We start from the raw sequence: 72,089 nt of genomic DNA on the forward strand, positions 1-72,089 counted from the left end.
TATGCATTGAATGTTTTGAAGGAAGGAGGCATTTGGTTTTTCCCATTAATTTGATGATATTTTTTAATTCTTTGAGTACTTTATGTGATACTACAAAGTTCAACTTAAGAATTTCGAGAAGGTTATGTTACTACACGCAGGAATGAAAGTTGTATCATGTAGTTTTTCTATTGAAAATAAAAGGTCAAAGGAAGGACAAAAATTACATACTTCTTGATTTTTCTAAATACATTGATATTGTGTTCTATAGTCGAGGTCCTTATTAATTTGCGGGCATTATGTACCAAAATTGATAGAATTTTAAATGTTTTATAATTTTCACTACACAAAATATGACCTTTTTTTGAAAAAGTTATAATTTTAATGAATTTCTGAGGGAATCTTAAAACGGGTACCAATGTTACATATCTGAATTAGATGTTACACTACTCACTATTGTTGATGTTGATGATGTCAATATGTCCCCATTCTACCCTACTATACTTGAAAACTATCATGTCATGGTTCCTCACTAAAGAGTGTAGTACAAAATTCAATATGTATATGCCAAAAAAGAGCTACATAATGGAAAAAATACTACATAAAATCTCATGTCATGTAGTATCCCCAATATGTTGTCAACCCAAATAAAAAATATTCTATGAATTGTTACAAGCAAAAAAATGTATAAAATGAAACTAAAAATTACAAAAGAAGTACGTCTTGCAAATACTTAAAATCCATTGCATGGTTTTGGACCTTCCATCGCTCCCAAGGTGCAAAGCACCTCTCTTTTGCAGGTAGAATTCGCCACTTTTTCTTGCTTTTTCCAATTTTTTGGTTCTTCTTCCATCTCTTGGATAGCCCACTCCCAATCATTTGGGTGTACATGTTTGAGATTTTCCTTTCCTTCACTCAATGCATGGTGTATATTCAATCAATGATGTTTTAAAACTTTCCCATGTGATGTTTTCATCCACTTGCTATAGAACATGCAACCAAGAGGCATAGGGTACTCCCTCTGAAGCATTTCTGTGCGTAACATTTCTTGTGGAGAAGTTGTTGTAGCCAGGGATCCATGATATCTTGATCAAATACTATGCTAATTATTTGCCTCATGTGAGTCATGACCTTATCACCTCACTCACCCATAATGAGCTCCTTTGACGCATCCACATCATATTTTAATAGTTCGTTTGATGGATGCCAGCACAATGTCGGTGCAGCTATGGTACGAGATGGAATCTAAGTAGCTCTTTTATCTAATGGCATAGATCATGTGTGGCAAAGGTACTATGTGGCATAGAGGCGGTCATTTAGACGGGGTCGTACGTGCAGACTCTACTTCATCATCTACACCATTCCGCATCATGATCTTTATCTATGATGAAGACAACATTGTCAACCCCCATGAGCTACTGACAATGCCTAACTCTAAGCTGGCAACTCTTGGTTGCATGACTCATCGGAGAGGGTCAAGTCAACATCTGTTGATGAGAATGGGTGGCCCACTCAAGTATGTCTACTTGATACGGGATCATGCTAGCTACAAACTCATTCAACTAGTTTAGACTCATTTGCAAGATCCATGAGTAGATCTCTAGCTAATCTCTAACCCTAAAGATCTACGATTAGATATAGCTATTACATTCATGGTACACAAATAAAACCAAAACAAAAATTTGAATCAATATGTGTTGAATTAATAAAACTAATTATGTGGAAAGCTTGAAGCTAATTAATATGAAAAGTGAAAATAGAGAAAAGAGAGGGAATGCCTAAAAGAGAGGGAATGTGAAATGCAAAAAAGAGAGGGAATGTGGAATGTAGAAAGAGGAAAAGCGAGGAAATGCAGAATGTAGAATGCTCAATGCTCAATGCTAAAAAAGAGAATGCTGAATGTGAAAAAGAGAGGGAGTGCAGAATGAAAAAAAAGAGAAGAAAAGAGGGAAAACACGACGAAAAGAGGGAAAAAGAGAACAGAAGGGTTTAGGGTTTAGGGTTTAGGTCTCTCTCTCTCTCTCTCTCTCTCTCTCTCTCTCTCTCTCTTCATGAATCCATAGTACTTTCACAATAATTTAAAGATAGTTTGTGTTCTAGGCAATCTCTTGTGTCATGTCGTGGTTGCCATCACACATGGACCTCCCACATAAAAAGAATGTAGTGCAAGTACTTTGGTTGGGAGGTGCATTTGGGATCTCATGTACCATTCAGTGGCAAGCACATGAATTTTCATTTCTAGCTTGTACGCCTTCAAAAACTTTTGATCCTTCTCCAAAGAGATGTTTGAGCTTTGATGAAGATACAAAGGAGAACCCTGCAAACATCAATAAGATGTGTGAAGGCCCGTGTCTTAAGGCAGCATGGTTAACACTCTTCAAGTACACAACTTGTAGAAAGGTTAGCCAACATTTATCTAATGTAAGACCTATATGTCCATTAATAATAATGAATGATAAAGGATCTTTCATGCACTATAAAAGATTGGGAATACCCCTCATGGAAGGCCTTATACACCATGAGATCGTAGGAGGAGGTAGGCATTGTGGATGGGAGAAGGGATGGCAAAAATTAGAGATATGTTATTAACGTGTCTCTTCCTATCTTATGCCTTGGATGACATCAAGAGGAGACATGTAGTTCACATTGTTGTCTCCTGGGGTAAGGGCACCACTATTCAACGTGCTATCAAATGCTTGCAATATTCAAGGTGACTAGTGAGACCACGAAATTGCATGAGACAAATATTGTGAGCACTGAGCTACAACCTATAAAGGCCGCATGAATGTGGTGTAGGTATTGGCAAACATAACCTTTTTAATCAAGCAAAAATCATACAACTACAAAAGACGCCTTAAAGACCTTGTGCAAGTCCTCATACCTGATCTTGTGAAAGAGATTCAAAGCAAATGTGCAATGTTCATGCCAAAGAAGAAGCACATACTCTCAACACAAGGTTGAAGAGATTGTCTTTGCTTTGCTTTAAAAAATATATCCAACTTCAAGAAAAATATGCAGACAAACACTCATGTTTTTGAAGCTTCCTAATACTACATATGGATAAAGTGAACATATAAATGCATATTAAGAATTAGCTTTTATGTGAGTTGATTGATCTCAACAAAATCGACAAGGATAAAAAGCAATATGATACCTAATGATCTCCAAGAAGAGCAAGACATGTATCCTTATTTTGCGAGGGGAAAAAACATGCGAGGCCACAAACATACCGCCTAGCTTGAAGGGAAAATGTCCAATACTTCACACAAAACTTAATAGCTCCAGCTATAACTCTAACTTGGAGACTCTGAACAAGGCAATACACATATTGAATACAACCAAGAACTTACTACTACTCACGCCTGGTGTAGGCCTTACAATCTAGTCAGGACGTTAGCTGCCACAAACTCCTATCCTTAATTCTCATCATTTTGTTAATCCTAGTTACTAGTATTTGATTCTTGAATTCATATTGACCAGAGTTACGAGTTTTTTTTTTGCTCATTATAGCACATGGATGTGTTGTTTTTTTCTTGATGTATTGACAACGTACATTTCATTGATTGATTAATGATGTGTCATTGTTGATGAATTCCTCTATTTGGTTACCCAACATTTTAAGTTGTTTTGACGATTCTTCACCAACATGAATGCGCAATTTCAAGAAAAAGTGCAAACTAAAAATTTCAAGTTTTGTACAAGGACCCTGTAAAGTATGAATGCACAAAATACAAGGACCACGTAAACCATGAATACAGAAAAAACAAATTTCAAGTAAAAGTCCATTATCATGCTTAATTTCAATTCATGTATGTGTGAAGTATATAATAAATTTTTAAAAATTACAAAATACTAAAATGTTTAATTCATGTAACATGTGTTTGTAAATGCTTAAAGATGCATATCAAAAGTCAACATTTGAATAGATACGATTATCTAACAATATATCCAAAACCGAAGGTCATAGAGACGACCGGGAGGCCATAGTAAAGCCAAAGGCGGAAGAAGCGAAATTTTATATTTTCTGATTTACGTCGAATGCTATTTCCATGTTGCAGTCGCTGATTGGCGCTATGCATATGCGAACTGTTGTGACGTGGATCGGTGCATGGCTGTGAGGTGTGGCTTTCCTGCATGCATGCGTGATTCAAGGATTCTACTCTCCGGGATCGTGACCGTCGTTTCAAACGCTCCGATCGCCAGCCTTTTGTTGTTTTCCCTCTGTGAATGCAACTGGTAGATCAACGGCTTCGGGATTCCACAGTTAGACGGGGGGGGTCAAGATTTCTAGCATAGGAAAGGTCTCCCCGTTGAATGCGAGCCACGATTGCCTAACGGCTGGATTAGAGGCCGAGAATTCAGATTTACAGGAGAAGACAAGGTAGCTTAGTCGACAATTTGCGATGGATACGCTGGTTCGTGGTATCGCAGCGATGGCATCTCTCCTAGCAGCAGTCACTTCTCCAACATTTTCTGAATGATCGCAGCTGTTTTTCCTCTCTTCAACGCTTTTGAGGCTGTCTTTCCCCTTGAAGATTGGAATGTTGTGCTAAGCGTGCACAGTTTTTTGTCGTGCTTGAATTTAGCCGTCGATCTCGAGAAAGAACTCGACAAATGGTTGCAGGTATGTGGCATGTCCAACCTATCAAATTCCAGGGCGGTAATTGCACCGAATGATACCACTACTTTTCTGAATGTCACATAGGTCATAATCATGTGGAAACTCTTGCTTGCAGTCGACATGCGTATTGATTTTTCATTTGTGAGTGTGAGCCGATATTTCGACTGCATGCAGACATGCTAGGTATCGTTATTCTGGGCGATGTGCATCATTTGCATTTGCGAATATAGATACGCAATGCATGTATGATCCTGAAACATATAATTGTGTATGATGATATAGATGAATGGAGGAACTCCAGACCATGTTCTTGTGGACTTCATGATTTTTTACGACTAGCTGAAGCTCATTTTTCTTATCAAGGTAAAGGCTGATGAAAACCTTCCTTACAATTGGAGACGTCGACTGCTACAAGTTAGGTCGACTTGCCAAGCTGCCCCCCTCTTATTCCAGCTGTCGCGACCTATCCCGCTGATTTGGGGACTCTGAGAGTGTAGACGATCAAGCGCCCGTAGGATTTGCATATTTGGAGCTAATTAGGTAAGTAAACAGGTTCATGCGCTGGCTAATTCCTCCAAGACCATCCTGTTTGCACCCATGCCTGTGTTGTCTCTACAAATTTACCTACTAGCGTGGGCAGCCTGTTGTACGACAAAGTCATCATCTCTCAAGAAGGAAACGAAGGCTCTGTGTTGGGTAAAGAAGATCCAGAGGGATGGACCGGCCCATGGCGTTGCCAAAACCGGATGCCTTAAGTTGTGTTATAAAAGCAACGCTTCTTCGCCATTTCGTGTCCAACTTCTGCTGTCTTGCTTTCCTTGTGCGCTCTGTTTTCCTTGAAGACGCTATTTGCTATGGCAGAATCACTGAAGGCTCTTTCCGAAGATGGACCAGAGGGGAGCGGAGATTCAATGGACAGGAGTAGTGGGGAATTTCAGAGGTTTTTCTTGATTCACGTTCTCCTTTTTCTTTTCTAATTACCGATCCAACCGTTAACTCTCTATATATTATTTTCGCATGGTTTCTTCTTTCTTTTGCAAAGCTGAAGCTGGGTGGTTGCACACTTGATGAATATGGCGGAGTCTCAAAAAATCTGCACGGATGATGCCCATTCGATTCTGTGTGGTGAGGATGAAAGCCTTCTTTATTTCACGTCGTATCCACACTACTGATTCTTACAGGCATGCTTATCGAATGTAGTTCATGCTTATCGAATGTAGTTTCTGCTTGGCGTTGTAGAGGAAATCGATGAATCTAAGTTAATCGATTGCGAAAGTGGAGAGGAACCAAAAAAACTATGCATGACAGAGCAAGAGCCAAAAACCCACGATGCACATTTCTCCACTATCACTTTTCTTTCCGCGTTCTCATTTTGTAACGGCAAATCATAGCTTTTATAACAGCAGACAGTAGGTGTAACTAAGTAGAATTCAGGTGGAATATTAATGGCCTTCATCTTGAGGAAAAACGACTTCTGGTATGTAAGTTTTATCGTGTGCCATTTTGGTTTGGTCCTGTAGCAACAGATGCTGTTATAAAAGTGAGATTTTTAAAGACATGCCTTCGTAGTACGAGGTTGAGAAAACAGGGTTCCAAAGTATTAGTTTGAATCCGGCCGACAACGCAACAGTCATGGTTGCTATCAAACGTCGGATGCGATACAACCACAACTACATCTGTGGTTGGTGCCAAATTGCAAAGTAAGCAAATCAAAGTGGATCCAGCAGTTCTGCAAGAATTAAAAAGATTGCGAGAACACTCCAGTTGGATGTTCAACCAAGCAGACTTCGCAAACAATAGAAACTTCAGCAAAACACTGCAGAGCCTGAACACACGCTCGTCTGACTGCCACAGACATGACTTGCTAAACTCAAAAAGCATCCTCGTCGCATCCATTTTATGCTTGCAAGAAAACTCACACGAAAAAAGAACCAGCACTTAAACTGCCGCATTTTGACCATGTTGCAACAACAACGGGCCTTGGGTTAACAACATACTACAAAAGACACTGGAAGTTGCTAAAACATAAAGAGAGATACGCAGATGGATGCGAGCACCTGCTCTTACTGTTTCTGACAGAATCAAACGAGCATATAGCAATTTCAAACACATACAAGGCACCGAAGACAACCAACAGTGCTACTGCAAACAATAGAGAACATATTCAAGGAGATACCCAAAGAAGCAACAGCATATATTGTATGCGACTTCAACGTCGATTATAATTCCACAACAACTATGAACATAAAATAATTAATGTCAACTTACAACATGAGACAAGTCATCCAAACACCTACGACTACGCATGGGACTACCATTGACCACATATGGACCAACTCAACAGACAACTGCAAACATGGAACAAACTACATATATTGGTCAGATCACTCAGTACTCTACACAACACTAACCGAAACAACCGAAATTACCACCCCAGCTACACCTTCACTCCAGACCTAAGAAAAACAACATATTCTCCATGGGCAGGCCCCATTAAGTTACTTCACCTTGTTTTACTTCTTTCCTTTCTGAGTCTAAAATCTAACCGAATAGGAGATGATCGAATGCTTGACTTCTATAATTTTTTATTTAATAAAGCATTCCCAACATCGACAATCATCAAATGACAAAATTTAAAGCAATTTGTCCAATATCTCCAACGCTCTAACATCAAGGCCCTTGAGTAGGAAACCCGGCCTATTTGAGTTTTTGAACAACTTCAACATTCATAGTCCACTCTGCCAACAAAGGCACTACTCATGCTGAAGAACACTACTAATGCTTGACTGTTTTGACTGAAGCACTGAGTTGCATCATGATCCATACTTGGGGGCTTTCCAAAGCTTAAATGCAATCTCATAGAGAAACCGATCCGCCAATATTGTTAGGCTTCCACCCTTCTAGAGAAAGCATGAAGAACACATGATCAAAACCAACACATTATATGCAAGCAGCTTTGAAAAAACACGAAAGAAACATACGCATGATGGCAACAACGAAGCAGGAGATACAGCTCGCCAGCTGGTTAGACAAGAGTAGGCTTACCTTCTGAAACTCTTCAAAGCTCAATATTTGAGCTGCATCTCGTCGAGTAACACCATCCATTTGATGCACAACCAACAATGGATGATGGTACCTATTCGGCATCAATTTTAGTAATCATTACATGAAACTGTCAGAAAATACTCAATCATAGGAAGCATTTATCCATAATATACAATGATGTCAAACTCACCTGACATTATTCACTGGATTACCATCCTTCATTGTATATGTCTGCCGAGGGCGAATTGCTTTTAATTCTGGTGGCAATGCATCCAACGTTTCTAGAGATGGCGATTGTCCTACCTCAGTCCTGTCACGTATAATAGCTGTATCTCCATAACCCATAACTAATGCCAGATACAAATGATTAGCTGCCTTCGTTCCTGTCTGCATGAGAGACTTCAGCTCACCAATCAAGGCATCTATCCAATCAAGATTTTCTGGAATAGCAGTGCCACTGTCGTCATCAGAACTAGCTCCAACATGTAATAGAATGAGTTCAAATGTATCCATCCCTTTTGAAGATGGATCACCTAAACCCAGCATATCAAGAACCTGTGATGCCACCATTGAAGGGACAGGCAACTTTGAATTTCTCTCACCAGAAACTGTCGTCTCATTGGACCTGTTATCCACAGTCTCAAACTCATCCATCATGGTTACCCAAAAGCCCAAACTCCTGCCCAAATCTGCCACAGGCTGGGACGTTGTAGCCATGGCAGCCTTCATTCCCGTAAATCTGAAATACAAGAAAAAGCCACACTAAATCACCTTACACGTACACCCAAGCACACTGTTTGTCTAAACCGAAAAACCTTGTTTTGGTAATAAATGAGAAGCAATATTAAAGAGAGAGCACAGTTGTCATCAGTAATAAAAGGGAACCATCGTTCCTCATTCGTAATCATCGTCCCTAGATAGCTTAGTCCCGCACACAGTCCAAATGACTTAGGATCTTTAAAAGTGGACAAGTATTGATTCCATAGTAAGGATATCAATCTTCAAAGTAACTTTGTTGAATTCAAATATTATAGATATTTAATGCATTACTTCATGAAAATGTTGAAATCTTTCAATGTATAGTCACCCTATAGCCCTTTTAATACCAGTGCATCATGCATGTAGAACCCATAGAAGTCTCGTCACATGCACCCTTGCACTACAGTCCATTGTGACACTGATCTCATCAGCAAGTGCATTGTGTACAGTATTAATTCCTAATTTAGGACTTTTGTCGAGCTAGAAGAAACCAAGAAGCAACTGGAAGAAAAGGAGGCAGAAAAGCCTCAAGAATTTAAAGAAGGCTCAGATTTTGAAAACCCTCTCTTGTTGATGCGAGAGGAACACAAGCATGAGGAGGTACTTAGGCGTGCAGAGCTTGCCCAGACCGAGAAGCAGCACAGACTTGATCGAGAGGCCATGATGCTTCAACATAAGCACATGTTAGCCACTATGCAGGCCAGTTTGACCGCACCTGCACCCACCCCAGCTACGACCTCTTCATTAGCTCCATTCGCTCTCCATCCAATCACATTTTCTAATCTCAAGTTCACCAAGCTTTGGCACACCCTAGGCCTTGCTCTTGACATATGAACGATCCAATCCACGTATTTTACTTCCCCTTTCTAGCCCAATTGCAGCTATAGTTGCCCTCTATAATGAAGGGGAAAAAAGGGGCCAAGTTAGAGGTTCTTTAGGTGGAAAATGTGGAGGGACTATACAAGTCTCCATCCACCCCCTACTATGTACCTTTTTTTGATGTGACATCTAATCCTATCTACTACCTCCTCCTTCCTCCTACGTGCTGCCTACTCTCTCTCCCAATCTCTCTCTCTCTCTCTCTCTCTCTCTCTCTCTCTACCCCTTTCCTCTCCCTCTTCCCCTGTCTCTCTCTCCGTTCTACTCCTCTATCCCCCTTTCTCCAAATTCGTCCCTACCCCTTTTCTACATTGGTATCAGAGCTCCGATCTCTGGCACCTTCGCTTCCTCTTCATCCTTCATTCCAAATTCCAGATGCTATGCCACAGCCCACCGATACCTCTCAGGCAGGACTGCAACAATGATAGAGTTCTGTGCAATCAGAGTGACGCCAGCAAACATAGACTAGTGAGCAAAAAGTGCAGCTACCCTTTTTTGATGTGAAATCTAATCCTATCTACTACCTCCTCCTTCCTCCTACGTTCTGCCTACTCTCTCTCTCTCTCTCTCTCTCTCTCTCTCTCTCTCTCTCTCTCTCTCTCCCCCCTCTCCCTCTTCCCCTATCTCTCTCTCCATTCTTCTCCTCTATCCCCCTTTCTCCAAATCTGTCCCTACCCTTTTTCTACATTGGTATCAAAGCTCCGATCTCTGGCACCTTTGCTTCCCCTTCATCCTTCATTCCAAATGCTATGCCACAGCCCACCCATACCTCTCAGGCAGGACTGCAACAATGATAGAGTTTTGTGCAATCAGAGTGACGCCATCAAACATAGACTAGTGAGCAAAAAGTGCAGTGCAACGCCAGTTGCACAACCTATAGCCTAGAGCAGGAACAGATGCCTTTTCCTCTATGCTCCAGGGTGCTTTCTACCAGATAGGACAGGAGTTCAACCAACAGCTTACCACAGCCATGGCTATGCAGGATACTGCTCTTGCCCAGATGGTACAGCAGATTGGTCAGCAGATCACATCTGCCATTGCTATGCAAGATAAGGGTAAGAAGCCCGCACCCCAGCAAGGGGACCATTCAGACAGTCAGGATGTTTTGTCTACTCCACATAGGGGTTTTATAGCAAATGCCCGTCGTGCCTATAAGCATCAACCTTCTGGACCATTGCATGTACCCCAGCATGGGGATTATCTGGACTTAGATGATGCATTTTCAGTGCCACAGAGCACCTTCGTGCAGGATGTCAAGCCATCTTTTAGCTCACAGCTTCCTGCATCTATGTAGGCTAAGCCGTTTCTTTTGGGCCGACCTGTTGGTGTGCATCCAGTTAGTGCTCCTTTCACCGCACTAACGAGTATGCCTAGAGCTGGCTTTAGTTTATATGGCAGCCCACACCCCTGGGAGAGAGGTCAGTCCTCTTCTCAACCCTTTGGTATGCCATCATTTTGGAGAGATGCATTTGGCAGAGAGACCCAGCCCGGGGTTCATGCACCTATCGCTCCGCCAACAAGCACATATAGCCAGACGCAACCAGTGCATCAAATGGTAGCAGCTACTACACAGTAGGGGGTTGGTGATGGGCGCCCTACCTGAGGCCATCGAACTTGAGATGCCCTTCTCCGATTAAGTGAACCTCAAGCGTGATGATGCCCGCACTTATGGAGGTTACACACACAACAATTATGCAGCCAAGGATATGAAGGACAAACTCACAGTGCATAAGTTTAAAGGGGACACCACTCGCACTCCCAATGAGTTGGAGGAGTGACTCACGAAGCTACAAGACTATTTCCTCTCCTACCCCAAGTCTGAGAAGGAGCACATCATTTTTGCAGGTATGCATATGCAGGACTATGCCCACACATGGTGGCGATACATGAGGAATTCGCCTCAGAGACCAACCACTTGGAGGGCTTTCAAAGAATTAATGGTCACTACATTTGTATCTCCACTTGTCTTGGATCAATACTTAGCTGAGTTTTATGCCTTGTCACAAACCGGTACGGTCCAAGAGTACCTGTAGCGCTTTTGGAGGCTTTCCCTGTTTGTGCAGGACATATCTGAAAAGGGAAAGCTACTGTGTTTCATCCATGGGTTAAGTCCTTCTCTCGCTGCAAATGTGAAGGCACATAACCCTCAAACAATTGAGCGTGCAGCCCAATTGGCAGAGGTATTTGAGCCCAAATATGCCAGCAAATATAAGATGACAGCAGGCAGCGCATATGGGAATGCAAATGAGGCTGAGAAGAAGCCTAAGGTGAATGATTGGAATGAAAGAAAATCAGTAGCAACACCATTTCCAAGGTTTCCCACAGCTACAGGCAGCAAGATGCCATATGCTAAGCCATACAGGTCATTTGATGCTAAGCCAGGAGCTAAGCTAGGTGTTGGACTTGAAAAATCAGAATTTAAACAACACACCAGGGCTATTAAGTGTGGTGAGAAGTGGACTTCTGAGCATTGGGAAATTTGCAAAATGAGTAACAATAGTACTGCAAAACTCAGCATGATTATTGAGATATCAGATGATGAGGATTTGATGGATGCTTCTGAGACTTTGAAGTTTGGGTGCCACTCATGATGATTCAGAGGGTGCACAAATCGTGAAAGAAGCTCCAGATGTTGGAGCCACGAAGGGAGCTGATTTCCCCTTTGACCCCGGTGGTGCTAATGAACATAATATGCATGGCATACATTCCGATGACACTCAGCCCATATGTAACATACGAGGCCGTTGGCCTAAAGTGTTTCATGTGGACCATTAGATTGCTATGCCTTTTCTTGTGCGAGAGGATGCAAATGGCAATGCTCCTGTGGATGAAGAGGAGATCTATTGGGATGCGCAGCAAGCCAATTATGCTATCTCTTCTCATGCCTTGATGGGTGCCAAAAGTGCTGAAACTATCAGATTGAAAGGACAAATTAATGGCAGGACTGTTCACATGCTTGTGGACAGCGGTAGCACTCATAGTTTCATCAATTCTAAGACCTTACAGAAGGTGGGACTGATTGCTACTGAGATTGATCATGGGCTAAGAGTAGAGGTGGCAAATGGACAGCATTTGACGAGTAAATTTTGTTGCCAAGATGCAAGGACCAAGCTCTCTGAGGATTATGAATTTGCTGGTGATCTCTTGGCACTGGATATTGGCCCAATAGATGCTGTCCTAGGCTGTGATTGGATGAAATCTTTGGGTAAATCAGCATGGATTTAAATGCCCTATCACTCAGGTTTGTCCACAAGGGTAGAATTGTAACATTGCGTGGCATTGCCACTCCTAAATTGCAGGTTATTTCATCAAGGCAGTTAGCCAGAGAGCTCAGGAAGGAACATGCAGGAACATGCCCTCTATGCATTGAATGTGTAAGTATCTTGGGGGGGGTAGCATTCCCCGTGTTGAGGATTGTGATATGCAGCAGTTGCTATCAGAGTTTGCTGATGTATTTGCTGATATGCCATCCCAAATGCCAGGGATGTGGATCATGCCATTGTTCTAGAGCCTGGCAGTAAGCCCATAAACAAAGCCACATACCGTCTTTCTAAGGTTGAGCGGGAGGAAGTGGGAGTACAGGTGCGGGAATTGCTTGAGAAGAACTTCATCTCTCATAGCACTTCTCCTTTTGCCTCTCGAGTGCTTCTGGTGAAGAAAAAGGATGGATCATACCGCATGTGCATTGATTACAGGGATCTAAATAAGGCCACTATCAAGAACAAGTTTCCAATCCCCAAGATAGTTTCCAATCCCCAAGTTTCACGAAGATAGATTTGAGGTCTGGTTACCATCAAATCAAGGTGAAAGAATGAGATGAGCACAAGACGGCCTTCCGCACAGAACGAGGCTTGTATGAATTCAAGGTGATGCCTTTTGGATTGACTAATGCACCGGCCACCTTCCAAGCATTGATGAAAAAGATATTACAGCCACTTCTTTTCAGATGTGTGTTGGTTTTCTTTGATGATATCCTCATTTACAGCAAGGATAGACAAGAGCACATTAAGCATGTGAAGCAAGTGCTGGAAATTTTGAGGATGCATTAGCTTTATGCAAAAGCCAACAAATGCACTTTTATGGCAAAGGAGGTTGAGTACCTGGGACATATTGTGAGTAGACCTGGCATTCGGGTGGATCCTACAAAGGTGAAATGCATCAAAGATTGGCCACAGCCACAAAATCTCACCCAATTGAGAGGATTTTTAGGTCTTGCTTCCTTCTACAGGCGCTTTATTCGCAAATTTGCCAAGAGGGCAGCTCCTCTTACTAACCTCTTGAAGAATGATGCTTTTGGGTGGTCAAGGGAAGCACAACGCAGCTTTGAAGACCTGAAATTCGCTCTCACTCATGCACCTGTCTTGGTATGCCCTAGCTTTTCGCATCCTTTCATTGTGGAGGCAAATGCCAGTGGCAAAGGATTGGGGGCTGTTCTGAGGAAGGAAGACGGGGTAATAGCCTTTGAAAGCACGAAATTTGATGCCAAAGAACTCAATTTCCATGTTTATGATCAAGAGATGCTAGCTAACTTACATGCTTTCAAGAAATGGCACCACTATCTGTACGGAAGTAAAATTAAGGTGAAAACAGTTCATAGGACACTCATTGACATTGAGTACAGAAAAGGGAAGGAAAATGTGGTTGCAGATGCCTTGTCCAAGATGTGGGCTTGCAATTTGTATGCTATCTCTACCATATATCAGGAGTGGATTCATGGCATTCAGGAAGAGTATATGCAGAATTCTAAAGCAGCTCTCATATTTTCAGATTTGCAGAAGCCTTCTAGTCAGGGTCATCCGGATTTCAAATTGCATAATGGGCTGTTGTGGTGCCAAGACAGGATTTATTTAGTGCCAGACTCAAAATACTGCAAGCTGGTTTTGCAAGAAACGCACTCCACATTCAGGTACCACTAAAACATATGAAAGAAGCAAGTAGAGCTTTGCCTGGGAAGGCATGTGGAGAGATTGGTTAAATACGTGGCTGAATGCTTGCCTTGCCAACAAAATAAAGTATCACAGGATTTCCTTCTATAGAGAGGGGATGGGACAGCATCTTTGTTGTGGTGGATAGAATGACAAAACAGGCCCATTTCATGCCCAGGTTTTCAGCATCGCAAGTTGCTTGGCAATTCATTGAACATGTCTTTAAGCATCATGGTTTCCCTCACAAAATTGTCAATGATAGAGATGCAAAGTTTATGGGTCACTTTTGGCAGGAGATATTTACAGCAGTGGATACTTTACTCACACCTAGCACTGCTTACCATCCTGAGACTGATGGACAGTCGGAAAGGGTGAACAAATGGGTGGAGAAATATTTGAGGTATTTTTATCATGATACTCAAAAGTCTTGGGATAAATGCTTGTTACTTGCTGAATTTTGCTACAACAGTACCAAGCATCTCTCCATTGGCATGAGCCCGTTTGAGGCAATGTACAGATGCAAGGTCAGGATGCCTTCTTCAATTGGTGACATGGCTGTGAAAAATCAGCAAGCATGGAATGACTTCGAGAGGATGGATGCCCTTCTGCAATTGGCAAAAAGGAATATGGAGGATGCCCAAGCCAAGCAGAAGAAATATGCGGATGAACGAAGGAGATATTTGTCTTTCAAAGAGGGAGATTATTGCGGCTCCATAAGAACCGTTATGCCTCGCTGAAAGGTAATACCAACACAACGCTTGCTCATACGTATTACGGTCCTTATAGGATCATCCGCAAGGTTGGAGAGGTAGCATATCAGTTGGAGCTACCCGATACCTCCAAGATCCATGATCTTTTCCATGTGTCTTCGCTGAAACCACATTTTGACAGTGGATTTCAGAGACCATGTACTCCGGAACAAGGCCTACGTAGAGTATCTTATCAAGTGGCGGGGACTCCCTAAGGACGAAAATTCATGGCAGCCAGAAAGCATTGTCCAGGATCACCCCTATCTCCTACTGGATTGATTAGTATTTGTTGTTGCTGCACTTTTGGACAGCCAAGTTGTGAAATTTTGAGGGCAAAATTCTATGTTACGCTCTAGCCGAGGTAGCATGACCTCGGAAGAATCAGTCAACATTTCCCTTAAAGGATCTATCTTTGTAATATATTTGTTTGCGCTTCATGTAAATGATCGGGAGGGAATTAATGTCAAGGTCCTAGGTGAGGGCTGATAGCACCAGACTAGATAGATCTAAGGCCAAGGGCCTAATGCAAAGGTTGTGCCTAGGGGCAAAGAATTTAATGCATCCCAAGAGAGGGGTGAAATGTTGCATTAGGAAGGCCCTATATGGATGACATGTGGCATCTAGATCTATCTAGGGAATTGGGGCTTGTTGAGGCTAGTGAGAGAAGAGAAGGAAATTATTCACGTATGATTTCGAACGGAATATCTCTATCTGCTCGTTAGCCTCAGCGAGATTTGGCTGGGAGGTGATTCATGGTGCTGCTCCCGAGATACGAAGAAGAGATTAGATCAGAGTGCATTACATTTGGTATCAGAGCCCAAGGCTACGACGTGGAGGGGACTGCACGACGATGACGAACGGGCAGCGTGAGCTTGAGGTACAGGCCTAGACAGCCCTGGTGGCTGACGACGGATAGGCAAGGAAATTCGATCCTTCGCGTGATCGACAATAGGATTTGAGCATAGGTGGCGAGGCGACGGGCTGACCGCAACGAAGCTGCTGACGATGCCCGTGGTCGATGGCGCTCCTGTAACTTCAAGGGTTGTCAGCATGACAAAACCCTACAACAGAAGGGGGCGTAGCTGGAAGGATAGAGTGGGATCGTCGAAGTACCTGAGCGCCAAATCGACGGGCTAACCGTGTGATGCTGCGACGTGACGACAGACAATTGGCCTACGCATCGATTGGCGCTGGACTACCTTAACGGAGATCCCATGCGGGCATTCAACGAATATGGAGGTCATCCACAACAGACAGAGGCTTGTTGACGGAGGCTTCTGAATATTGTTGGAGTGTGGGGAGCCGGTAAGTCAGTGCTTCATGCGTTTCGTCAAACATATTGCAGGGTTGCAACGTAGAGGTGACGCAAAGCGGCCTGGCTAGCCCGTGATCTACTTCCTTGGCACACGTACGCTCAACGATCTCCAACGCCATGCAGTCTGCTCGTAAGCAGTGACTCGGGCGACGATCCAGCGAATACGTGAGCGGTGATCTGAAGCGCACAATAGGCAAGGAGAAGAGGCCACGTAAACACAGATCCGTATCGAAGGAAATTCAAGGCTGTGACTGTGGACTGTTGGCGGGATTTGCATGGAACCAAGAAGTGGTGAAATCGTTGATGACCAGGGAGCTTTCTTTGATCTCCATTAGTTTCGGGTGGTTGTTTTTTTTTCTTCTCGATTTAGTCGGGTGGTGCTCTACTTTCATAGACAGGATCTCATGAATGATCAGCCTGCATGAGGCTTTAATGTTGTAGCAGGGACAGATTATGCCTATGCATATGCCTGTGTGCTTCAATCAGAGTCAGTTTGCAGGAATTTCCCTAGTATAAGAAAAAGCGTCATCTGAGATATATGCCTGTGTTAAATGCCTGATCAGTGTGAATGTGGGATTGCAGGAATTCCCTAGTATAGGGAATTGTGTCAGACTGTTAGTACACTGAATTGTGTCAGCTTGTAATACAGCTTTCGAGTGGTGTTTTAAAAAAATAATAATAAACAAACCAAAACAAAACAAAACAAACCAAAACACCCATTGAACAGAATGGAAGCAGAAGAAGGAGCTTCCAGGAGGGAGCCTGGTGAATCAGGAGTCCGGCCGACCCAGCAGGTGTCGCGCCCAGTAGCTCACACTTTATCTGGCAGGATTGCATTGCTGGAGGATGCCTTGCAACAGTTGTTAGCAGCAATTACAGGCCAATGCAGGGCAGTCCGAACTTAGGAGAGTGATACATAGTATGTCTGCCAGACCTTCTCGAGAGGAGAAGGGAAAGGCTCCAATGGAACCGGAGTCTAGTGTCCATACGGTCGAGCCTAGGAAGGCTAAAGTGCCAAATATTGCCAATTACAGACCGGAAAAGTATTCTGGTCGGATGAACGACCGTAGCTCCGATGTCATTAAGACCTGGTTACACAAATGGGACGAGGAGTTCGCCATTTGTGAAATCAGAAATGACATCAAGAAGATCCGTGAGGCCACCCACATGTTTAGTGAGGCAGCGGATCGGTGGTGGATTAAGATGGTATAGCATCCACTACCTGGGAGGGGTTTAAAAGAGAGTTCAAGAAACACTTCTTACCTCCTGACGAAGCATCCCGAGCTTGGGATCAATATAGGAACCTTCGTCAGAGGAATTTATCAGTGGCAAAATACACTGATAAGTTTCGAGAGAGTGTAATGAAGGTTGACAAACCCCTGCCTCAATCAATACAAGTGAAAGATTTCATATTTGGATTGAATGATCGAATAAAAATGGAAGTTCGGGCTAAGTATGCGAACACGCTAGATGATGCAATAGCTTTAGCCCTGAACTATGAGGATGCCAAGGGCAGCAAGCCAAGTGGGTTTGCACAGGTCGAAACCCAGTATGGGTATCCGAAGAAATATGGGTTTAAGAAGAAATAGACTAGTAGAGGGAGTGGTTCTCAGCCGAGTGGTCAAGCCAAGCAGGCGAAACCGGCTGAAACTCCTAAACCAAGTACCACCATTGGAGTGAAGAGGAAAGTAACCCCAATGGCAGCCCGGGCTTGGTCTAAGTCTCCCTTGAACCCAGAACAAAGGGAAAAAGCGAGGAGAGAAGGCTTATGTTTTGGTTGCCTTCAGCCTCATCAATGGAAGGATTGTCCACGTAACAAAGATTGTCGGATGGCTGAGATGGTGATCTCAGAGTGCGACATGGAGATGGAGGGAAGTCCCAGAACGGAAGAGATGCAGATTCAGCTAGCGGAATCTTCTCAGAGGTTAGTACCTTGTTTGCTATGTGTCTCTGTTGCTAAGCTAGTGACGAGTGCACCTGATAACATCCTATCTAAGCCCGTAGCAACGGGGTATACAGCCTTTAATGATACGGAGTTAATTAAAATGAAAGGGCAAGTGGCCAATCATGATGTCATTGTGTTGTTTGACTCGGTGTCAACTCACAATGTGATTAACTCCAAGCTCGTGAAGAGGCTGAAATTAAAGACAAGTCCATCTGACTATGCGTATACAGTCAGGATGGCAAATGGAAGTTCAACTGAAGTATGGGACCAAAGGGTTACCCAGTTGGAGCTTCGGATTCAGGACTATGCCGAGAAGCTTGATTTTGAAATGACCAAGCTTGCTCATGCAGATATAGCCCTGGGTATGGCGTGGCATTCTAAGAAGAATCCAGCCATTGATTGCAAAAAGCACGTATATCAATTCAAAATGAATGATGTGCTTTATGTCTTGCGAGGTGAGAAAGATATACCTCAGGGACCATTGGTTTCCGTGATGAAAATCCGAAAAGCTCAAGTAGAGTTTTTATTCCTTTGCACAGCATCGGTAGAGCCGGTTGATGATTCTTCGGCTAGCACTGATGTTGCGCAAAGTGGTGAGATGGCCAAGCTGGCTAATCTTATAACAGAGGAGTTCTCTGAATGTTTTAGGGATGAACTATCTTCTGAGTTACCTCCAGGGCGGAAAGTTCAACATAAGATTGAACTGATCCCGGGGGCAGAACCTGTAAATAGACCTCCCTATAGAATGAGTTTTACTGAAGAGGCGAAGGTGCGTAGACAACTGGAAGAATACCTCAACTTGGGGCAACCTTTTGCTTCACCAGTGATATTAAAGAAGAAAAAGGATGATACGTTTCGCCTCTGTATAGATTACAGAGCATTGAATAATATCACTGCTAAGCACAGGTATCCGATGGCTCGGATTGATGATTTGCTAGATGCATTACATGGAGCCGTGATTTTCAGCAAGATAGATCTTAAGTGTGGCTACCATCAGATCCGGATTAGAGCCGAGGATGTGCATAAAACCGCTTTCAGAAGCAGGTTTGGTCATTATGAGTTTTTGGTAATGCCCTTCGGACTTACCAATGCTCTAGCGACATTCGTCATGCTTATGAATGATTTGCTACGTCCGTATATCGGAAAGTTCGTAGTACATTTTATTGACGATATCCTGATATTCAGTAAAAGTATTACTGAGCATCGTGAACACTCAAGAGTAGTTTTCAGTACTTTGAGGAAAGCCAGTCTCTCTGTAAATAAAAGAAAACCATACTGTGTATGGTTAGGCTTGAATATTTAGGGTTCATAATTACTCCACAGGAGGTAGAAATGGATCCGAAGAAAGTGGCTGCGATACTGACTTAGCAAATCCCTCAGAGTCTGACCGCGTTGCGATCATTCTTGGGATTTGTCCAGTTTTATAGAAGGCATATCAAAGGATATTCCGGAATAGTATCGCCATTGACAGATCTGACCTCATATAAAGTACCTTTTATTTGGGGACAGAATCAACAAGAAAGTTTTAACACCATAAAACAAGCTGCTGTGGTCACAGGACCGGTGTTAAAAATAGTTGATCCCCAGAAACCGTTGTTCCTAGAAACCGATGCAAGTGGCATTGCGGTAGGAGCAGTCCTCCTTCAAGAGGGAAGGCCAGTAGCCTTTGAAAGCAAGAAGCTTTCTCCCTCTCAAAGGAATTGGCCAACTCATGAATTGGAGTTGTATGCTGTTATCCATGCTTTGAAAACATGGAGGCATTATTTGTATGGTTCAGAGTTTTATGTGGATGTGGATCATGATACTCTGAAACATTTTTGTAAACAGCCTGACTTGAGGGGCCGCCAAGCTAGGTGGGTAGAGCTCATGCAGGAGTTTAATTTAACGATTCGGTACCAAAGAGGAAAAGATAATAAGGTTGCTGATGCGTTGTCTCGCATTATGCACAACCTGAGTTTCACGGTATTAGAGAGTGCTCTAATGACCGAGATTAGAGAAACTCAAAAGGTGGACGAGTTTGTCCAGAGCTTATGGCCTAAGGCTCATGTGTTAAAACCCGGGGAAAATGAAAAGGATGACCTGGCATCCAAAAAAGGCCAAACTTATGCAAGATATACCATAAGGGATGGTATGCTAGTTAGAAATGCCAAGGTTGTAGTACCTAGTCAGAATTATCTCAGGCAGAGAGTCATTCGACAGTGCCATGATAGCCATGTGCGGGACATCCAAGAGTCGAGAAGACATATGATCTCGTGAAGCGAGATTTCTTTTGGCCAAAGATGAAAAAGCATATTCATGAATATGTGACACGGTGTTTCTCGTGTCAGGTAAGTAAGGCCGAGCGGGTGAAGCCACCCGGACTTTTACAGCCCTTGGAGATACCACTAAGTAAGTGGGAGAGCATTTCCATGGACTTTATTGTAGGGCTGCCTACAACACAAGGAGGATATGATTCTATCCTTGTGGTGGTTGATCGTCTAACCAAGATGGCTCACTTCATTCCGACTAGAGAGTCTATTAGTGCCCCGCAAGTGGCAGATTTGTTCATTAGACATATATTTCGTCTGCATGGATTGCCTAGATCCATAGTGTCAGACAGAGATGTCAGATTTACCGGTCATTTTTGGATAGCGGTATTCGAGACACTAAGGACTGAGTTGGGAATGAGTAGTGGGGATCATCCTAAGACGGATGGTCAGACGGAGAGAGTCAACCAGACTTTAGAGGATATGCTGAGAGCATATGTGTCATTGAGACAACATACATGGAACAAGTGGTTGCCATTGTTGGAGTTTGCCTACAATGATAGAAAACATTCCTCTACCGGGTTCAGTCCGTTTGAACTGAACTATGATTATAGACCAGCCAATCCAACTATAGTTGGAGTACCTCAGAAAGTGCCTAGTGCCGCGAACTTTGTGGTTCAGATGCGAGAGATGCTAGCACTTGCGAGAGCTAATATCTGCCAGGCTATGGATAGATCCAAGGTGTATGCGGATGAGAACCGGTCTATAAGAGTATTTAAGGAAGGAGAAAAAGTTTTTCTCAGAGTTCCTTCGCACTCGAAGTCGTTGACTTCAAGAGAGTGTGCTAAGTTATCACCTCAATACTGTGGGCCGTGGTTAATTCTAAAGAGAATAGGCAGTGTAGCCTATAAATTAGAATTGCCACAGGGGTGTAAGGTGCACCCGGTTTTTCATGTTTCACGCTTAAAGAAATTTTTACATACAAAGAACTCACTAATCGAAGGTGTGGTTTTGTTTCAGGAGATAGAGGATATTACAAGGCGCAAACCAACAAGAATCCTGCACTGAGGAACAATGCAAATACGAAATCGGAAGATACCCACGGTGTTGGTTGCATGGCATGGTCAGCCTCTATCCGAAGCTACCTGGGAGTCCGTATATCAGTTGCAGAGAGTGTTCCCAGACTTTATCATCGAGGACGTTGATGTCTGAAGAGGGAAGGAATGTTATGCTCTAGCCGAGGTAGCATGACCTCGGAAGAATCAATCGACATTTCCCTTAAAGGATCTATCTTTGTAATATATTTGTTTGCGCTTCATGTAAATGATCGGGAGGGAATTAATGTCAAGGTCCTAGGTGAGGGCTGATAGCACCAGACTAGATAGATCTAAGGCCAAGGGCCTAATGCAAAGGTTGTGCCTAGGGGCAAAGAATTTAATGCATCCCAAGAGAGGGGTGAAATGTTGCATTAGGAAGGCCCTGTATGGATGACATGTGGCATCTAGATCTATCTAGGGAATTGGGGCTTGTTGAGGCTAGTGAGAGAAGAGAAGGAAATTATTCACGTATGATTTCGAACGGAATATCTCTATCTGCTCGTTAGCCTCAGCGAGATTTGGCTGGGAGGTGATTCATGGTGCTGCTCCCGTGATACGAAGAAGAGATTAGATCAGAGTGCATTACATTCTATGGGAAGGGATGGCTGTAATGAAGGGGAAAAAAGGGGCCAAGTGTCACGATCTGTGACATATTCCTTTCTCTATATCTTAGACTTATTGATGGTTTGATGAATGGACACTTGTGGAAGGGTATGCCCTTTCAACGGGACACTTCCTATGAGGCACAACCCTTCACAAGAGACATTCTATTGAAGAGATACTTCTATTGTAATGTACCCTCTCATCAAGGGTCACACCCTTCACAAAGGGTACACACCTCTTCATGCACATACACTTTGGAGTACACACCTTTTCATGTGTGACTCTTCACTCTCTATATAAAAGAGGCCCAACTATATGGATGACACTACAGACACTCAAGTAATACAAATATTCCTTGTTCTTTGCTATTTCAGTCTCCTATCTGTTCCTTAGCACATTTCTAAATATAGTAAATCTAGGATTTCTTACAGTGGTATCAGAGCAAATTTCGCTCCTGCCTGTAGGAAATGCCCCCCCACCTTCTAGCACCTATCTGATACATATCTTTCCGCTAGAAGGATATCCACGCACGTTGTGCATGCAAGAGATGGAGAGAATGAGCATAAAAATTTTTAGCGCCAACCCCACTTAAAGTCATCAATGGCCTCTCCATCTCCCTCACATCACGAGTTAATGTGAATGGACACGACAAAAATCGTGTCTTTTGATGTGCTTGGGCTGTCCCAAAACCAAGGGATGCACCTTTTCACCATCGGGCACACCTTTTGATGAAGAGTTTTTCACTCCTCACCCAAGGGACAGGGTTGCACCCTTCATGAAAAGGTACACCTATTCCAAGGATCATACCCCTTAGAATAGACACACCCTTTGGCACCAAGCACCAACCTACAAAAGGGTACCTAGAGTGTCATGTGCACGGATTGGTATCTGACGTGTATTAGGTACACAAGACTAGCTCAGGTAGCCTGGGGAGGCTTAGAGCTAGGCAGGCTTGATTCTCAGGTTGAGTGGCAAGGGTACGAACCAGTTAGAGGTCTTCGCTATTTTTGGCGCTTGGGGCCCGAGTCTATAAAAGGGGCCAAGGGGTTCAGTTCTCAGGGAGCCGATGGGAGCAAGTTTCGTTCCCAGGTGCTAGGTCTGATCCTGGATTGAGTCGCGAACACGCGCCTGCATCTTAGCGTAGCCCAAGGCCCAGTAGCAGATCCCAAGCTTCACAGCGCCACCTGGTGGTATGGGACACCAGGCTGGTTTGGATCTTGTTGGGAGTTCGTGCCAGTAGCTCAGCTTGTGGCTCGAAGGGGACATCTCCTGATTCGGGATCATATCCCGTAGATGTCATGGTTGGGTGGTGAGCAACCTGCTCAATTTCTCACGTTGTGTGTGCGTTCTTGTGTTTGCTTGCAGATCAGAGGTTTCAGAAGTGCTGGGACGTGTCAGTTGGTATCAGAGCCAACTCCTGAGGTAGGAACTTCTGATGCGAAAATTTTGGATGATTTCTTCCTCCAGGTATGCCCTAATTTCGAAATTTGTTGCTGCAAGATCTTGTTGGTTCATGGGTTATCGGAAGTGGTCAGGATGTAGGGAAAAGGTAGGAAGAAGGAGAGTCGTGATTTCAAAATTGCTGAAGGGAAAAGTGAGAGAGGGTTGAGGCGTAGCTAGGAGAGAGTGGAGATGAAGGGAGGAGAGGCGTGAGAAGAGCTGAGTGGTAGGCGAGGGGATTCCGTTTGCTGGTCAGGGCTGCGTAGAGATAGGTGACGCAGGTAGGAGAGGCTGAGAGGTGCGCCATGGGCTGGAAAGGAATTCGGCCAGGCAGGGAGGTGCGCCAGGGGCTGGAGCAAGGTGCAGCCATACTGTTGGAGGAGCTGCTTTTTTCGAAAAAAGCACCACCCTCCAAGATTGGCAGGGTGAGCTTTTCTAGAAAGCATGGCTTCCTAGATTAGCTGCACCATCTCCTTTATAGCCTGGTAGGATCCCAAGCTTAGCCACAGCCTCAGCTAGAGTGCGCAAGAAGACCTCCTTACATATCTACTAGATTTTGCCATCTAGGAACGGCCTCAGCCTGCGTCATATTTCCGTACAGCCTGCGTCATATTTCCATACAGCCTGCGTCATATATCCGTACAGCCTGCGGCAGATTTCCGTACAGTACGGTCTGCAGCAGACTTCCGTACACTGCAGCCTGCAGCAAAACCAGCAAAAGGAGACCCCAAGATCACCTACGCAAGCTGATCGTCAGCTTCCAGCATCTTCTTTTCGGCCAGCTCCTCTTCTTTCGTCACATCCTCTTGGGACGGTTTTTCTCTGCTCCACTCTCCTTCCAGCTTCGATTCCCCCAGTTATTTCTCTCAGTTTGCTACTCCAGATCAGATTTCAGACATGGCTGATTTTGTAAATCCTGAGTTTGCCATGGGAGATCAGGATTTGGACTACCCTGCTGAGGAAGACCAGGGTCTTTACAACGATCTGATTACGAAGAAAGCCTTCAGTGAATTCACCACTGCTCTAGATGGAAAATTTGAGTAGGTTAATGCGAATCAAATGGGGTTGACACAGCAACTCCAAGGGATTCAGACTACTCTCACCCTTCTGACTAGCACTGTGCAGGCACTCACGCATGTGGATGCCATGGCTTCAGTGTTAGGTCCGAACATAACTCCAAACCCTTTTCCCGGAGATCAGAAGTCTTGAACCAAGGAGGTTGTTGACACTTGGTTGCACAAGTGGCAGATACACTTCCAGTTCCACCCGTACCCAGATGAAAAGAAAATACAGCTTGCAGCCGGCTTCATGTCAGGAAAGGCTTTGCTATGGTGGAAGGAACTCCAACCTAAGCCGGTAACATGGATAGATTTCGAAGGGGTTTTCAGGAAGGAGTTCCTGAAGAAGGAGGACGACTATGATATCGTAGGCAAGCTTAAAGCCCTCGATATGTCTAAGCTGAACTTGTTGTTTGAAGTTTATCTTCAAAGGTTTCGAGATCTGCGGACCAGGGCCACAAAGATGGATCCAATGACCTTGTTAGGTTTCTTTGTGGATGGTTTGCCAGATTCGTACAAGTTGCAAATCAAGAACAACAAATGTACCACGTTGCAAGAGGCCATGAATTACGCGCGTATTTATGATGATACCATGGCCAGTGCAAAGGCAACTATAGTTTTCGACACGAGTGGGAAGAACAAACGGAAGTTCTTCTAGTCTACGACTGGTACCGGGGAGACGAAGTCTATAGACAACGCCTCCAAGAAACACTTGACTCAGGCAAAGAATGGTCGAGCCCGTTTCCTTCGTACCTTGAAGCTTAAGAAGGAAGGACGTTGCTTCTATTGCGAGGAGCGGGACCACACCAAGAATGAGTGCCCAAAGCGCAAGAATCAAAAGCAAGCGCTGGGACCGAAGCTCCAGGCGGGTCCGGGTACCAAAGCCAAGGGAGCGAACCAAGTTTCGATGACAGGTATTTCTGTAAATGTCATTACCTGCCCACTTTCTTGTAATTGCACTTTCAATACTTCGTTGTTTGGTTCCCATGATCTTTTCCGAGTTTATGGAGAAGTTAGGGACCAAAGGGTTCACATTCTCTTTGACCCGGGCAGCTCTCACAACTTTGTTAATTACAAATTTGTGTAGAAGATGGGGCTGTCCACGATACCTAGCGATCACACCTATGAGGTGCAGCTTCCAGCTGGGAAGCAATTTTGGGATCGCAAGATTGAAGCACTTCCTATCCGGATTCAAGCATACACAGGGGCTCTTACGTGCTATGTTATGCACTTGGAGCATGTGGACTTGTTAATCGGAATAGAGTGGTTTAAAACCCACAATATTCGGATTGGATGGACGGAGCATACCCTTTCTTTTGTGGATAAGGACACCCAATTTTGTATTCAGTGTGATAATTTTCCCTCTTCTCAGGGACCTATTGTATCTGCGATGCAGCTTCGGAATATATTAAACACTTCTCATTATCATGTCTATCAGTGTGTTTTGATTCCGCTTTCTTCATTTGTTGTCTCTGTTAACGGGCAGTAGATCATCGCATAGACTTAGTCCCAGGGGCTCAACCTATTAGTGTACCACCTTATAGGATGAGCCAGCTTGAGGAGGATGAGCTAGCTACACCTTGGGGTGCACCTGTCCTCTTAAGGAAGAAGAAAGATTCTACATGGAGAATGTGTATAGATTATAAACGATTGAATAAAGTGACAATTAAGAATCGATACCCTCCCTCTACCTCGTTCCGATAATCTGATAGACCGTTTAACCGGAGCGAAGTATTTCACTAAGATTGATTTGCGTACGGGTTATCACCAAATCCGTATCTATGCTAAACACATAGATAGAACCGCATTCCGAACTAGGTATGGCCACTACGAGTTTCTTGTATTACCTTTTGGTTTGACCAATGCTCCTGCCACCTTCCAGCAGATGAGGAACGATTTGTTTTGAGATTTTCTGGGCAAATTCATTGTAATGTTCTTAGATGACATCTTAACGCTTGAGGATCACATAGGACACCTCCGGATTGTCTTAGTTATTCTAAGACAGCATAAGCTCTATGCCAAGATGAGTAAATGTGACTTCTTTATGAAGGAGATCATTTACTTAGGACACAAGATTTCTTCTAAAGGTATTAGCATTGATCCGGATCGTATCCAGAAGGTTTTAGAATGGCCTATTCCTCAGACAGTGAAACAACTTCGTTCTTTCCTAGGATTTACGGTATTTCTACAAAAGTCTGTGCGTGATTATTCACATATCACGGCACCCTTGACAAACATATTGAAAGGTCGTGGACGCAGGTCTACCCAGCCAATCTCTTGGAATGATGCATTGAACAAGACTTTTGAAACCTTGAAGTTTTCTATCAAGGAAGCACCCGTTCTTGCATTACCCAATCCTACCCGGCCTTACATTTTAGAGGCCGATGCAAGTGATTTTGCGATTGGGGCAGCTCTATTCCAAGAGGGCAGACCTGTAGCTTTTGAGAGTAAGAAGCTAGACGACACCCAATATCGTTGGCCCACACTAGAAAAGGAACTTTATGCTGTAGTGTATGCCCTTAAGGTTTGGAGACACTACTTGTATGGTTCGAAGTTTCTTGTATTGACTGATCATCAGTCAATTAAGTATGTGTGTGATGGGTCTGAATTGAGGGGACGGAAAGCTAGATGGGCAGAATTAATGCAAGATTTTGATTTTGGAATACGTTATCGAAAGGGTTCGTTGAATAGTGTGGCGGATGCCTTAGGTCGAGTCAAGTTTGTAAATGCTATGTCATTTACGGAAATATCCTCAGACCTATTTCAATCCTTGAGAGGGCTTTACGCAACTGATAGTCATTTCAGTTCTTATTGGCAAAGAGTCCAGGATGGGAGCTCCATGGTTGACCAGGACTCAGGGATTGTGCCACCTACGGTACAGGCAACGGGAGGTCAGTGGATGATTAGGAACGGCTTGCTGTTCCGGAATGGAAAGATTTGTGTGCCAGATGTTATGGAACTTAGATCCAAGATTCTCTGGGAGTGTCATGATGCTCCTAGTGCTGGACATCCGGGTATACGTCGGACTCTGTCTCTTGTGAAGCATACCTTTTATTGGCCTAAGATGCGTGCATTTATTGAGAACTATGTAGTAGGTTGCCGGGTTTGTCAGGTTACTAAGGCAGAATGCCTTAGAAGCGCGGGTTTATTACAGCCATTACAGATTCCAGGTAATAAATGGGAAAGTATTTCCATGGATTTTATTACTGATTTGCCTCGAACGCGCAAGGGTCATGACTCCATTTGGGTCATAGTCGACCGTCTGACAAAAATGGCTAGATTCTTACCTACCAGAACAACTATTTCAGCTGTTCAGCTGGCTCACGAGTTTGTGGACCACTTGTTTAAGCTGTATGGTTTACCCTTCGACATAGTCAATGACAGGGACTCAAAGTTTACAAGTAACTTTTGGACACTTGTTTTTGACAAGTTAGAAATTACTCTAAGCATGAGTTCCTCAGATCATGCACAATCCGATGGCAGTACAGAGAAGGTTAACCAATTGGTTGAAGATATGCTTCGGGCATATGTATCTAAGAGACAGTCTTCATGGGAAGATTATCTACCTATGATAGAATTTGCTTATAACAGTGCAAAGCATTCGAGTACTGGTTACAGTCCTTTTATGCTTATGTACACATTTCAACTTAAGTCACCAGTTATGGTTGGGTTAAAAGGGATTCAAAATGATGCTGCAAAGAACTTCTTGCAAGACATGCAGGAAATGTTGCAGTTTGCCAAGGAGTCTATTAGAAGTACCCAAGATCGGGACAGATTTTATGCTAATAGACATCGTTCGCCTAGAGAGTTCTCTGAAGGAACGATGGTATATTTGAGAATTCCCAAGGAATCCAAGAGCCTAAGTACTGGTTTGGTTCCGAAATTATCCCCCAGATACTGTGGTCCGTTTAAGGTCATTAAAAGAATTGGACCAGTTGCATATCGACTAGAATTGCCTCCTGATGTTAAAGTACATCCAGTCTTTCATGTCAGTAGACTGAAAGAAGTCTTGGGTGCGGATGATCAACTTGTTTCTCCTCAAGAGATAATAGAAGTTCCAGATTTGACCTTTATTCCACACGAACCTGAGTATATTCTTGAATTTCGTGACAGACAAATTTGTAATCGATCTATCACGGAATACAAGATCAAGTGGAAGGATCGTGTTGAGGAGGATGCAACATGGGAGACATTACAAAACCTCCAAACAACATTTCCGAGTTTCTTAGCGAACTCAGGAGTGAGTTCTTAGAGGAGGGGAAGTATGTCATGTGCACGGATTGGTATCTGACGTGTACTAGGTACACAAGACTAGCTCAGGTAGCCTGGGGAGGCTTAGAGCTAGGCAGGGTTGATTCTCAGGTTGAGTGGCAAGGGTACGAACCAGTTAGAGGTCTTCGCTATTTTTGGCGCTTGGGGCCCGAGTCTATAAAAGGGGCCCAGGGGTTCAGTTCTCAGGGAGCCGATGGGAGCAAGTTTCATTCCCAGGTGCTAGGTCTGATCCTGGATTGAGTCGCGGACGCGCGCCTACATCTTAGCGTAGCCCAAGGCCCAGTAGCAGATCCCAGGCTTCACAGCGCCACCTGGTGGTATGGGACACCAGGCTGGTTTGGATCTCGTTGGGAGTTCGTGCCAGTAGCTCAGCTCGTGGCTCGGAGGGGACATCTCCTGATTCGGGATCATATCCCATAGATGTCATGGTTGGGTGGTGGGCAGCCTGCTCAGTTTCTCACGTTGTGTGTGTGTTCTTGTGTTTGCTTGCTGTTTGCTTGCAAATCAGAGGTTTCAAAAGTGCTGGGACGTGTCATAGAGGGCCTAAAAAGGGCAACCAACCCTATACCCAAGGCCTAACCCTAGATTACCCAAGGGTTCTCTAAACCCATGTTTTAATTTTTTGGCAACCACCAACCAGCAAGGCGAAAATGAATCGCGATTTCCCTCTGCCTTCTCTGCTCCAAAACGGCTGTACGTGTTTCCACCTTCTCCTTTGCAAACAGGCTGCGCCCTTCATCAGGCTTCCATCCTGCCTCTTCTGAATCGTTTTTAGAAGCTGACTCTCTCTGGTTCATCGCCATACCCGCCTGTGACCAGCAGCCCTTGCTGCCCATCTCTCACGATTCAGACCATCCTGCCTCCTTCTGCTCGTCTCGCCACCCTCGCCATTGAACTGCGGCCTTTTTGCTGCCTTTCCAATCACACTCAAACAGGCCAAGCACTGCTCTCCCATGGTACGCAGCAAATAGCACAGCTTCAACGCAGAAGACAGCGCCAGGTTCCACGCAATCTGCCCTCTTCTATTAATCGCCTCTGCCACGCCTCAATCAGCCTTGAAAGTCTCGCCAGGCGCCTCTTAATCGATGGACCTCCAGACAAGAGATTTTCAAGCCTTGCTATGCAACTAATTGGCAGATCTAATCTATGCCAGGTGGATTCTTTCCATTCTATTTCTAAGTGTCATGTGCATGGTGTACCTAGGGTTGGATAGCAGGTAACGTGGGTTACGGGATAGCATAGGGCTGGATGGCTATTTTTAGCCGAGATTGCTATATATAGAGATTGATTCATATATAGTGCTCACTTTATATGGAGGGAGCTATTCATAGCATTGTGCTATCTATAGCAGGTTTCCTTCTATATGGAGGGAGGGCCAGTGCTATTGTGTAGATCAGTTGAGTGCTCCTCAACTGATGGATGGGACTTGGACCCAAGCCGGAACTCTGGCCATCTACATGGCGGATCATAGGTGGTGTATTGAAGGTCCTCTGGACGGGCTCAAGTGGTATGGGACGCCTGGGTTAGATACGGGCCTATGGATGAGTCGAGCTGTAGCCCACGTGCTCCGGGGTGGTCGGGAGGATCAAGGCACCTGCGCTATGATTCTGGTTGGATTGAGGACGAGATTCTAGGTTAGTGATAGGGTCAGATCCTGCGGGGTCGTGTCATCTCGTATCAGAGCCGTCCTATCACGATTGAATTCAACGCGAGGTATGCAGAAAAGATGTCTTCCAGGTACGCTTTTTGAGATTGCTCTTGCAAATCTGAATTTCCGCTCATGTATGGGCTGAATTGTTGGCTGATGATGTGCGCTCATGATTGAGAGATTTGTGGAAGAAATAGAAGTCCATAGGCTGTGTGCTCTCTCGGTTGCTACGTGTTTGGAAATCGTGATTCCTTGAGAAGGGTAGGCGATGAGAAGACTTGATGCTTTCAGCAAGAGATATGAGGATGGATTGTTTCTGACCTATAACTACCCACGCTTGGGTTGTTGATGTGATTGGCTGTGTGGGGACGCGTGAGAGTGGGCTGGTTAGGGAAAGAATTTGCTCTAGGTTCTCAAGGATGAGATTCCTACCCTAGAGACCTAGATTTGCTGCAGTTGAGAAGTAGGAGGAAAGAGAGGGCGTTCATAAGCCAGAAGAACGGCTTGTGTAGGAGATTCGGGCATCAGAGATAGGGGCGATATGATTGGGGCAGGCGCTTGGCTTTGGGAAGGAGTGTATGGCCTGATTTTAGCACGTTTTGGCTATTTTTGGCTGGCTGGAGAAAAGGGAACCAGATCTATTAAAAGCGAGACTGTTTTTGGTAAAAAAAAGCAGGTTGCTTTTTTGTTTTTCTCTAGCAAGGAAAGCACTAAACATCTTGTTCAGTAGCAACTCCAAGGATTTCTGGAGGAAATTTCTAGAACGCCGATCCCCTACCCCCCTCACAGACACTTCCCTCTGGCACTCCTATGCACGCACACTCTATGATATCCCAAATCAGCCCCCTCCTGACCTCTCCGCCACCCCCCGCCCCACATCTTGCACCCTTTTCACAACCCAGGGAGTCACCCACGCAGCGCTCAAGCTTCACAACAGCCGAGCCAAGGATCATGAGGGCCTATGCACAGAGTTCGCCTCCGCCTACCCTGGCTAGCCTTATCCTCCTCTATGGCCTTATCCCAAATGGGGACCACCAATGTTGGTATAGACACCTTTCCAGCTGGTTCACCCGACTGGGCCTCGACATGGACCGGTTGCCTCCTTTTCAGTACAACCTCGACGCTCCACCATCCCCTTTCTCCCCCACTGACCAGGAGGTCAACCAGATCATCCAAGAGGATCTGCTCCAGCTTCACACCTAGAGGACTTGGTTTCTTCACCCCGAGCTTCTTGTGAAGCTTGATTACTATCGCCGACACTGCCTCCAGATCTCACAGGAGGATCACGCCCCCGGGTTATACACAGATTCATCTACCGCATGCGCTCCGGATTTCACTCGGCCAGTTTAGGGTTTTGTCACACCGATTACGGATCGAGAGCGGACGCGCAGAGGGTATCCCACGAGAGGGCCCCATCTGCCCACTTTGCGACCTGCACGAGATCGAGTCGAAGGAGCACTTTGCTTTCAGATGCCCTATCTATCATGCCATTCGAGGCCGGTACCACTACCTATTCCGCGACGGATTCGGCCCCCTCCCACGCATGCTACAGTTGCCGGACCAGCGGTGCCTAGCCGCTTTCTTACATGAGATGAACCCCGAGATGCATCTCTCCGGGCATGACAGCATGCGCAGCCCACACAGCGTGAGGACACTCAGCGACCCATCACTGATTTCTTCCAGTCACAGGATACCTCTCCTCAATCTAGCCGACGACGCGAACGTGAGCGAGAGCCAGAGCCACGACAGCTACGCCAGCGGACAGACTCACACATCCGGGTGACATCCCTTCTATGCTCTCAGCCCGCCCTACCGGGATCACCGTCGCTCTTGTTCTTCACCATAGGGCCACCCGCCACCCCCGACGACCGAGCTCGACTAGGCCGCATGACGTCAGAGGCCAATCATCCATCGCAGGGTTTTTTTCGGCGTCCCATTTTACGGCCCCTCTATGATTGGCCTCTGACAATCACCACAGGCATATATATATATTTGTATCTCCCCCCTTCTGCTCCATTTTTCGTGCCATTTTTTGTATCATCTGGAGATAGATACACATTTTTGTACCAGGACTAGACACACCGTCCTTCATAACTTTTTTTGAAGAAACGGTTGGCCGGCCCGTTTTGAGACCGCCACCGTTATGCTCATTGTACTAGTTATCTTTAGTCTCATAGACCTTCAAGGTCTCCCGAAGACTTTAATAAAATTTCTTTCTTTCTTTCACTTGCTCTAAATCAAACACCCACCCTAAATTCGCCTAGCTTTTGGTGGCCCTTCCTGGCTATTTATATACACGGGATTCCTCTCTCTCTCTCTCTCTCTCTCTCTCTCTCTCTCTCTCTCTCTCTCTCTCTTCAGCGCATGAAGGTGAATTTCCCACCCTCTTTCTGTCTGAGATCAGCCTATCAGATTCCGCCATCTTTCTTGCTGTCCTCTACTCGCCTTCTTCCCTGATTCCACGCAGCAACAGATTCGCTTTTGCTAGTGTGAAGAGCACGTGTTTGGGCACAGCTGTTTTTCTTCTAGTCCCTCTCCCGTGCGAGATATTTTCCAGCCATGGAAGGACATCAAAGTAATGAGACACCTACGTTGGATTACTGTTTTATTGAGATGGAGGATGAGGCTACATCAGAGGTTATTCCTCGTAGACCTCATGACCTGCTACGAGAGATGGATTCCTTGATGGATGAACTCTGGGCAGCTCTTCACTACTATAAAACCCCTCAGTACCAAAAATATATTGAAGAAGGCTCATGCTGTTCTAAATGTAGACAGCTTGTTTTAGAGTCTTTATACCGCTTCCGAGTTATTGAGAAGCGATGAAGAAGTTGAAATCCTCAGTTTTGACCGACACCTAATTATTTTTTGCTCGACTGGATCTTTTGAACCACTCTTCGTTCAAGAAGCTCCCCAATTTTGTATGAATTATGTTCTAAATTGTCTTGTTATTAAATTGACCAGGTTTTGGTTAATTTGTAACTAAGCGGCATTTATAATTTGATTGGTTTTTTCAAATTATATAATGTGTACTTTTGTTCCATATATCTTGAAGCTTTTTTTAGGTATATGGTACATTAAGGATGCCTGAGACTTTGTTACATCTTAAACTAGACTTAACTAAGACAATTGGATTTCCCTTTCTCGAATCTTGGTGCGTAGATTCTTGTTTGGTTTCTATTTGAAGTTCTGATCTCGGTGTGATTGTGAATTATGACGTTTCTTCGAGTTACCGTTTGGACATATGAAGGTTCTTATTGATTAGACCAGGATGAGTCTTGTTGGATACCTTCTTTGAATCATGTCCAAAGGCGGGGTCATTCTGATTCTCACTCTTTTGGCCCGAGGTCATGGATAGTCAAGATTCAAGTTGTTAGGGATGTCAATCTGGGATCATCTGAGTTGAAGAGGGATTGGCTACCTGATTTACTCATATTGTCCACTGAGTTTTTTATTTGCTGAATACTTTGGTATTATGGGACACTAAGGTATGTTACATTTAAGATTCTCTGATGTGGTGGTATAATCCAGGGTGAAATAATACCCAAGGACCTCTAGGGTGAAGTACAAGTAGGCTGAATTGAATTGGGGGCAACCTGATTAGATTTTCATTTTATTTTTTTGTACGAGGGCTGACTAAGATTCTTTACCCTGAGAGAAGCCACGTATTTTTTGGGTTTAACCCTGGAGCTCCATAGTCTAGACTCAATCTCAAGGAGGGTTACCACATCTCTTCTGATGATGGTCTATCAATGCCTTGTTTGGAACTTGATGTTCCTAGATAAGAGATCCTAAGAACTGGATGATCCTGTGATAGGAGCGGTTTATTATGCACAAGTTTATATAGGATATTCAATAGTGGATCTTGTTTTAAGAGATTTCAGATTGTATGCTTCCGTAGTCTTTGGATCACATAGGATGTTATTCCTATGATGGTTGACTATATACATGTCTAGAACAGTACCGTTGACTGGATATAGGCAACTGAATTTTTACTGATTATCCTCATGTAGGGGCATTTCGAGGATAGATCAAGGGGACCATATCTTTGGTCAGGATTTTGCCCATTGATACTTCCATGAAGATTCTTCCATCATGAGTTATGAACGGACACCTAATGGTTCTGCGATGGAAAGTCTGTCATGTATTTCAACCCAAGAATTTGAATTACAAGGGTATTCCGTTGAGGGATTTTTTGAATACTAAGTAATTCAAGAATTAGGGTTGATAGAAATTGCAACCTAAAAATTGACCGTCGAGGGACTCAATTGATGGCGTTGTTCGAACAATGATTCCTCGATCTCAACCTAAGATTTTGAGTTCAAGGATACTCAATAGATAAGGTTGATAGAATAATTTACCTTCAGGTACAGATTTTACCATGCTTGTGTACAGGATATGTCAACGGAACTAACTCTGTGGATTCAGGCATTATTGGATTTCTCGAGGAGAATACTCGACGATACGTAACCTTGTTTAGATTGAGAGATTTACTTTCTTTGGGTTAGTTATCAAAGATTGTGGCTTTGGCCTTAGATTCTCTTTGATTTGAATCTCATGGAACGTATAGCACACTCAAATTGATAGTCAGAGTATAGTTATTGACATTGACTCATCTTCACAGAGAGTTTTCGCGCTTTCTAGTGAACTCAAGAGTGAGTTCTTAGAGGAAGGGGAGTATGTCATGTGCATGGTGTACCTAGGGTTGGATACCAGGTTAACGTGGGTTACGGGATAGCATAGGACTAGATGGCTATTTTTAGCCGAGATTGCTATATATAGAGATTGATTCATATATAGTGCTCGCTTTATATGGAAGGAGCTATTCATAGCATTGTGCTATCTATAGCAGGTTTCCTTCTATATAGAGGGAGGGCCAGTGCTATTGTGTAGATCAGTTGAGCACTCCTCAACTGATGGATGGGACTCGGCCAGGCCGGGACTCTGGCCATCTATATGGCGGATCATAGGTGGTGTATCGAAGGTCCTCTGGACGGGCTCAGGTGGTATGGGACGCTTGGGTTAGATACGGGCCTATGGATGAGTCGAGCTGTAGCCCACGTGCTCGGGGGTGGTCGGGAGGATCGAGGCACCTGCGCTATGATTCTAGTTGGATTGAGGACAAGATTCTAGGTTAGTGATAGGGTCAGATCCTGCGAGGTCGTGTCTAAGGATTCTCTTTCATATTGTTATTTGACGCTCATTATCAAATTACAGCAAATGAAAGCCGCCTCCTTAAAGCATGGAAACCCCTGGTAATTCCCCAATCCCTTCAAGGACACCTCACGCATCATCTACCACACAATATCGTGTTCAGATTGCACAACCAACCCATTTCGGAGCTTTTGCATCGTGGGTCTTCTATGTTACGTGCCCTTCCAGTGACTTGGAACACATCCTATACCTTCTGCGTGAGGCACCTCAATTACATTACTTCCTCAGCAAAGTCCAGGTTGTGTTCCACGAGACACGTAGATACCCAGAACCCGATATTCCTCACGAGTTTGCTGTCCATCTTTGGAGAGACTTTTACCCCTCAGCTTCAGCATCTCCAAGGTACTCTCCACCTCTTTCAGCTCCCAAATATCCTCCTACACAGGTTGTACCTTCCCCAAGACAGTATTTACACTCTGAAGGCACTCCTTCTCCTGGATATCCTCCACTCCCAACAGCAGCTCCTTATCCCTTCTCAGATCCGTGGACTCTACCCCTGTACTCTCACGAGTAGTAACACCCATTTCGGCATCACCAGTGTTACCTCAAATAGGACCTCCTTTACCAGATTTCCACGGGTGGTTCCATCCTGCCTCGCCTGCCCCCTCCAACATGAGCAACCTCAGGGAGCAGCCCGGATCTTCTTCCAGGAATGGTACAAACTAGAGCGCAGGTTTGTGCTCTTCTCACAGGGACCTCAAATATGTCGCAACGCTCACGTGCAACCTCTCCGGAGATCAGCGACTCAAGTCCAAAAAAGACCCCTGAAGTCAACTTACAAAGCGAAGCACTACTTCAACTTCAAATTTCCCAGTTTCAGGACAGCATCTTCGACTTGGTCCAAAAAGTCCAACAACTCCAAGATTCTCGCAATACCACACATACAGAGGATGACGTGACGTGACGCCACCGAACGACTATGTGGACTCGTTCCCACTTGAGGTAGAAAACACTGAACTCCGTGCCCTCTACTGCTTACTCCAAGCTTCCAAAACTAAAAGACTTGACATTAAACTTCCGGAAGCCTATACTGGTCAACGAAATCGCCGAGCAGTTGACCAATGGCTCGCAAAACTGCACATGTACTTTGATACTGTTGACCTCATTGAAGGCAAAAAGATTGCCTTGGCAGCCTCCCTCCTCAAGGATACAGTTTTTCTATGGTGGCAACGACGCTTAAAGGACAGCAAAAGTGTGTTAACTTGGGAACATTTTGAACACGTGCTCCGTAAGCAGTTCATACCTGCGAATGCGGACGTCCAAGCACGTTCAAAACTCCGACAGTTGGAGCAAATGGGCTCCCTGTCTTCCTACATCTCTCAGTTCACCACATTGGTGCTGGAGATTGATGGTTTAACTGATGATGATTGCCTTCATGCTTTCATCTCAGGCCTAAACCCCTCATTACGCATTGATGTCCTCAAAGCAAACATCACCACCACAACTGGCGCTATTGCTTACGCAGAGCGCATTACAGATTTCCAAAACACAGGGAAGCAGAGTGCTAATAGAACACAGAACTCTACTATGGCCAAAGGTGCTCGCCCTCAAGATAACCCCAAGTTTAGAAAAAACTCGGGTAATCAAGGTCAGCGATAGTCTCAAGATCCCCACAAGTCTCAGAAATCGTATGCTGGATCCCAACAAAAGCACTCCTCCAAGGATCGCGCCTCTTCTTCTTCACAAAGTCATGACCCTCATCCCCAACATAAAGGTGCGGCCACTGACAAGAAGAACAACTCCAGCACAAAAGAACTTTGTACCATCTCTACAGGCGACCATAGATGGTTCGATTGTCCCAAGCGACCAAAGGAAAATTCCAATATGGAACCTAGCACTTCCCAAACAGAAGATGCTACCCCAACACAAGACAAGAAAGGCAAAGCTGTTCGAATGGCAAATACCATCCACATGAGCCTTGCCAGCAACCTCGAACCTTCCCTGGCCACTCAAGTACTTTGTGTCCAAGGATCGATTCATGGAACAATGATCACTATCCTCATCGACAATAGCTGCTCTCATAACTTCCTAGCTAGTTCTATGGTCGACAAGCTTCGGTTGACCACCAATCCTAGTCCCATGGACTATCAAATTGAACTCGCAAGTGGAACTACCTTCTTGTGCAACACCAGGATCAAAAACTTGTCTTTTCGCATCCAGCATTATACAGACAAGTTGAACTTCGACATCATGCCTCTTTCTTGGTACGATGTCATACTTGGACAACAGTGGCTCTACGACTATGATCCATCAATCAATTTTCGCAGCCATACTATCCAGTTTATCCACCAGGGAAAACTTATTGAGCTAACTGGTTCTAGAGACTCTCCTTCAATCCGAATTGCCTCTGCCCTACAAGTAAAGAAGGGGGTTCGTAAACGTCAAGTAAAGACTTCACTTCTGTTGGTTACAGCAGTAGAGGAGACACCAACAAAGGATCCTGAATACCTGAACCAACCTTTTTTCCAGCCCTGCCTGAATATTTTTCCACAGGAATTGCCAAAGCAGTTACCACCTCGACGACCAGTGGATCACCCAATCGAACTTATTCCCGGCAGTAATCCACCGTCGAAACCTCCTTATCAGGTTTCTTACACTCAAAATGAAGAAATCCAAAGACAAGTGACTGAACTACTCAACAAAGGTCACATTCGGCCCAGTCGCAGCCCTTTCGGATCTCCTGTATTGTGGAAAAAAAAGAATAAGTCAATGCGCCTCTGCATCGACTACCGAGCCCTCAACAAGCTCACTATCAAAAACAAGTATCCATTGCCTCGCATCGATGACCTCTTCGATCAACTTCTACACGCAACACAATTCTCAAAGATTGATCTTCGTTCAGGTTATCATCAAATTCACATACGAGAAGGCAATGAGTACAAGACAGCTTTTTGAACAAAGTATGGACACTATGAATGTTTGGTCATGCCTTTTGGGTTAAACAATGCCTCGGCCACATTCATGACACTAATGAACGACATCTTCAGGCCTTTCCTCGATAAGTTCGTCATCGTTTACCTCGATGAATCCTCGTTTTCAGCAAATCCTTACATGAGCATAAACAACATCTTCACCAAGTTTTTGAAGTTCTCCGCGCAAATTCTCTCTACATCAATGTTGAGAAGAGTGAGTTCTTCAAGACCCAACTCAAATAATTGGGACATGTTATTTCAGCTCAAGGCATCTTTGTGGATCCCAAGAAGGTCGAGGTAATCCAAAACTAGCCTACTCCTAAGAATGTTCATGAAGTCCGCTCTTTTCTCGGATTGGCAAACTTCTACCATACAAAGGTCTATCAATTTTCCGAAATCGCAGCTCCTATGTCAGAATTATTGAAAAGCACAGCAGTTTCTTAGTGGCTTCCCGAAACAGAGTATAGTTTCCAACAACTCAAGCAAGCACTCACTACCACACCAATTATGGCTATTGCTGACCCAAACCTTGCATTTGAGGTCATGACCGACGCTTCCGACATCGCTACAGAAGCAGTCTTGATGCAAGAAGGCAGAGTTATTGCTTTTAACAGCCATAAACATCCCGATATCCAAACCCGATACCCGGTTTATGATAAGGAGTCTCTTGCCGTTGTACATGCTTATCGCTCTTGGAAACATTATATCATGGGAGCCAACTCAGTGGTCAAAACAGACCATCACTCTCTAAAGTATATCTTTACTCAGCCAGTCATGAACGCTCGACAAGCACGCTGGGTTGAGTTTCTAGCCAACTTTCACATGACCGTTGAGTGTATACATTCCACGACTACGCAATGTAGTTGCAGATGCTCTCAGCAGGTTAACTCTAGCATCAGCTATGGTAATCTCTACATTATCTGTGGATGTTCCGAATTCATTCAAAGGGAAGTATTTCAATGATACAGACTTCGGCACAGTAGTACAAGTTCTTTCAAAAGATCAACCTTCGACCCCCGAACAGGAGATTTTCTCATCCTATTCTTATACGGACGACCTTCTGTATTATCAAGATTGTGTCTCTGTACCACATGACAAGGATGTTCGACGTCTTTTGTTAAAAGAGCATCATGTAGTTCCTTATGCTGCCCATCCAGGCATCAACAAGACTTATAGGTTACTCAGTGTAACATACTACTGGCCTCAAATGAAAAGCGATGTCATCAAAATGGTTTCATCTTGCTTATCTTGTCAACAAATGAAAGCAAGCCGACGACTTCCAGCAGGACTTCTTCAACCTCTTCCAGTTCCAACTGAAAGGTGGGAAAGTATTTCCATGGATTTCATTACAACACTACCACGATCCTCCAGAGGTAACACTCAGATTATGGTAATTGTTGATCGATTGTCCAAAATGGCACACTTTGCTGCTTGCAAAAGAAGTGCAAAGGCTCCGGACATCGCCAAACTCTTCATACAACACATCTTCCGACACCATGGATTGCCCAAGAATATCGTATCCGACAGAGATCCTAAGTTTACCAGTCACTTTTGGATTTCGCTGTTCGAATCTTTGGGTACAACTCTACTGTTCAGTTCAGCCTACCACCCAGAATCAGATGGCCAGACTGAAAGAGTCCACCAAGTTCTGGAAGAAATGCTTCGACATTATATTCAGTCACGCCTAGCAGCTTGGGAAGAGTATCTACCCCTTGAGTTTGCTTATAATAACTCTTTCCATAGTGCCATCAGCATGACTCCATTCCAAGCAGCTTATGGACACACTCCGATTGTACCAACGAATTTTGTACTTCAACATCGAGTGGCCCTAGCTGATCAATTGGTTCAAGAAATGCAAGACATTCTACTCCAAGTCAGGGATCAAATGCGAAAAGCGCAAAAGCGGTATCAACGGTCTGCCAACAAACATAGACGTCACCTGGAATTTGACACTGGTGACATGGTGCTATTATTTGTAGCCCCACATCGCTATAAGACGGTTAAGTCTGTGTTTCCTAAATCGCGACCAAGATACTATGGACCTTTCCAGATCGTCAAGAAAAATTCACCTTTAAGTTACAAATTGGAATTACCACCATCATGGGGTAAAATCCATCCGACATTTCATATTTCTTGGCTAAAAACGTACATTCCAGGCAATGAAGCAGTTCCTCCTGCAAGTGATTATGTCCCAGAAATCGAAGACGATTATGTTCTTATTCCTGAGCGTATTCTGAACCATCGACAGCGAGAGACTCGACATCGACTTATCACGGAATTCCTTGTTCTTTGGCGAGATTTGGATGACTCCAACGCTACTTGGCAATCTGATGAAGACTTTTAACAGTACCCTGACATTTTACAGCAATATTTTCAGAATTTACCGTGATATTTTCTTCATCAGTTCATTATCTCCACTAGGGCCTTATTTTGAGTGGGAGGGGATGTCACAATCTGTGACGTATTCCTTTCTCTATATCTTAGACTTATGGATGGTTTGATGAATGGACACTTGTGGAAGGGTATGCCCTTTCAACGGGACACTTCCTATGAGGCACAACCCTTCACAAGAGACATTCTATTGAAGAGACACTTCTATTGTAATGTACCCTCATCAAGGGTCACACCCTTCACAAGGGGTACACACCTCTTCATGCACATACACTTTGGAGTACACATCTTTTCATGTGTGACTCTTCACTCTATATATGAGAGAGGCCCAACTGTATGGATGACACTACAGACACTCAAGCAATATAAATATTCCTTGTTCTCTACTATTTAAGTCTCCTTTCTGTTCCTTAGCACATTTCTAAATATAGTAAATCTAGCTTACACCAAGTTAGAGGTCCTTTAGGTGGAAAATGTGGAGGTCCTATATAAGTCTCCATCCACCCCCTACTATGTACCTTTTTTTGATGTGACATCTAATCCTATCTACAACCTCCTCCTTCCTCCTACATGCTGCCTACTCTCTCTCCCAATCTCTCTCTCTCTCTCTCTCTCTCTCTCTCTCTCTCTCTCTCCCCCTTCTGCTTCTCTATCCCCCTTTCTCCAAATCTGTCCCTACCCCTTTTCTACACCCTCCAAAAATAAACAATAAGGATCTACATATTGCTTATCCATTGGCTATTCAGGGTTCTTGAAAATCAGGTTGGCAGAGACTCATCACCAATTTTGTTCCCCTAAAGGCCTTGGATGCACATGCACGTCCAGGCACATGGTCTTCCACACTTGAACTAGAAGAGTAAGAAGAATTCAGGAGTCAAGCATGACACCCTACCCTTGTAGCAAACGCTATACATATAACACAGAAATGTTCCACTGACGTAATCAGATAGAGGTTCATGAAAGCTCTCTAGAAAATACATACCAGCGAAGTTCACCTATTGATTCCACCGAGTATTTACCATAATCAGTAAGACGGCATGAACAAGAACCTGAAGATTCAACAAATACCTCTCAGATATGGATGGTGGACGGCATTGCTTCCTCGCTCCATCTCCAGCACTTTTGTCATAACCTTCATCTGCACCTTCCTCCTGTGCGTGAAGGTAAACAACAGTGATTGCTACCTTCTAAATCCACTCTGACTCAAAAAAGAAGTACAATCAGGAACTATAACTCACAATGAAAGCCTCATGCAGATCCAGAAGTTGTTGCAGTTCATAGACTTCACGCTCTACACCATCCACTGCGCCAGCATTCGACGGTGGAAAAAGAGATTACTTGGGCTTTGATCACATAGGAGTGCGGAAGGCTGGAACTCCCAAGGATACAACGTGAAAAATGGATAGCTTCAATACAATAAAACCAAGGCGTAAAAAACGTTCTCCTAAGATCGGGTGCACAATGGTTGGATGAGCACAAAACAGGTCAGCATAAAGAAATTATATATGGCTTGGGTTTTCGAACAGAACAAAATAAATTACATTCATACAAAAGACATTGTTGCCATTGATTCCTCGTTTCGTGAGAACAATCCATGCACCGGAACAGAAACTCTAAATTCGAAAAGGAAGAAACTGACATGATGCTAGGTCTAAAAGAGGAGGGCTTACCGTTTGGAGGGAGGTGGCGAAGAGCAAGGAAGCCGCAGGCTCCGGAGGCTGCCAGTGCGTGAAGATGGAAGTGGGAAGGGGAGAGAGAAGGGACGAGGCCATCGCCATAGATCACCAGAGCTCGAGCAGGAGCATCCGCAATTCCCATAGCGTGCTCCTCCTGATGTTCAAATTGTTCTTCAAATTTGGTGGAATATAAGAGCTTTCATGATGCTTGATCGAGTGGATCTTCCCAGTCGAAACTCATGGCAATCTGATGAGCTTCTTGCTTCTCAGACTCGTGTAGTCATTTGAAGAATGCTTTGGTGATGATCAACTCCTTCATCAACTTCTGAGACCCGGTTATGTTTATTCCACTCCCATGGATTGTGAGGGTGAGTTCAGACCCAAGGATTGTTAGGGTGAGTTCAGACCCATTGTGGAGGGGCAATAGAAGTCCTCGCTGATGGCCGCCGCGTGTGGCGGTTTAATCTATGTCACCAACTTGTGATTTTTTGGAATGGTTGCAGAGCTCGCCATGGCCCAGACTCACAAATCTTTTGTGTGCGTAGTGTCTGAGCCTCTCTTCCCCCCTATTGGCCCACTTAGGACTCCAACCCTTCAGGTGTGAACCTAACCTCTCTCTGTTGCATTGAGACACTCTCAAGCTATTTACACATCAAGAGGCACCACCACCGCTCCGCACCTGTTTGAACCAATGGTAGGCAAGGTTTTTAACACTGGGCGAACATCTCGTTACACACACACACACACCGCCCATGACCAAACCTTTCAGTCCTATGTGAACTCCATGTCACCTGTGTTTTCAGGGCCCCACAGATCATTGGCAATCTCTAAAAACCATCGTTGGGCAGGTGTTGGAAAGGGGTTGCCACTCAATTTTAAAAAACCCACAATAAGTAGGTGGTGTGTTAATGGGGTACATGCATTCCAAATTGCCCAGGACTCTTTTTGTGCACCCACACGTTGGGTTGTACTTGGGCCTTTTGACGGTGTGTAAACAGCCTCAATCACAGGCACCCATGGTACAGTGAAAGCATTGGACCGTGGGCTAGATATTGTGTATGCATGTCCATGATAGTGTGTATGCCCACGGTGGGGTACTTTATCAACACCCTAATTGAAATATAGCCATTCCATTAGAACCCAAGTCCACTCAAATCGAAAATCAAGTCAACTCTGACTAGAGTTGATTCAACAGCTCTTTTAGGGCATGTTCATGCGAGATGGGTGGTTTGTGATTCATCCTGCTTGACAAGGCTAGATCCGAAACTGGTTTTTCAGCTAACCCTTACTCCAAATCAGGGGCCCAAGGTGCAATCAGGTTTCCTAGAAAAACCGCCACACATGAACCCATTAGCGCCCACCTAGTTTGCAAACAATGCCCTTCACATGAGCAGGCTCTAAGAGCTTAGAGAGTTACAATTGACAAAATGTCAAGTCTATTTGAAAAGGAGTCAATAAAGTCATTAGTTGATCTAAGCGACAATTCTTTCACCTTGGTACCTAATTGGTCCTTAACAAAGAAATCATTGAGAAGAATTTGCTAGACATGACCTTCAACTTGAACAAGGGCATATATTGGCCCTCCCACGGATTGGCATGTAGGTCATATCTGCAAAAGGAGAAGTCTCCATTAGATGCAACATTTGGACCACCATTGAGCAAGCAGATCCTCAAACATTTGTCTTCTCCCATGATGATTGTTGAAGTCACCTCCCTCCTTTGTAGAGTTTGTCGGAAGAAGCTCCTAAGATGCTCAACATGTGGCATCTAATCCTGCAACCCCCTCTGAACCTTGGAACCCTAGTTAGCTCTCTCAACCCTATCCCCCTTTCGAATCCTGAAATCCCCTTCTAAACCCTTGAACTCCCATGGAGGTGGGAGCCTCCATTAATCATTATGATCAAGCCCTCTTTCTCACCCACGCATGCATGAGATCTGCTTTCCACGCTTTAGCCTACACCTCTCACCGAAACACGACCCGAGGACCTATGCTACACTTGTGAACACCTATGCTACAAGGAGCGACGATATGACTATAGGTGACCAACACCCTCGAATCTTGCACTTGGGAGAAACAGTAACAACATTTTGGCACTATTGTTGGGGAGGTTAGCACCTAAAGCAAAAGCGGAGCACGTGTTTGCATGTATGAAAAAGAACCCTCTTCGAAAAACCATTCAAGACAAATCCCTCAAGGCAAAGGAGTGAAAAAATGCTTCCAAGTGGTGCAAAAGGATAATGTTGCCATACATAATCACATTAATATACTAAACACCCAAATTAACCCTTAATCCCCCCACATCCTATAAAAGGAACACCAACCCCCCCTCACTTCTTTCCCCACAACTTTCCAAGCTACTTCCATCTCCAAATTCCGTTGAGCCCCGATATTTTTCGTCTATCTCTATTTTCCGTCCTCCAACTTCCGTCCACCATTTCCACCACCACCACTTTTTCTGTCAACCCCCCTTCCATCTCCATCTTCACCTCCCATCATCTTCCTCCCCACCACCTCCACTTTTTTCGTCCATCCCCCATCTCCCCTACTCAAGGTAATCATCCTTTCCCCCTCCACCTCCACTCCACCATCTCTCTACACCCTGATCACCCTCCACTCCACCATCTCTCTACCTCTCTCTCATCTCCTTATACTCTCCTTTTTCCCCTCCACCTCCACCTCCCCTTCCCCCACTCAACCTCCACCAACCCCTCCACCTTGTCCCCCCCCCCCCCTCCCCCTCTCTTCCACCTCCAACCCCCCCCCCCCTTCTTCCACCACCACCTCCCAACCCCCCCCTCCACCACCACCTCCCACCCCGTTCCACCGCCTCTGCCCCACACCCCCCCCCCCTTTCTGTCAAAACATGCATGCCTCAAGATCGATGGAGCGCTCTAAGGTGGATGGAACCTATGTGGAGACATGATGAAGAGAGTGCTCATTACATGTACCTCAAGTCAATTAGATTCCAAGATAGAATCTTGAGTGAATGTGCATTTCTCTATTCAACAATACATGATAGGCCTCTTATATAGAGAGTGCCCTTAGAATAGTCAACACCTGTGGGATCCTTTGATCCGCATCTCTCCTTGTGGGGATATCCTTGATCTACATCTTCACATCATGTAGTCTAGATCCTAGGGTGGCTACTTTAATACATTCCTATACCATACCTTAGCCTCTAATTATGTGCTCATGGCACCCTTAGCGTGGTCTCAACATGGAGGTAGGAGTTGGAGAGTCAGTCGCCGCTGCTAGTGTGCTTTAGTAGCTTGTACGAGCTTTGTCGGTCGTGCTAGCTATGGGAGGCTTCGAGGCCTTAGCAACCTTAGGAGCCTTGGGAGCTTTCAAAGCAGCTGGTCTTGGCTGGTTCTGGTTTTTGATGCCCAAAGCAAGGGATACCGCTATGCACAACATCAAAATGATCAACCAATTGTATTACTGAAAGCGCTTAGCTTCCAAATTGACTCCGGTCACATGAGCCACTCCTTTAGCACCACCAATCTCCCGAAGCAGCTTTTGCTGGTGGATTCGTTGTGGTATGTAGGTAGCTAGTTGCAGAAGGTTGAACTTTGAAGCTATGTAGGCTCTGTTTGCACTGCCTTCGACCTCTCTACTCAAACATGATGGACACAAATCTCTAAATGGAATTTCAATATTTAGTCAAGAGAAACCATGAGTACCTAAGGTGTGCCTACAACTAATCAAGGAGAGCTAGACATAAAGTCTGATATCATGTCAAAACATGCGTGCCTCAGTATCGATGGAGCGCTCTAAGGTGGATGGAACCTATGTGGAGACATAATGAAGAGAGTGCTCATGACATGTACCTCAAGTCAATTAGGTTCTAAGGTAGATTAGCTTGGACTCATAAATAGAATCTTGAGTTAATTTGCATTTCTCTATTCAACAATACATAGAGGCCTCTTAGATAGAGAGTGGCCTTAGAATAGTCAACATTTGTGGGATCCTCTGATCCACATCTCTCCTTGTGGATATCCTTAATCCACATCTTCACATCATGTAGTCCACATCCTAGGGTGGCTACTTTAATACATTCATATACCATACCTTAGCCTCTAATTATGTGCTCATGGCACCATATCTCAACACTTTCCCCCCTCCACCTCCTCCCCCCCTTCCCCCCCCTGCCTCCACCCGCCCCACCTCCACACACACACACACACACCCCTCCATCACCTCCACCACCACCTCCCCCCCCCCCCAACCACCACCACACACACGCCTCCATCCTCCACCTCCCCCCCCCCTTCCACCACCCCCTCCCTCTCTCCACCCCACCTTCCCCTTCCTCCCCCCTCCACCCCCCCTTCAAACAAACAAAGTAGATTGCTTGCTTAGTGTTTAAGAGGCCAACCATTTCTTCGAATAAACACACACAACACCCTTGAAGAGATATGGCTCTTTGAAAGAGGCGACTTCTTGTTTGAGCATCTATCTATTGATTTGGATTGAAGTTGAGGTTGGGAAAATGGTCATCAATGGTGAGGGACACCTCCAGGATTATGGCTTCACTGTATTTTGCACTTGAGTGTTTTGTCATAATTGATGCATGTTTGTCCAAGGCTATGACGAGTGTTTCCTGGCTTGTCCATTTGATTTTAGAGTTTCTATTGATTAACGGTCAATTGTGAGGAGCATCTGCACTATTTGGATCATGATGATTGGCATTCCACCGATAGCGACTGGGTACCGCATCAAATGTGGGATGTGTGTGAAAGGAAGATGCAGCTTGTAAGTATTCAAGGAGGTACTTTTCATTGAGCAAATTTGGTCTTCACCAAGCAGGCTATGGCTCCAATTTGTTGTTGATGTTTGGAGTGATTTGCGCTTGGCAGATACTCATTGAAATTCTAGAGAGGTCCCATCCTCCTCTTGATTGCATGTATAGGTGTATTGCCTCCAAAAATCACCAATGTGATTACCAGGCATGGGAATCCTACCTGTATCTTGTTGCAACTCCCGTCTGGGTGTGCGAATTGCACTATCCAATTCTTGAAGCTCATTGATGGAATCATTAATGGTGTCTTCCATTCAAAACTCAAGGGAGATCGGAGGAATATGTGGTCTTGGGGGAGGAAGAGGTTATAGGGGAAAAGCTTGAGGTAAAAGCAAGTACTGAATTTGAGAAGGTAGAAGTAGGGATGTTGGTGGAAAGTTGAGGGAGAGCAGGGCAAATGGATTTAGCAACTTGATAGTCCTGAAGGGATGGATTGTCAAGTGTTGGAAAAAAGTTAGGTGTAACTGGATGATAGAAGTTAGATTCTTGGATTAGGTGGTAGTGTTGAGAGGCATGGGCAAAGAGGCATGGCAAGGAATATGGATTAGCATGGATTTTTGGAAAGGTATGGAGAATATTATTGGAGCTAGGGAGGGATGTGAGAACATCAGAATAGAGAGTGACAAGATAAGGGAGATTAGATTGAAGGTAGACCACATATTCCTCTGGCAGATCTTTGTCGCTTCTAGTAGGCATTGTCAGCTTTAATGTAGGATTTTTCTGGGAGTTATGTCCCATGGGACGTTGCTGGTGATTGTTGCAGTAAGGGTAGGAGGCCGACTACTACACGAAGAGGGGGCTTCCCATCAAGTATTCATATAGTAGTATTGCATTAGCCTTTAACCGTATGAGATTTGCATGCACTGAGAGATAGAACACATTCTTCTCATCTTCATCCATCTTCTCGCATAGATCTCGAAGAGTCTTTGGGCTGACTGGTCTAGTCCAATCAAGGCCAGATAGTGCATGTAACATCTTGATTTGCAATTGTTACCATAGTATGTGTATTCTTCCTTCAAGGTGATCCTCTTGCTGGAGGACTAAAATAAGCTCTTGGTATAATGTAGTGATGCCCTGTAGCAAAAGATCTCGAGCTGATCCCTCCATATCGTCATCGGCTTGACCTAGTAGTTGAAGCTTCAAATTAGAAATTATTGCCTTTTGATTTTGTCACTCTATGCACTTGTCTTTATACTTATCTAGTGTGGAGGTGTATGCAAGCTTTAGACTATTGAATTGTTGAACTGCTTTTGGATGCCCTGGAAATTGATCATTAAGCATGCGGAGTTGGAGTATCTCTTGCTCTTTAGCGTCCAGTTCTTCAGTCCAGTTCTTCATTGGTGTTCATAAGTATCCCCCTTAATGCCATGCATTCCTTCTCTAGTGCTTGAATTTGATGTTTACCTTCTTTGAGGCTGTTCTACAACTCTTGTTTATATCTATTGTGGCATGGATTTGATCCTTTTTAAGTAGTAATCTTTCATTTAAGTGCACCATTTCTTTCTTGATACCATCATAAGTGACTTGCATTTGGAAGAGGGATAACTTGACCTCTTCCTTTCTATTCAAGGCATCAGATAGCTATAGGTGTTTTTCTTGGAGAGATACCTTGGCTTGTAGGGCATCCTTTCTACTTTCTACTCGAGCATTTTGTGCAAGGAGCTGTTGCTGCATTTGTTCTGCCATGCTTTCCTTAAGCTTAATAATTTTAGTCTCGGCACTTTGCAACTTGGTTTGGATTGATGGGAGCATCTACCTTTCCATTTCTCTTTCTTGCTCATATCTGATGCCATGGCAGCAAATAATTGTGACCATTGTTGTAACTGTTGATTGTGATGCTATATGATCTAGAATGTGTTATGGCCTTACTTATATTGGGCATACCGTTCACTCCCATGTGCCCATGTGGAATTTTGATCTATTCCTTGAACAACAGTCTGTTGTATGGTGCCACTAGATACATTTGGGGGTTGTGACTCTAGAGTCATGGAGTCGTCAACGTTGATGACTTGTGACTCTTGAAGAGGCATGCTACTTGGCTCACTTGCAAAGTCATTATGTGGCATGGGCTCCTCTTGGATTTCCATGCTCGAGTCCTTCTGTTGCGCAAATCACTCTAGACGTTTTGGTGCTGCAAAAAATTTGCTATACAATACCAAAGTCCATAAGGGCAAGCTCGAATTTCTAGGTCAAGGATCTTAAAGAGTCAAAAAAATGAACCCCATCAAAGCCACGTTGCTAGAAACACTGGATGGAGTCCAGTTCACAACAACAATAAATGGGAGCCGCGACTAAAGCACTACTACATCAACATGCAAGCCATCCCTGACAATAATGAAAATTTGGGAGGCTCAAGTCTTCCATAGTTAAGACTAGATTGTATCCCAAGCACTCACTAACATATGTACGACTTCACACATATAGGTAGTTTCAATCAATTTCAACCTAGGGCTCAGCCTGTTATGACAGAATACATTTGACAATTCATAACATCATATAAAAGGAGAGAGTTGGAGAAAGATAAGTATGGCATAGTAACATATAAAGAAAAGCCATTATAGATCTACCTCAGTAGATCCACTATGCAGGAGGCTTTCTCATTTCTTGAGGCAAGAAACATTTGGATGCAAGATTCTCTGAGATTCATGATTTATTCCCAGCTAATACAAAGCCCCAAAGCGGGGGAATACGCCATGATATGATTCTAGATCCCATATGCAAAGAGGCAGCTAAGATTTTGGCTGAAATTTTCAATCATGTAGGAGAGAAAAAATTATATGTCAGTAAAAGCTCTTACACTCCTTTGTAGAGAAAAACAACAAGATTGGGCTCAACACATATCCTTGCTCTGCTGCTAACCAATTATGTACCCACTACACAATGGCAAAAGCTACATTGCCCATCTATTGGCCATTATAATTGGGTTTACGATAGAGTAAGAGGAAGACTCTACACCTCTCTCAACACAAGAAATAGAGGACTTTGAAACATTGATATTATCGCTAGAATGGGAACTAGAGCCTCCACCGACTCTCAATGTGGCTAACAGGGATGGGCGGCAATCCGAACAGATTCTAGAGTATGACAATGTGGAACTCTACCAAAGAATCCTGCAAACTCAGTTCAGTATTGCTACCACAATAGAAGGACTCGAGCGTGGAAATCCAAGAGGAGACCATGCCACATAATGACTTTGCAAGTGATCTGAATAGCATGCCTATTCAAGAATCACAAGTCATCAACGTTGACGACTCCACGACTCTAGAGTCACAACCCCCAAATGACTCTAGTGACACCATACAACAGACTGTTGTTCAAGGAATAGGTTAAAATTCCACATGGGTAGATGGGAGTCAACTGTATGTCCAATATAAGCAAGGCCATGGCACATTCTAGATCATACAACATCACAGTCAACAGTTACAACAATGGTCACAATTATTTGCTACCATGGCATCAGATGAGCAGGAAAGAGAAATGGAAAGGAAAATGCTCCCATCACTCTAAACCAAGTTGCAAAGTGTCGAGATTGAAATTATTAAGCTAAAAGAAAGCATGGCAGAACAAATCTAGCAACATCTCCTTGCACAAAATGGTCTAGCGAAAAGTAGAAAGGATGCCCTACAAGCCACAATTTCTCTCCAAGGAAAACACCTACAGCTATCTGATGCCTTGAACAGAAAGGAAGAGATCTAGTTATCCCTCTCCCAAATGCAAGTCACTTATGATGATATTAAGAAGGAAATGGTGCACTTAAATGAAAGATTACCACTTAAAGAGGATCAAATCCATGCCACAATAGACACAAACAAGAAGTTGCAGAACAGCCTCAAAGAAGGTAAACATCAAATTCAAGCACTCATTAGGAAATAAGGGAACTCATTTTGGGGCCCTCTAAGAACTTCACTATTTACCTATTTTTGTTGCACTCAAAATATGGGAAAGCCATAAAATATGAATACTTACTGCAAAAATTTTAGTCTAGTACTCAGGCTTCACATTAAATGCATATATAAGATCCTTGATTTTCAGTGCAAAATTTGATGATTCTGACATCGCCAGCGCATCTGGAGCCCAACTGACCAAAGTGCGTTTTAGTGCAAATCCCCCATTCTGGGCATTTTTGCCCTTTTTTGGGCCTCCAGGCATCGTTTTTCGGTGTCTCCAAGGTCGATTCGGGGGTTTTGGCCCACTCCGGACGCACAGGCGATGTGAGAATTATTAAATTTTGCATAGAAAATCATCTTTTGGAGATCACGTATGTCAGACATAATAAAAGAAAAAGATTTAGAATATGACTTATTTTATCTTTTTACATGGTTTTGGGTATTTTTCCAACGTTACGTTGGCCCTCTTCTAATTGGTCGAGAGCCAATTTTTCTAAATCCTAAAAGGCCCCAAAATGAGCTCCCTTTCTTCCTAATGAGATAAGGAATGCATGGCATCAACAGATATGCTTGTGAACACCAAAGCAGAACTAGACGCTTAAGAGCAAGAGATACTCCAACTCCACGTGCTTAATAAACAATGGCTAGGGCATCCAAAAGTAGCTCAACAATTCAATAGTCTAAAGCTTGCATACACCTCCACACTGGGTAAGTATAAAGACAAGTGCATAGAGTGGCAAAATCAAAAGACAATAATGTGTAAGTTGGAACTTCAACTACTAGGTCAAGTGGATGACGATGCGGAGGGGTCAGCACAAGATCTTTTGCTACAAGGCATCACTACATTATACCAAGAGCTTGTTGTAGTCCTCTAGCAAGAGGATCACCTTGAAGGAAGAATACACATTCTATGGAAACACTTGCAAATCAAGATGTTACATGCGGTATCTAGTCTTGATTGGACCAAACAAGTAAGCACAAAGACTCTCCGAGATCTATGCCAACAGCTGGATGAAGACGAAAAGAATGTGTTCTATCTCTTAGTGCATGCAAATCTCATACGGTTAAAGGCTAATGCAATACTACTGTATGAATGCTTGATGGGAAGCCCCCCTCTTCGGATAGTAGCCGGCCTCCTACCCTTACTGCAATAATCACTAGCAACTTCCATGGGATATAACTCCCCAATAAATCCAACATTAAAGCTGACCATACATAGAAGTGACAAAGATCTACCAAAGGAATATGCGGTGTACCTTTAATCTAATCTCCCCTATCTTGCCACTCTCTGTTCTGATCTTCTCACATCCCTCCCTAACTCCAATACTATTCTCCATACCTTTCCAGAAATTCTAGCTAACCCATATTCCTTGCCGCCGGGCTAATCTCTGATGAGCTAAAGCAAAGAACACACTACTATCAAATCTAAGAATCTAACTCCTATAATATAGTTACACCTAATCCAAGAATCTAACTCCTACCATCCTCTCTTCTCCTCCTTCCTCCTCCTTGCTCCCTCCTAGATTGAAGGTAGATCACCTATTCCTATGGCAGATCTTTGTCGCTTCTGGTAGGCATTGTGAGCTTAGATCCTAATTTTGCAAGTATGATTGGATCTTTTTAAATGATGTCTAGAGTGATTTGCACTTAGTGGATACACATTGAAATTCCAGAGAGATCCCATCCTCCTCTTGAGTGGATGTCTAGGTATTGCCTCCAAAAATCACCAATGGGATTACCAGGCATGGTAATCCTATTTGTATCTTGTTGCAACTCCCATGTGGGTGTGCGATTTGGATTTTCCAATTCTTGAAGCTCGTTGATGGAATCATTAATGGTGTCTTCCATTGAAAACTCAAGGGAGATCTGAGGAATATGTGGTCTTGAAGGAGAGGAAGAGGTTATAGGGGAAAAGCTTGAGGTCGAAGCAAGTAGTGAATTTGAGAAGGTAGAAGTAGGGATGTTGGTGGAAAGTGGAGGGAGAGCACGCCAGATGAATTTGCAACTTGATAGTCCTCAAGGGAAGGATTGTCAAGTGTTGGAAAAAAGTTAGGTGTAATTCAATGATAGGAGTTAGATTCTTAAATTAGGTGATAGTGTTGAGAGGCATGGGCAAAGAGGCATGGCAAGGAATATGGGTTAGCATGGATTTTTGGAATGGTATGGAGAATAGTGCTGGAGTTAGGGAGGGATGTGAAGATCTCAGAACAAAGAGTGGAAAGATAGGGGAGATTAGATTGAAGGTAGACCACATATTCCTTTGGCAGATCTTTGTCGCTTCTGGTTGGCATTGTTAGCTTTAATGTAGGATTTTTCTGGGAGTTATATCTCATGGCAGTTCCTGGGATTGTTGCAGTAAGGGTAGGAGGCCGGCTACTACCCAAAGAGGGGGGCTTCCCATCAAGCATGATTCATATAGTAGTATTGCATCAGCCTTTAACTGTATGAGATTTGCATGCACTGAGAGACATAACACATTTTTCTCGTCTTCATCCATCTGTTGGCATAGATATCGGAGAGTGTTTATGCTTATTGGCCTGGTCCAAGACTAGACACTACATGTAACATCTTGATTTGCAAGCGTTTCCATGGTAAACACTACATTAGAGAATTTGGGAATCTCCCAAGTCCCACTTTCAAGTAAGGGGTTGAGATTTGACCATGTGGCCAAAACTTGAACCCTTATGTGAAAGTGGGACTTGGGAGGATTCCCTAATATGATGTTTAGGATGGATTCCAATCTCAAGTAGTGGGTTTAGATTTGACCATGTGGCCAAATCACCATATTGTGAAGTCCCAAATTATTTGAAAATTCCCTAATATAGTGTTGGTATGTGTATTCTTCCTTCAAGGTGATCCTCTTGCTGGAGGACTGCAACAAGCTCTTGGTATAATGTAGTGATGCCCTGTAGCAAAAGATCTTGTGTTGACCCCTCTGCATCGTCATCGGCTTGACCTAGTAGTTGAAGTTCCAATTTGGAAATTATTGCCTTTTGATTTTGCTACTCTATGCACTTTTCTTTATATTTACCTAGCGTTGAGGTGTATGCAAGCTTTAGACTATTGAATTGTTGATCTGCTTTTGGATGCCCAGGCAATTGATCATCAAGCACACATAGTTGGAGTATCTCTTGTTCTTGAGCGTCCAGTTCTCCTTTGGTGTTCACAAGCATCTCTGTGGATGCCATGCATTCCTTCTCAAGTGCTTGAATTTGATGTTTACCTTCTTTGAGGCTGTTCTGCAACTCATTGTTTGTATTTATTGTGGCACGGAGTTGATCCTCTTTAAGTAGGAATCTTTCATTTAAGTGCACTGGTTCCTTTTTGGGATCACCACAAGTGACTTGCATTTGGGAGAGGGATAACTCAACCTCTTCCTTTCAGTTCAAGGCATCAGATAGCTGTAGGTGCTTTTCTTGGAGAGAAATCGTGGCTTGTAGGGCATCCTTTCTACTTTCTGCTAGAGCATTTTGTGCAAGGAGTTATTGCATTTGTTCTGCCATGCTTTCCTTGAAGTTAATAATTTTAGTCTCGTCACTTTGCAACTTGGTTTTGAGTGATGGAGCATCTGCCTTTCCATTTCTCTTTCCTGCTCATCTGACGCCATGGTAGCAAATAATTACGACCATTGTTGTAACTATTGACTATGATGTTGTATGATCTGGAATGTGCCATGTCCTTGGTTATATTGGACATACAGTTGACTCCCATGTGCCCATGTAGAATTTTGATCTATTCCTTGAACAACAGTCTGTTGTATGGTGCCACTAGAGACATTTGGGGGTTGTGACTCTAGAGTTGTGGAGTCGTCAATGTTGGTGACTTGTGATTCTTGAAGAGGCATGCTATTTGGCTCACTTACAAAGTCATTATGTGGCATGGTCTCCTCTTGGAATTCCACTCTCGAGTCCTTCTATTTGGGAGCAAGTTTGAACTGAGTTGTAGGATTCTTTCCACATTGTCATTCTTTAGAATCTATTGTTGCCCATCCATGTTATCCACATTGAGAGTAGGTGGAGGGTCTAATTCCCATTCTAGCAATAATATCAATGTTTCAAAGTCCTCTATATCTTGTGTTGAGAGAGGTGTAGAGTCTTCCTCTTGCTCTATTGCAAACCCAATTATTATGGCCAATAGATGGGCAATGTAGCTTTTGCCATTATGCATAGTGGATACATAATTGGTTAGCAGCAAGGATATGTGTTGAGCCCAGTCTTGTATTTTTTCTCTACAAAGGAGTGCAAGAGTTTTTACTAACATATAATTTATTCTCAATCCTGTATGATTGAAAAATGTCAGCCAGAAACTTAGCTGCCTCTTTACATATGGGATCCCAAATCATATCATGGTGTATTCCCCCACTTTGTGACTTTGTGTTAGGTGGGAATAAATCCTGAATCTCAAAAAATCTTGCATCCAAATGTTTCTTTGGATATTCTTCTTATGCCTCTGGAAATGAGAAAGCCTCATGCATAGTGGATCTACTGAGGTAGATCTGTAAGTGCTTTTCTTTATATGTTATTGTGCCGTACTTATCTTTCTCCAACTCTTTGCCTTTATATGATGTTATGAATTGACAAATGTATTCTATCATAGCAAGTGTTGGTAGGAAGGATTTTAGCTTCTCAAAAAGACTTCCTAGATGCTTTGACTGGAAGAAGTTGTATGCATCGGGTGACATGGCAAACGTTGAGACTCACAGCCATACAAGCTGTATTGTTTTATCTGTTGCTAGCTCTTTATTGGTTTGGTCATCAAGGTTTTGCTGCACCTGTCTCTTGCATAGTCAATTGCTCTGCCTCCATTTCTCCTGACTCTAGGATGCTTAGGTTCTGTGGCATATCTTCTTGGCATGTTGCATTTATTTGCTCATCAGTATAATGTCTAGAACCACTAGGCATGGTCATTTTGGTGCTGACCTCTAGGCTGGTGATGCCCTATAATTCCCTTAGCAAATTAAGCATATAGGAGGGATGCCTGCCTCACTAGTCATGCATAGTGTACCCACACGTTTCGAGCACCACGAATAAAATACACAAATAAATTCCCCAAGAAATACTTGCTTTGATCCACACACACGACACCCTAATCACAAAAAGAGTTAAATGCATTAGCCACTCTTAGCACATGGCACTATATTGGCACTGTCAAATTGGGACCTGATTCATGTATGAAATGCTAGGGTGAAGATATTCCAATAAGATGGGAAAAAGGCCTACAACGCTATCGACAAAGCAACACCATGCGAAACAGCCCAAACCTCAACCTCAATAGCCTTCCTCAAATCACCAAACCTAAAGAAGGATGAGAGAGAAACACAGACCCAAAAGGTCCCCCCACTTTGTGTAGAGACCCAAAACATCCCCCCACTTTGTGTAGAGACTCAAAGGTCCCCCCACTTTGTGTAGAGACCCAAAAGATCCCCCCCAAAAGCAGAGGGACTCTTATCCAAAAGGTCTCCTACAAAAGAGGTCCCACCATGGAGGTACCTACGGATTGTGTAGAAGCCAACATGTATAAATATCTCTCAATGAAATGAAGCTCCCACTCTTTGGGGTTCAATGTTCAAGCTCACTATTGTGTTCATGTGATTGATCTCCATTGCATCCGTGCTCTCTTACACTATCGTGTTCTAGCATGTCCTTACCCTTGCACTCTCTATGCTTGTACTCCCTCCTCTTCCTTCTTCCTCCCTCCTCCTCTCTTCTGCTCGTTCCTCCTCCCTCCTTGCTCCCTCCTCCTCCTCCTTCCTCCCTCCTCCTTCCTCCCTCTTCCACCTTCCTCCAAGCTCCCTCCTCCTTCCTCCTCCTCCTCCTCCCTCCTCCTCCTCCTCTTCCTCCTTCCTCCTCATCCTCCCTCTTCCTCCTTCCTCCCCCCTCCTCCCTCCTCCTCCTCCTCCCTCCCTCCTCCTCCACTTTCCTCCCTCTTCCTCCTCCTTCCTTGTTCCTCCTCCTCAACCCTTACCCTTCGAATCCACGAAGGAGACTAGCTCTCCACTCCTCAACCTTGGACTCCTCCTAAACCCTGAAACCCCCTCTCTACCCTGGAACCCTAGTTAGCTTTCTCGACCTTGCCCCCCTTCCGAACCCTGAAATCCACTTCTAAACTCTTGAACTCCCATGGAGGCGAGAGCCTCCATCAATCGTTATGTTCAATCCCTCTTTCTCACCCACACACGCATGAGATATGCTTTCCACACTTTAGCCTATACCTCTCACCGAAACATGACCCGAGGACCTATGCTAGACTTGTGAACACCTATGCTACAATGAGTGACGACACGACTATAGGTGACCAACACCCTTGGAACTTGTACTTGGGAGAAACAGTGACAACATGCACATTCGAAGATGTGCAAAGTGTACAGTGCATCCTCATAGATGTGCATATAAAGAGCTTAATATGTCTAGATTTTCTTTTCAGAGTGACGTTAAGTTTTTATTGCACACTAGCAAGTGCAATGTACTATAGTTCTCTTCATATTGTACGTTTTCTTTCCCACGTATGCTAACATGAGCGCTTTAGGGTGGTTGATGTCAACGTTTGGTGTTGTTTGGTATATACTTAATTAATAGACTATGCATGATCAGTAAGAGCAAGTATGTTGAATATCATGTTCCCTACTACTCGTGTTAAACACAACTCAAATAGGTTCCATTGTTCATCATATAGAGACCTCAATATTTGAATGTAAAATTTGTTAGATATCAGATCTGTATCTTTGACCAAGAATGAAATTATTTTTCACTTGTCTTTGTAGTAACTATGAAAATGGTTTTTTACATGTCTTTGATTCAATTTTGGCATGCCCAAAACAATGTCATAATTATGAAAATGATTTAAATGTTCATAATTTCATAGCTTGTGAGATGTGGCACTTCTATAGTAGAAATATGGTAATACAGTACAGGGTGCCCAAATCCTATTAGTATAGCTAAACTGTAGTATCCATGGGCTCATAGTGCCTAATCAATACTTGTTGGGCTTTTTGCGGTCTAGTCACCACAATAACAAACATTTTCACATGTGGCATTCACACGACCACCTCAAATGCACCCTGGCACATCACCCTTTGGATCAAAGTTAGACAAGTAGACTTTCAAATTTTGAAAACTTTTGATCTCAAAGTAATCTTCACATATAAGAAAAGTGCATGGCATCTTGCTTTAGATACCTGTCATCTCACATGTGAGGTTTGACCTTCTTGCTTAAAATTCATCTCTTGATTGATTAAATTCCCTTCATTGATGGACAGTTCGACATCATCATGCATTCAGGCTTACATGTCACTACACATGGCATGCTGCTTGGCTCCAAGATATCAGTTGATGTGAGTTGATAACTCACTAATAATTGTAACTACATAAGAGCCTATTCGTGTGGAGGATATGGCTTTAAATTAGTTTTGTCCACAAAAACTAGATTGCAATTTCTTTCGGTTTATGTGCTAGCTAATTTTTGGAGGTTGGAGGCACGCATTTAGATTGTGTGTATAGAACTGATGATGTGTCAGCCCCACAAGTGCTTGGAAACATCTTAAAACAATGATTGCTTCTAGATTTTTCATGAGCCCCTACTTGGCATGAGGGTCCATCAGCAGACAACAAACTTTTTTGTGTCTTGCAACCAAGGTCTCAAAATCTTCTCCACATGAACCTTTCGATTGCAAACTAGAGGCTTTAGTTTCCAAACCAAGCCATTCACGTGAATAGCCTCTAAAATATTTTCAAAGTCGAAGCTTGGAGCATTTTGCATCTTCCCATTGAGCCATTTGGTGAGCTTCTCTTCTTTAAATCCATTGCTACAAATTGGTGGAGGCATTAGAATTTCATTTCTTTGACCAACATCCTGATAGCATCATTCCATCGTTCTTCATTCGCTGAAAGAGACATTCACATCTCAATCGACCCTATAAAGCACATCCCCCCTAACAGTTCTTAGCAGCACTATTGTCAATCATTCCTGCCCTTTTTCATTAGATCAAAGTATTCAATAAGATTATGAAAATGGAACATGATTCTTGTAATCAGGCTAAGCAGTGACCATAATCTAATTTAAAGTGACCATAATCTAATTTCCTAAAGCTCTAGCAACATCACTTTTAGAATTAGTTCATTCTAACATTAATGTTGTAAATCAAGTGTCACTTAATGTGCCATTACAATCTTCTAGATTTAGTCATGACGCAAAGCTTCACCCAAAACAATTCAATGGAACCCTTAAGGATGACATCTTTCAATGGCTTGATCACATTAATAATTTGGAAGAAGAACTTAAATGGAATCTTAGTTAAAAGGTTGAAGAGATTCTGCAATCATTCCAAGGTCTAGCTACAGCATGGTATCATCAAGTTGGTGCAGGTACAAAATGATCATGGCATCACCTTAGAAATGCTTTGTTCAATGCATTTGGCAACATAGATACAATTAAGGATGCACTTACTTAATTACAATTAAGCATGCACTTACTCAATTACAGGATCTTCAAAATAAGCTTCTATGAAATCTATGGCATAGTTTGGAGTGAAACCTCACTCATTTGTTCATGTGGGTGGATAATAACTGAAGCACTATTGATACCCCTTGGATTGGAATTAATCTAGCAAAGTTCTCAACTAAAGTCCTACCTCTTCCTCTTATTTTACTTACCCCTATTCAAAATTCTACTCCAATGGATATTTATCATGTCCATAATGCTCATCTTAGTCTCATTCTCCTTTTAGAAAACACTTCCAAGATAAGCATAAGTGACAATATAGAAATACACAAGCCCACTATTATTTTAATTGCGATTTTTATGGTCATCATAGAAAGCACTAACAAGTCCTACCTCCTAGAGTCCATAATTCACTAATCTCTTTTCTACCTCCATTGTCCTTCATTGGCAAAGATGACATGGGGGCTTGAGAGGAGAGCAACCTTCAATAAATATGAACTCTCCTTACTCTTCAGCCATTTTTGTTGTGTCAATGACTATTAATGGGATTCCAACTTTAGCTTTAGTTGATTATGGTTCTTCTCTCACTATAGGTCATCCTTTCTTTATCAACGTCTAGTCCATTCTTTCCCATCTAAGTCAATCCTATGTGGAGATTCAAATATTACATCCTTAGGTTTCCAATTTTCTATTATATTCTCTACCTCCAAGTAATTGCTATAGCTCTTTCCCATTAATTTTTTTTTGAACACTCTTGGATTGGATTCTCTTAAATCAAGCTTTGATCAATTACAAGAATAAGTGTTTAAGGTCACTGAATGCCTAGCAAATTCCTTGGATAATTTATTGGATAGTCCGGCTCTTCAAATACACTCCTAATTAAAGATTGAATTCAAAAAGTATAGAGAAGATATTGTAGAGTTTCCAAAATCATTTGTGGATGGTGATCCAATTATTACTATAGCCAAGAGGTCAAAATCCATTCAAGGCCTATTTTAGTTCCTTATCTCACTATGAGCTCACCAAAAGACATTTCCATCATTTAAGAAAAGTTAAGGAAATGCTTAAAAATCAAATCATTTAGCATTCCAAGTGTCCTTAGGCTAGTGAATGTCACCTGGCAAAGAAGAAATATGACATGTATAGGTTTTGCATTGATTCCATTCTCTTAATAATGAAACAGTTAGAGATGTCTATCCATGCCCAAGAATGGATGATGTTTTGAACTCATTAGCTAACTCAAAATACTTCACCACTATTGACTTGCAGTCTAGGTACTTGAAAACTCTAATCAAAGAAGAAGACAAATAGGAAATGACATTTCCCACTCCCTCTGCATTATATGAATTCAATGTCATGGATTGTAGGATATTCATTGTACTGAGTATATTTCAAACATCAATGAGTTTTATCTTTCATGATCTCATTCTACAAGGAAATATATTGATATATCTGGATGACATCTTACTTCATACCTCTTCTTAGGAAGAACACTTTGTTATACTTAAGCAAGTACTAACTCTTCTAAAATGTTTCAACTTGAAATTGAATACAAAATTGCCATTAGTTATCAAAGGAACTCAAATATGGGCTTTATAATTTTAAAAGCTGGAATGAAACCTGACTTAAAGAAATTTTTGGCCTTTTAGAATTTTGTATTTCCTACTAATGTAAAGTGGCTTCACAAATGATCAGTTTTAGTTCACTTCAAAATTATATGCTATCTTAGCTTCCTCTTCATCACCCAATGCAAAAAACTATTTAATTCAAATGGACAAATGAATGTCGAATGGCTTTTAGAAAATTTCTCAAAATTTTTAATGAAGATGCTATTGTCGAGCCCCCAAATTTCATTAAGATGTAGATGATTTGAGCTGATACCTTACACAAGGGTCTTGGAATAGTTCTTTTATAAAAACGTGAATCTTTGATTGGAGACCAATTTCTTGCATCAATAAATCTCTCAATAAACATCAAAATAGCCATTCGGTAATAGTATTAGAATGTTTGGCTGTGCTTCTCATGTTTCGCACTTAATGTACATGGATCCAAGTTTCTTATTGAAACTGATCACAATGCTCTGATAGGTCTAATGGATAAGAAACCTCTATAAGGCCAATTGGCTATGGGGTCTTGACGTTTGCAAGATTATGACTTCACCCTAATGTATTGATCATGTTGTGGGGAAAATGCTCTTTCTCAACCTCATATTCAGTTAGTATAGATCTTGATCCAGAATCCACCTTCTAGTAGCCAATCACCAATAGCCATTAGAACTCCATTGTCAATTACTATTGTTGTGCCTTCCTTACCCTTACTAAAAGAATTTTATATGTTACATTGTGGAGATCCAAATTCAATAAGTATTTATCAAACTATTTTCAACCCCTAAGCCCCCTTCCCAATTTGAAATTCATTTTCAAATTGGAGACTACAAGAATAATAACAAAATTATTGCAAGTGGCTGCAGAATTGGTAGAATATTCACCTTGAATGTGGGCATGGCAATGTCTACACAAGGACAGGGAGTTGTTACAGATAAGAAATATGGCATAAGCGGATTGGCTATGTGATTAGTAACAAAGTTATTACAAGTGGAAGCAGAGTAGAATGTTCACCTTGAATGTGGGCATGCCAATGTTTACAAAAGCACAAGGACTTGTTGAGATATGGCATAAGTGGATTAGCTATGTGAATGTTCAACGATTGAAGCTAATGCAATCTAGAAGGATAGTTGCATGTTTGCCCAGCTTCAGAGTTGAAGACATGGAAAAGATATGTGAAGCATGTCGATTTGGAAAGCAAGCTAGATGAAATGTTTTCACTCAGGAAGGTGCACATCGTTTACTTGTGCTAGATCTCCGATTGTGTAGGTTTTGATACCATGAAAGAAAACAAGACAACGACAACGTAACGGAAGAGAAAAGCTTGAGCTCTATAATCGCACTAGTATACACACAAGAGAAGAGTACTCCATACATGAGAGAGATGGAGGCATGCACAACTCTTTGGCCACTTTGTGGTTGTTCAACATCATCTCCTCTATACACAATACAATTGTGAGCAATCAGCTATACGGCTAGCTAGCTGCACAATTGGGATAGCTACATTGTCATTATTAACGGTACAAACTTTGGTGTAGGACCATCGGCAATCACATTGAGACTACCTAATCTATGACACCGATGGATGCTGAGCTCATTACCTAGGCGGGCAACCATGTGATGAGCTTGCCATTTCAATAGAAAGTCTAGTTATGCGCTTCTACAAGGACGCACATGCTAGAAGGCATAGATCACACAAGGAATTACAAGTTGATGAAAATTATTACGTTGCTTTTCTCAAAAATAAGAAAACCCTTTAATCATGACTTACAGCAAAGAGGAGGCTACATAACTTGCAAAAGGCCATTTGCAATTAACACTATTAAACATTCATTGCATTTAAGGGACCTTTTCTTTGGTCCTAGTTTTAAATTGCTGACGACAAACAAGCCTTTCATGTGGATTTATAGTTTCTCTATGAACCGAGACTTTTGATGCTTGGTGATATACAAAATTGGATATTCTAGGGTAATGATCATTTTCTTTTGTTCATTATTACTAAATACAGATTCCTATGTTGCTCAAACATCAGCCACTGATACTATAATACCATGTGAGCTATGTAGCATCCATATGACATGAATTCTTCGCATCCGTATCCAATAAAGCATTCATGAGTAATATCAAAGAGTGCTCTCGGAAGCTCCTGTAGCATGAGCGTCACTTGGCAATCTTTGGCTAAAATGTTTGTTCATTTCCAGCTAAACTTCAATGACATTAATTTCCCAACAATTTAAGAGCCAAGAAAGCACTACAGTATACAGTGCAAGCACTTAAAATTAAAAAGATTACTCAGATGATCAGAGCAGCACAAATAGAGTACAGTCAAGAAGAAAAAGCCACCTTAAATAAAAGGGAAGTGAATGAAGAGAGGAGATCAAAACCCACCCCATAATTTTCTCTTCCTCTTTTAGTTACCAGCAAGCCTTCCTTTGACCAGGAAAACTTGAGTCAAGTCACCACACAACATAACCCCTCTGCAATAAACCTTCCAGGATGCCAGATGAGCAGAATTTAGGGCTTCGCAATAATCAGATGAGTAGAACTGCTGTTAAAACCTAGTAGTGACGAAAAAAACTGAGTGTAATCTCACACACACACAGTGGTCTACAGCACAAAATGTCCTTAAAAAGAGAGCAATACAAATAGGATTGATAAGTCCAGAAAGAAAGAAAAGGCAATTCAAGGTAAATAGTGAGATAAAAATTAGAGGGAAGATGGAAGCCCACCCCATAATCTCACTCCCTCTTTTTAGTTACCAGCAAGCCCCTATGTGACCACGAAAACTTGACTCAAGTCCCTCAAAATGTATTTCATCTGTAAAGGCAGACCTCAAATTCTAGGCCTTGGAAGAAGCCAGACGAGCAGACATTTTTTCTGCCCATTCTCCTCAAGAAACTACTTTGTTCCACAAAGAAAGAAATATTTGCATAGAATACAATTAGACAAAACCATTGAGAACCACTCACAAAGGTTCCCAGAACTACTAAACACTTCTTAAGACGTACGAAAAGCCACATGATCAGAAAATATGGCCGAAAATTTATCTTGAAAACCTAGCAAATGCCCCCCATGACAATAACGGGAGCGTACTTACTACAAAATCTCCTTACAAAAGGTTCAACCAGTAATATTGGTGAAGTCCTGCCATGAAGATTCTTGTCAATAACTTACGTGCCAAGTACAATGCTGTGGATCCCAAAATTTCTGGCCAATGATTTGAGGAGATGTCTGAGCACCTGCCTTGTTCCTTGATTATTATAAGGCAGGCTTTCTTCGCCATCACAGTTAACAGGTAATTCTTAGACGCCATGTTTTGCACCTTGCCTTATCAGTCTCAGACAAGTTTAAGTTTTAAGCATACAGTCCACACAATGAAGCAACATTCGTCATTGACCAAGTACATTATACATAAAAAATTTTAAGTTCCAATCTGCATCCAAATATGTAGTACATTTGGACACTGATCTCCTTGGAGCAGAATCATCTCGATGTCTATAGCATAACTGAATTCAATTGAAATAATGCTTCTTCAACCTGCCTTGCATTTGCAAGCATGGAGTACAGTAAGGTCCATCGGATTCTTGTCCAACGAGGTGGGGTGAGACTTTATACAAGGCTTGTCCAAAGTTTAACGGAATAAAAGACGCCTTTGTCCTGCTGACCTCGGCATTGCTTCATCAATGAGATACTCCCGCAATTTGCTGAAGCCCCTCCAACCGATGCACAGCAGATAGACCACGCCCCTTCCATTTGCATGGAGAACAGACTGAAGGACCCAGGCAATGAATTGAATCTCCATGGAAAGGAGAGAAAGAACGGGATGTAGAGCAACATTGCTGCTTGAACACAGACGGGAGCCAAAATATCAGTCACACAAACACCCCGATTCCAATCATCATCCTCATTGTCAACAACAACATGGTTTTGCAAGGGTCACCTATCGGATAACAAAGGCCCTCATTCGGGGGTTTGAGGAGGGGGAAGAGGCAAGCTTGGAGGACTTAAGGGGAGGGGAGAGTTCAAGGAAGTAGCTTTTGTCCGGAAGAGGAGGCTGCTGCTGCTGCTGCTGCTGCTGGGAGGATGTAGCACCCCAATCCAGTAACAGGCAGATGATGCTGGAGTAGTTGAAGGCAGTGGCAAGGTCAAGGGCGGAGCAACCGCTATTACTGAGGGCATTGATGTTGGCGCCATGCTTGAGGAGGAGCTGAACAACATCCTTCTGACCAGCTTCAGTGGCACAGTGTAGGACAGTGTAGCCTTCATTGTCTGTGATCTTGACGTCAGCTCCTTCCTCTATGAGAGCTCTGACTAGAGATATGTGGCCTTTGAAGGCAGCTCGGTGCATGGCAGTCCAGCCATGCTCATCTGCTCCATTAGGGGATGCCCCTGCTTGCAAGCTCTTTTGGAGCTCATCCAGCCTTCCTCTGCTTGCAGCCCTGCAGAGCTCGTCCCCTAAGCTTAGCTCCTGCAGCAGTGTCCTTTCTCCCAGGGACCTGGCAATGTCGCCCGGTGTTTGCCCTCTCGCATTCCTCACCCATTTGTTAGCTCCATGCCTCAAGAGAAGCTCCACAGCCACCCCATCCCTCTTGGCCACCGCCCTGTGCAGAGGTGCCTCCCCATCCCCATCCCTCACATCCAAATCAGCCCCCTCCTCCAGCAGCAGTTCCAAACACATATGCTTCCTCCCCTCCACCGCCATATGCACAGCAGTTCTCCCACCGTTCATCTTGTAATTCATCTCAGCCCCCTTCTCCAGCAGTAGCCTCAGCACCTCTGCATGCCCCCCCAACACCGCATGGTGCAGGGCCGTCCACCCTGATGGGTTCCTCGTATCCGTCCTCGCTCCCCTTGCCAACAGTAGCTCCACTATCAGGGCCTCCCCTTTTGTCGCTGCATCCTGCAACGCCGTGTCTCCCGACTTCGTTTTGGCCTCCACATCTGCCATGAACTCTAGCAGCAGCTGCACCAGCTCTGGCCTCCCACTCGCCACTGCAATATGCATGGGTGTGCGCCCCTGATCGTCCGTAGAGTCGACCAGCTTCTCGTCCAATTCCAGTACCTCCCTGATGTCCTCCATGGATCCGTCTGCGAGGAGGTTTCTCAGGATCCCGCCACCGATAAATTTGACCCTCAGGCCGTGATCAGAGAACACCTGCTTCTTCTTGGCCGTGAACCATTCCAGGGAGACGGCCTCGTTATCGCTTCCTCCCGGAACCACCACGCTTTTCACAAGAAACTTGTCGTGGCTGTGTGGAAATGCATCTGGCAGCTCCGTCTGAGGATTTAATATGATATCGACTACAGCTACGCCGAGAGGGGCGATGATCCCATGTGTGGGCTTGATAGTGTACCTCTTGGGGGCGGTGGGCTGCACCTTAAACGCTACTGGCATCGTGTACATGACGTTCTTCAGCTGGACAGTGGCAGATGACTTCTCTCCAACTTCAAATTTGACGATGAGCTCCTGGGGTTCTATGATGAGAAGCCTGTCCATGGCAGAACGAGCAGAGCGAGCTAAGGGAGTGATGAAACGGAATTCTATGATGAGCAGATGGAGTTACAAGCGATAGGAAGTCGGGAAGCAGCTCGAATGGTACAGAATAGCTTCGACTAGGGTCGCAAGGGACGACAGGATGATAGAGAACGACGCGAGGTGGTGACATATGAAAAGGTCATGCTGCGAAAAGTTCCAAGCGATTCGTCTCGCCACCTGCCCCTGCTCTGTATCTGTCTCTGCAAGCTTCTCTCTCTGTGTGTGTACTTGATCCGTCTCTCCTCGCCTGCCGCTGCTTAGCTCTCTGTATCCGAGCTTGGAGCTGCTTCTGCGATGCATCAATCGCTCCCTCCTCCCTTTCTCTCTCTGCGCCTGCTTGATCCGCCTACCGCTGGTTTCGTGTGCTTGATCCGCCTGCCGCTCGTTTGCTCTCTGTATCCGAGCTTAATCTTCTGCGAAGCTCCTTCTGCGATGAATCAATCACTCGCTCCCTCCCTCCCTCCCTCCCTCTCTCTCTTTGTGCGACTCCTATGCTGGTTAGCTCTCTGTAATCCGAGCTTAATCTTCTGTGGAGCTCCTTCTGCGATCGCTTCTCTCTCTCTCTCTCTCTCTCTCTCTCATGTGCTGTTACGTAAGAAAGTTTTCTTCCTCGTCATCTTCTCGTTGTTTTGGTTGTCATTCTTCTTCCTCTTCTTCTTCTTCTGCTTCCGTCCTTACAATGTAAGGATCGCTCGCTGGAGTCCCCGTCAGCGCCGGGTTGAGATCCGCTCATGTCTGCATGCTCCCAGACGGTCGGCGATCAAACAAGAGCATGCTGTCTGGCGCTAGGATGGCGCAGCGCACGAAGCGGAAGGGGAGAGGGCGATAGGACAAGGTAGGAGCATAGAAGGGGATAGGAGGGGGTCGGCAAAGGGACTTGGTTGGTTGGTTGGTTTATACGTAGAGTGTGGAGGGGTTTAGGGGCACATGGCTCCAAGTGGCAACTCTTCCTTGTTCCTAGGCACCCCCATTCAACCTTCAACATTCAACTGCCTTCCTTCCTCCACACCACACAGACCCTTCTCTTCCATGCAAAATTCCCCTCCCTCCATGCATTACTCTCAAGGGATGTTCTCCAAGCATTCCCTTGTTCTTGTACCCTCGAGGGCCCAACCATCTCCATGTTAAGCTCATCTATCTACATCCACCCTCCCCTTTGTTGTCCCTCCGTACTGCTACTCACTTGCCCCACCCTTGCGTGTAACGCCTGAAAAGGTGCTTTCTGCAGGCCAAAGAGCACACATCCCACATCATCATCATGGCACTTGCTACTCCTATTCTTGGGGAGCAGCATAGGGAAGGCAATTCCCGCTTATGCTATAGGCCATCTTTAAAAAGCTTTGATTGGAGAAAGTCGCCTCAACCCCTGAGTGCCTTTAAAGCATGAGCAATTCGGCCACATCAAATAGGAAACAAAAATCTAAGCAATTTGCCCCTATAAACTAAGGGCATACAATAGGAACAGTGAATTGCCTAACATTTCTAGCATAACTATTCGCTATTGCATTTCAACACAGCTTCTAAATTGTCTCAAGATGTAAGCTCGTCCTTGCAAAGAAGTGCAAATCTCACTCGGCTCTGATTAGATTTGCACTAGGGGCACAAACATCCACCATTCTCATCCCCTATAATCGAGGGGCTACCCACCATTTGCAATAAAATTTGTTATATTGACATGACGCAACCACAAGAACTCCCTATAAGCTAATCTTAAATGACTAGAGTTCCATGAAAACATGACTCTATGATTTAGGGGTGCTCTATTGGATGCCACATATTCTTTTTTTTTTTGTAGTTGCAAGTTGGTTTCCCTTTTTATATGTTCTTGCTCCCCTTAGGTGTGGTTGTGGCTTCTTTTTTTTCTACTGCAATTACCACCTTTCTTTTAAAACTCTCTTACTGTCCATGCCTTTCTTTTGCTCTTTTACCAAAATGAACCCAATTGATTGTATTCCATTTGGAAATGTGGATCCAAAGTGATGAAACTTTTGAAAAAGCAAACCCATTAAGAGTAATATCCTTGATGATTATTGCTTTGAGAATATCCCTCCCTCCCTCCCTTCCCCCCTCCTCCCCCCCCCCCCCCCGCCCTCTCTCTCTCTCTCTCTCTCTCTCTCTCTCTCTCTCTCTCTCCAACCCTTGCTTAAACATCCACATATAATCCAACTCCCAGTTAATACAAGGAAGAGCATCCATTCTCCCTTGTCAAAATTTCTACATGGGTACTTTAATTATAAATGCAAGTTGCTAATAGTAGCTTTTGGATTAGATTGAATAGCTCTATTAAAATATGGATTTTTCTCGGTCTGATTCCCTAGTTATATAGCCTCATTCTCTAAGAAATGGATTTCATTAACTCATAGAATTTGAAGCCTAATAATATGCTTCAAGTAAATTGCTAACCTAATTCAATAGCTAAGCAAAGGGTGCAAGAAAGTGATAAGGGGTAGATAGGTGCATATGATTCCTTTCATTATATTGATGAGCAAGGGTACACATAGCCCATACACTATCTATTAGACCCCAAAAGTGACTTCAAAATGCTTCTCAAAAGGCCCTCTTCTCTCATATATGATTGATGCATCTAGCATCGAAAGTGATGTCTTTGCATTGCAAAATAAAATTTTGTAGAGAAGAGAGAGAGAGAGAGAGAGAGAGAGAGAGAGATAGATAAAATGTATTCATTACCTTTTTAGATGATAGAGACTTGATAGGTTGAGGGAAGCAAGATCAATATAATATGTTTTTTTGCCTTGTGCTAAAGGATCTGCATGAAGAGGTTGACCTTCTCAATTACGACCTTGCTTTCCTAAGTATTGTATAATTGATGAGCACTAATTAGAATTTAGTTTGGCATGTTGTCCAACTGTTGAAATATTTGAAAATTAGCTATGAAAACCATATTGAAAATTTTAGCTATGAAAACCATGTTTTCAAAAATTACTTGGTAAACTTTATTGGCACTCCCATGTGAACTATATTTTCAAGTATCGACACACGTAATGAAAATAACCTTTTAGGTTAGCTTTTTGCAGAGAGAGGCCCCAAAATTCTGTCATCCTTGGACAAGGTAACTCCCACCAGTGGTCTTTCATAGTTTACCCTTAGACAAGCTAGCAACTCACTAGTGGGTCCCATTGAATATATGTAATAGGAAGGACAATCCATATGTAAGGAGCTTAAAGTATTTGCAAATATAGAAATAATAATGCAAGTGGTTTCAAGACCAAAAATCAAAGAAGGTGGTTATGCCACTAAGGCCTTTCTATGCCACATCAAAAGGGCCCAAGAGACTTCCATAGTTTATTACACAAGTGTGAAAAAAAGGATAAATTAATAAATGAGGGATATTTATGAATTTTATATACTTAGATTAAATCGTATTTGTATCAAAAAAGCCATGAAAGCTTCAATTAACTTAAAAACTACACCCTATTAAATGCACTATTTCTCGCTATGTGTATTTAGAATAGTAAGATTAGTATTACTAAATATAATCTTCTGATAGCTTTTGATTGTTGGCCTATTTCCATGGATGTGGCACAAGAGACCTCATAAAGTAATATATAGACAAAGTGTGCATGATAGGTTAGAATGATTGACTTCATGTGTTATGTCATTGCCTCCCTTTTCCTAATAAATTTCGTCTTGCTTTGTAGAAATTGGTTTGTTTGAGCTGACCTCTTGTTGGAATGGAAAGCTATTGAAGGAAACAATCATAGGATTATTATAAAAGAAGATATTAAATTCATTTTCTTTAGAATCTAGATGGGCTCTAAAGAAAAATGGGAGAGAATAGGGCCCACCCATACCATGGGTTCTAATAATAAAATCATATCAATATTATTAAAGAGCATAATAATCTCATTGGCTTTTAGATGGGCTCTAAAAAGAGAGAAAAATGGGAGGGAGTAGTCCCACCCACACCATAGGTTTTAGTAATCTAACCCTACTTTGATAATGGTTTCATAATCCAATGGATCTACTTCAATTGAGAGATTATGAGCCGTCACACTTACAGTTGGTTGTGACCCAATCAGACCTTGATTATACCATTTCAACAACAACTCTAAAACATGATGTGGTTGAGTCATGTCCTGTATGTTAGGCCACTACATCCAAATTGAAGTCCCATAGAGGCCTAGTCAATACACAAACTTGGCATAAGCACTTAGTGCAAATTTGGTTTTATCCACTACATATTTTCCCATACAATAATTTAACAAATAAATAGTAAATCATGTTTGTGCTAAGAACATGCATCCATCTTTTGGATCCATCACGAATGTGAAATCTCTCTCAGAGATCCATCCTTTGCGTTGCTTTTGACCATGAGTAGATCTTCTATGGAACTCTCTAGGATATAATTGATGACCATGGTAGTGTCTATGTCCATTGTATCAAAGATCTTGTTTTTTCCTTTAGTCTAAGTGGTCCCTGTTGACTGTGCGCTATATGAATGTGTAAGTAAGAAGATCCTATGTCTCATTGGAATAGATGACTGACTAGGTAGACAAACCAAAGTAGGATCGTCAAATATGATGAAGCCACATCAATGATAACATCTGTAGATATTACCATTCTTTTCTTGACTAGATCATATACTGTGTATGCCTTGCATTCTATTGCATACCCTCTAATGAGACACTTGATAGACTTCAATCGAACTTGTTCTTTAGTGCATTTAGAATGTGAGCATAGGAAAGAGAGCCAAGTATTCTCAAGTGATTGAAAGAGGGATTAACTCCTATGAATGCCTATTTTTGGCATCTTCTTCTGCAAGAGAGCTATGGGATTTTTTTTTCATTAGATACTATTGTGTTACATGCTTCTTCCCCCAATAGTGCCTTGGGTCTTTCTTCTCCAATGTACATCTTGTAAACTCTGCAATGACTCTATCGGATACTCCATTTTGTTTTAGGAGTGTATTTGCATATGAATTGTTGTTTAATTCCATAGTTTTTGCAGAAGGCATCAAACTCTATGGACTTATATTTCCCATCCATTGTTAATGGAGGGCCTTGATGTGGTTACCAATCTTCTTTTTGCCACG

General features: G+C 43.3%; 2 protein-coding genes across 5 annotated transcripts; both read right to left on the bottom strand.

The window, feature by feature from the left end:
- Nucleotides 1-7,156: 7,156 nt before the first annotated feature.
- Nucleotides 7,157-43,121, bottom strand: LOC147882376 (rhomboid family protein). Of its 4 annotated transcripts, none has more exons than XM_087400653.1 (7): nucleotides 42,769-43,066; nucleotides 42,337-42,401; nucleotides 42,167-42,249; nucleotides 8,248-8,384; nucleotides 7,836-8,085; nucleotides 7,646-7,736; nucleotides 7,157-7,500 (listed from the first exon to the last, which is right to left on the bottom strand). In XM_087400653.1, the coding sequence occupies exons 1-7, from the start codon at nucleotides 42,914-42,916 to the stop codon at nucleotides 7,414-7,416; spliced, it is 861 nt and encodes a 286-aa protein (XP_087256779.1). In that variant the 5' UTR covers nucleotides 42,917-43,066; the 3' UTR covers nucleotides 7,157-7,413. The 4 variants fall into 4 exon arrangements, with proteins under 4 accessions (XP_087256779.1, XP_087256778.1, XP_087256777.1 ...); XM_087400651.1 differs by adding an exon at nucleotides 43,082-43,121 and having other exon boundaries at nucleotides 7,158-7,500; nucleotides 7,836-8,384; nucleotides 42,769-43,029; XM_087400652.1 differs by having other exon boundaries at nucleotides 7,157-7,497; nucleotides 7,836-8,384.
- A 21,432-nt stretch (nucleotides 43,122-64,553) lies between these two features.
- Nucleotides 64,554-67,210, bottom strand: LOC147882377 (uncharacterized). The gene has a single exon (XM_087400674.1). The coding sequence runs from the start codon at nucleotides 66,995-66,997 to the stop codon at nucleotides 65,441-65,443; it is 1,557 nt and encodes a 518-aa protein (XP_087256800.1). The 5' UTR covers nucleotides 66,998-67,210; the 3' UTR covers nucleotides 64,554-65,440.
- Between the last annotated feature and the right edge of the window lie 4,879 nt (nucleotides 67,211-72,089).

This window comes from Dipteris shenzhenensis, chromosome 29 (assembly GCF_047967505.1).
Source record: "Dipteris shenzhenensis isolate YYH24624 ecotype China chromosome 29, Dip_SZ_1.0, whole genome shotgun sequence".
Taxonomy (NCBI): Eukaryota; Viridiplantae; Streptophyta; class Polypodiopsida; order Gleicheniales; family Dipteridaceae; genus Dipteris; species Dipteris shenzhenensis.

What these genes read in the sequence shown, in the direction of transcription:
- LOC147882376 (XM_087400651.1), bottom strand. Translation starts at nt 42,916, where the DNA reads ATGGGAATTGCGGATGCTCCTGCTCGAGCTCTGGTGATCTATGGCGAT. An exon ending in ATCTGCATGAGGCTTTCATT is followed by an intron (nt 42,250 to 42,336) that starts GTGAGTTATAGT and finishes CTTCACGCACAG; the next exon opens with GAGGAAGGTGCAGATGAAGG. An exon ending in AATCCAGTGAATAATGTCAG is followed by an intron (nt 7,737 to 7,835) that starts GTGAGTTTGACA and finishes GATGCCGAATAG; the next exon opens with GTACCATCATCCATTGTTGG.
- LOC147882377 (XM_087400674.1), bottom strand. Translation starts at nt 66,997, where the DNA reads ATGGACAGGCTTCTCATCATAGAACCCCAGGAGCTCATCGTCAAATTT.